This window comes from Neophocaena asiaeorientalis, unplaced genomic scaffold (genome assembly GCF_003031525.2).
Source record: "Neophocaena asiaeorientalis asiaeorientalis breed wild unplaced genomic scaffold, Neophocaena_asiaeorientalis_V1.1 scaffold65, whole genome shotgun sequence".
NCBI lineage: Eukaryota > Metazoa > Chordata > Mammalia > Artiodactyla > Phocoenidae > Neophocaena > Neophocaena asiaeorientalis.
In genome coordinates, this window is record NW_020173215.1 from 1,557,223 (window position 1) to 1,629,311 (window position 72,089).

The 72,089-nt window shown below is 35.8% G+C and overlaps 1 protein-coding gene across 2 annotated transcripts; it reads left to right on the plus strand.

Annotated features, from left to right (window-relative positions):
* The first annotated feature begins 10,578 nt into the window (after positions 1 to 10,578).
* On the plus strand, positions 10,579 to 55,362 carry ADAD1 (adenosine deaminase domain containing 1). 2 transcript variants are annotated; one of them, XM_024745167.1, is made up of 11 exons: positions 10,579 to 10,750; positions 11,504 to 11,692; positions 13,852 to 14,019; positions 18,748 to 18,815; positions 23,404 to 23,530; positions 30,234 to 30,357; positions 32,156 to 32,326; positions 33,543 to 33,772; positions 41,445 to 41,682; positions 45,793 to 45,925; positions 55,249 to 55,362. In XM_024745167.1, the coding sequence occupies exons 1-11, from the start codon at positions 10,579 to 10,581 to the stop codon at positions 55,360 to 55,362; spliced, it is 1,734 nt and encodes a 577-aa protein (XP_024600935.1). The 2 variants fall into 2 exon arrangements, with proteins under 2 accessions (XP_024600935.1, XP_024600936.1); XM_024745168.1 differs by having other exon boundaries at positions 32,189 to 32,326.
* Positions 55,363 to 72,089: the final 16,727 nt, after the last annotated feature.

Consider the following 72,089-nt stretch of genomic DNA (forward strand, 5'->3'; position numbering starts at 1 on the left):
CACCACAGCTTTTGTAGCTGCCACCCAGAGGACACAGCTCTTGATAGCCTGGATCTGGTGGCTAGTAGGGTTGGGTTTGTGGGTTAAATGGGATGGAGGCAAACAAAGAAAAGTTCTTAATTAGCTGTCACCCCAGAACTCAATGCAGAGGGAGCAAACTGCAAAGCCCATTGCTGAGTCTTCCCATGAAACAGAAAAGCCTACTGCTGAGTCTTCCCCTGAAAGTCTTCATACTTTAAAAGCTGATCCCTGAGGGTCCAGCTTCCAATCAGTCTGCATCTAGGTAATGATTAAAGTCCTCCCCTTTGGGACAATGAAAGATTTTGGCACATGCTCAACTACAGAGAGGCACTAAGAACAAAGCAGACTACTTAGACAACCACAAGAGTTTGAGATATCAATGGCATTTTTCACAGAACTAGAACAAATAATTCTAAAATTTGTATGGAAACACAAAAAAACCCTGAATAGCCAAAGAAAAATCTTAAGAAGAACAAAGCTGGAGGTATCACGCTCCCAGATTTCAAATTATACTGCAAAGATACAGTCATTGAAACAGTCTGGTATTGGCACATAAAGAGACACATAGATCAATGGAACAGACTAGAGAACCCAGAAATAAACCCACACTTATATGGGCAATTAATCAACCACAAAGGAGGCAAGAATATACAGTGGGGAAAAGACAGCTTTTTCAACAAATGGTCTTGGGAAAATTAGACAGCTACATGCCAAATAATCAAACTGGACTACTCTCTCACACTATGCACAAAAATAAATTCAAAATGGATTAAATAGGGCTTCCCTGGTGGCGCAGTGGTTGGATACTTAAATATAAGATTAGATACGATAAAACTTCTAGAAGTAAACACACCCAGTAAGCTCTTTGACATCAGCCTTAGTAATATTCTTTTGGATATGTCTCCTCAAGCAAGGGGACAAAAGCAATAATAAACAAACGGGACTACATCAAACTAAAAAACTTTTGCAGAGCAAAGGAAACTATCAACAAAATGAGAGGCCACCTACTGAATGGCAGAAAGATATTTGCAAATGACACATTTGATAAGGGGTTAAGATCCAAAATATAAAAGAACTCATACAATGCAAGATCAATAAAACAACCCTATTAAAAATGGACAGAGGATCTGAACAGACATTTTTCCAAAGAAGACATACAGATGGCCAAAAGGCAATTGAAAAGCTGCTCAACATCACTAATCATCAAAGAAATGCAAATCAAAACCACAATGAGATACCACCTCACACTTGTCAGAATGACTATCGTGAAAAAGGCAACAAATAACAAATACTGGCAAGGATGTGGAAAAGGGAACCTTCATACACTGTTGGTGGGAATGTAAATTGGTGCAGTCACTATGAAAACAGTATAGAGATTCCTTAAAAAATTAAAAATAGAACTACCATATGATCCAGCAATTCCACTCTTGGGTATTTATCCAAGGAAAACAAAAACATTAATTAGAAAAAATATGTTAATAGCAGCATTATTTACAATAGCTAAGATATGGAAGCCACCTAAGTACCCACCAAAGATGAATGGACAAAGATGTGGTACCTATACATACACATATATGTATATATACATACACACACACAGAGGAATATTACTCAGCCAGAAAAAAAGAATGAAAACTTGCCTGACATGACAACATGAATGGACCAAGAAGGTATTATGCTAGGTGAAATAAGTCATGTAGAGAAAGAAAATACTGTATTATTTCACTTATATGTAAAATATAAAAAAAAACAAATGAATAAACATAACAAAACAGAAACAGAATATACTATCAGGCCACTCAAGATGGAGGTTCTCTTGCTCTCTGTACATCCCTTGCTCAACCAGTACATGCTTTATCTACATGCTACTCAAATGACTAACCTTCTCTCTCATTCATAGAGCCTAATCAGTAACTGCCTACATGGTTGCCCCCAGCGTCAGATAGTGATTGTTATAAGCTTTAGATCAGAAAGGCTCTGCCCTCCTAGTTTATCAAAGGGGTTATAAGGGACATGCCCCTTTGCTGGTTTCCCTGGTAACCAATAAGCCAACCTGATGTCAATTCCACCTACAACTAGTAACCTCCCTCTTCCCCTAGTAGCAACGACAGCTGCTGTGACCTGCCTGCTGTCTGCCATACATGGTGGAGTGCTGCTCCAGGAACTCCTTGCTTCAGATGTGTAAGATCCTCTATCCAATAAACCACCGATATCGCTGTCTATGGGCTTTTTCTTCAGTCTTGAGGCTAGGCAATTACAAAACTTGCAGGCCTGTGGAATGCAGCTCAACCTAGTTACAGATATAAAGAACAAACAGGTGGTTGCCAGTTGGGAGAGGGGCTGGAGGGGGTGGAAAGAAATAAATGAGGGAGATTAAGAGGTACAAACTTCCAGTTGTAAAATAAATGAGTCACAGGTATGAAATGTATAGTGTGGGGAATACAGTCTGTAACTCTGTAGTATCTTTTTATGGTAACAGATTGTAACTATATTTATTGTAGTGATTATTTTGAACTGTGTAGAAAGATCAAATCACTATGTTCTGTAACAGGAACTAACACAATGTTGTTGGTCAATTATACTTCAAAAACAAATAAACTCATAGAAAAGGAGACCAGACTCATAGTTACCAGAAGCAGGGATTAGGAGGAGGAGGAATTGGATGAAGACAGTCAAAAGGTAGAAACCTCCAGTTATAAGATAAATAAGTACTGGGGATGTAAAGTACCACATGATAAATATAATTAACACTGCTCTATGTTATGTATGAAAGTTGTTAAGAGAGTAAATTCTGAGTTCTCATTACAGGAAAACATTTTTTTCTCTTTCTTTAATTTCATATCTATATGAGATGATGGATGTTCACTAAACCTACAGTGATAATCATTTCATGATGTATATAAGTCAAATCATTATGCTGTACACCTTAAATTCATACAGTGCTGGATGTCAACTATATCTCAATAAAACTGGAAGAGGAAAAAAGACAATAGAAAGGATCAGTAAAACTAAGAGCTGGCTCTCTGAAAAGATAAACAAAATCGAAAAACCTTTAGCTAGAGTCAACAAGAAAAAAGAGAAGGCTCAAATAAATAAAAATCATAAATGAAAGAAGATACATTACAACTGATACTACAGAAATACAAATGATCCTAAGATACTACTATGAACAATTATACACCAACAAATTGAACAACCTAGGAGAAATAAATTCCTGGAAACACACAACCTACCAAGACTGAATCAGGAAGAAGTAGAAAATATGAACAGACCAATTACTAGTAAGGAGACTGAATCAATAATCAAAAACCTCCCAACAGACAAAAGTCCAGGACCAGGGGGGGGACCTTGAAGATGGCGGAAGAGTAAGACGCGGAGATCGCCTTCCTCCCCACGGATACACCAGAAATACATCATCCACACGTGGAACAACTCCTACAGAACTCCTACTGAAGGCTGGCAGAAGACCTCAGACCTCCCAAAAGGCAAGAAACTCCCCACGTAACTGGGTAGGGCAAAATAAAAAACAGAGACAAAAGAATAAGGACGGCACCTGCACCAGTGGGAGGGAGCTGTGAAGGAGGAAAAGAGATAAAGAATGGATAAAGAAGATGTGGCACATATACACAATGGAATATTACTCAGCCTTAAAAAGAAATGAAATTGAGCTATTTGTAATGAGATGGATAGAACTAGAGTCTGTCATACAGAGTGAAGTAAGTCAGAAAGAAAAAGACAAATACCGTATGCTAACACATATATATGGAATTTAAGGGAAAAAAATGTCATGAAGAACCTAGGGGTAAGATAGGAATAAAGACGCAGACCTACTGGAGAACGGACTTGAGGATATGGGGAGGGGGAAGGGTGAGTTTTGACAGGGCGAGAGAGAGTCATGGACATATACACACTAACAAACGTAGTAAGGTAGATAGCTGGGGGGAAGCAGCCGCAAGGCACAGGGATATTAGCTCGGTGCTTTGTGACAGCCTGGAAGGGTGGGATGGGGAGAGTGGGAGGGAGGGAGACGCAAGAGGGAAGACATATGGGATCATATGTATATGTATAGCTGATTCACTTTGTTATAAAGCAGAAACTAACACACCATTGTAAAGCAATTATACCCCAATAAAGATGTTTTAAAAAAAAAAAAAAAAAAAAGTCCAGGACCAGACACCTTCACTGGAGATCCTACCAAACATTTAAAAAGAATTAATACCAATCCTTCTCAATCTCTTGCCAAAAATGCAAGAGGAAGGAATATCCCAAAACTCATTTTATGAGGCCAGCACTACCCTGACACCAAAACCAGACAAGGACAGCTCAAGAAAAGAAAATAATAGGTCAATATTCCTGATCAGCACAGAAGTAAAAACCATCTACAAAATATTAGCAAACTGAATTCAACAATACATTAAAAGAAGGATCATGCACCATGATCAGGTAGGATTTATTACAGGGATGCAAGGATGGTTCAACATCTGCAAATCAATCAATGTGATATATCAAGTTAACAAAAAGAAGAATAAATATAATTGTCTCAATATATGCAGAATTCAACATCCACTTATGATAAAAACTCTCAACAAATTGGGTATAGAGGGAACATACCTCAAGATAATGAAAGCCATTTATGACAAGCCCACAGGTAACATGATACTGAACAGTGAAAAGCTCAAAGGTTTTCCTCTAAGATGAAGAACAAGACAAGGATGCCCACTCTTACCACTTTTATTAAACATAGTATTGGAGGTCCTAGCTAGAGGCAAGAAAAATAAATGAAAGGCATCCAAATTGGAATGAAAGAAGTAAAACTATCTCTATTTGCAAATGACATATTACAAATAGAAAACCCTAAAGACTTAGACCTAATTTACAAATTCAGTAAAGTTGCAGGATACAAAATCAGCATACAAAAATCTGGTGCATTTATATACACTAATAAAGAACTATCAGGGGCTCCCCTGATGGCACAGTGGTTAAGAATCTGCCTGCCAATGCAGGGGACACGGGTTCAAGCCCTGGTCTGGGAAGATCCCACATGCCGCAGAGCAACTAAGCCCATGCGTCACAACTACTGAGCCTGTGCTCTAGAGCCCACGAGCCACAACTACTGAGCCTGCGTTCTGCAACCACTGAAGCCCGCATGCCTAGAGCCCATGCTCCACAAAAAGAGAAGCCACCACAATGAGAAGCCCACGCACTGCAACGAAGAGTAGCCCCCGCTCGCCACAACTAGAGAAAAGCCTGTGTGCAGCAACAAAGTCACAACACAACCAAAAATAAAATAAATTTTAAAAAAAGAACTATCAGAAAGGGAAATTAAGAAAACAATCCCATTTACAATTGCATCAAAAAAGAATAAAATACCTAGGAAGAAATTATCCAAGAAGCTGAAAAACCTGTATGGTGAAAACTATAAGACACTGATGAAAGAAACTGAAGATGACACAAATAAATGGAAAAACATTCCATTCTCATGGATTGGAAAAATTAATATTGTTTATATGTCCATACTACCCAAAACAATCTACAGATTCAGTGCAATCCCTCTCAAATTTCCAATGGCATTTTTTTCAAAGAAATAGACAATACTAAAATTTGTATGGAACAACAAAAGATCCCAAATACCCAAAGCAATCTTGAGAAAGAACAAAGCCAGAGGCATCATGCTTCTTGATTTCAAACTACACAATAAACTACAGTAGTCAAAACAGTATGGTACTGGCATAAAACAGACACATAGATCAACAGAATAGAGCAGAGAGCCCACAAATAAATCCACGCATATATGGTCTATTAATTTATGATAAAAAAAGCCAAGAATACACAATGGTTAGTCTCTCCAATAAAACTGGACAGCCACATGCAAAAAAATAAAGCTAGACCACTATCTCACACCATTCACAAAAATAAACTCAAAAAGGATTAAAGACTTGAACGTAAGACTGGAAACCATAAAACCCCTAGTAGAAAACATAGGTGGTAAGCTCCTTGACTTTGGTCTTGGCAATGATTTTTTGAATTTGACACCAAAAGCAAAGGCAACAAAAGCAAAAATAAACAAGTGAGACTATATTCAACTAAAAAGTTTCTGCACAGGAAAGGAAACCATTAACAAAATGAAAAAGCAACCTATGGAAAGGGGAAAAAAATGCAAATTGTATATCTGATAAGGGGTTAATATCAAAATATATAAAGAGATCATAAAACTCAATATAAAAACCCCATACAATCTGATTTTTAAAATGGGAAGAAGATTTGAATACACATTTCCCCCAAAGAATGTATACAGATGGCCAACAGGTACATGAAAAAATGCTCAACATCACTAATCATCAAGGAAATACAAATCAAAACCACAATGAGATACTACTTCACATCTTATAACAGCTATTATTTAAAAGACAAGAAATAACAGGTGAAGAGATGTAGAGAACAAACATATGGACACCAAGGGGGGATGGGGGGGTTGGATGAATTGGGAGATTGGGATTAACATATATACACTAATATATATAGAGTAGATAACTAATGAGAACCTGCTGTATAGCACAGGGAACTCCACTTCACTGTACAGTAGAAACTAACACAACGTTGTGAGACAACAATACCCCAATAAAAAAAGAAAGAAAGAAAGAAAGAAATTACCAGGGGAGGATGTGGAGAAAAAGGGAACGCCCATACACTGTTAGTGGGAATGTAAATTCCTTCACTGGTAATGGAAAACAGTATAGAGGTTCCACAAAAAATTAAACATAGAACTATCATACGATCCAGCATTTCCACCACCGGGTATTTATCTTAAGGAAATGAAAAAAGTAACTGGAAAAGATATCTGCACCCCCATGTTCACTGCAGCATTATTTACAATAGCCAAGACATGAAACAACCTAACTGTCCATCAATGGTGAAATGGATAAAGATTATATATATATATATATATACACACACACACACACACATATGTATATATACACACAACTGAATATTATTCACCCATAGAAAGAAGGAAATCTTGCCATTTGCAACAACATGGATTGACCTTGAGGGCATTATGCTAAGGGAAATAAGACAGAGAAACACAGATACTGTATGATCTCACTTACATATCGAATTTTTAAAAAATGAAGTCATAGGGCTTCCCTGGTGGCGCAGTCGTTGAGAGTCCACCTGCCGATGCAGGGGACATGGGTTCGTGCCTCGGTCCAGGAAGATCTCACATTCTGCGGAGCAGCTAGGCCCGTGAGCCATGGCCGCTAAGCCTGCGCGTCCGGACCCTGTGCCCCGCAACCGGAGAGGCCACAACAGTAAGAGGCCCGCGTACTGCAAAAAAAAAAATGAAGTCATAGATTCAGAGTACAGATGCGTGGTTGCCAGAGGCAAGGGGTGGGGATGTCAAAGGTACAAACTTCCAGTTATAAGTCCTGGGGATGTTATGCACAATATTTGCTAAGATAGTAGATCTTAAAAGTTCTTATCACAAACAAAATATTTATAACTGTATGTGGTGATGTTAACTACACTTGTTGTGGTGATCAACCTGCAATATATACATACACTAAATCATATTTTTTTTAATAAATTTATTTATTTTTGGCTGTGTTGGGCCTTCATTGCAGTGCACAGGCTTCTCATTGCGGTGGCTTCTCTTGTTGCAGAGCACAGGTTCTAGGCGCACAGGCTTCAGTAGTTGTGGCTCGCAGGCTCAGGAGTTCTGGCAAACGGGCTCTAGAGAGCAGGCTCAGTAGTTGTGGCACACGGGCTTAGTTGCTCCATGGCATGTGGGGTCTTCCTGGACCAGGGCTTGAACCCGTGTCCCCTGCATTGGCAGGCGGATTCTTAACCACTGTGTCACCAGGGAAGCCCTAAATCATATGTTTTACAACTGAAACTGATATAATGTTATGTGTCAATTATATTTTAATAAAAAAGAAGAAATTTAACTGAGAAAACTTATTTAAAAAAATAAGAATACCACAGTAATAACTGCTTCAGGCAAAATGAAAATTAGTCAAACTCCAGGGTGAAACAGGATATTTACATAGCCTCAAATTATCTCCCTAAAAATATTTATTAACATGGTGGTTTTAACATATGTCTATAAACTGTGATACTCTTCTCTCCAGGAGATGTATCTCTATTTCCCTACCCTTGTGTGTATGCTGGACTTCCTTCTAACAGAGTACAGAAAAGGGAAAATAGTAACTTCAGAGTGGAGAAACCTGACAGACACAACCTTAACAAGTCATCAAGGTTAACATCACCACTAATAGCTGCTGATATCATGTACTCCTTGATATGCCACAAGATGCGCACTTCACCTCCACAGTAGTCTTACCAAATATCCTAAACTCTTGTTTAAGCATGAGAAAACATTAGGCAAATGTAAATTGAGGGCCATTCTACAAAATATCCAACTGGTACTCTTCAAAAGGATCAAAGTCATAAAAAACAAGGACAGACTGAGAAACTACCATTTAAACCACAGAAGACGAAAGAGACATGACTGCTAAGTGCAATGGGGTATCCTGGGTTGAATCTGGACATTAATTAAAAACCTGGTGAAATCCGAATAAAGTATATAGTACAGTTAGTAGTTTTGTACCAATGTGAATTGCTTAGTTTTGATAAATGTACTATGCTATGTAAGATGTTAACACTAGGGGAAACTGGATGGAAGAGTATAGAGGAACTCTATCTTTACAAGTGTTCTGTAAATCTAAAATTATTTCAAAATAAAACATTATATACATATGCTTTATCTTTAAGAGTCATTTTTAACCATTCCTTTTACTTCTTTAGCTTCTATTTCCATTCCGTGTCCCTACTCAAACTGATCCTAATGTAATTATGTAATTTTGTACTTAGAAGTTTTATTCACCATCCTTACCACACTTCTTGGCAACATTTGAACTTTTTAATCTCCTGTAAGCAAAAGTTTCTAAATATTAAAGGAAAAAATACCTAGACTGAGTTATCATTACAGTTATCAACGAGCACTTGATCAAAACGTCATAACCAACACATTCTGATAACCACTAAAGAACATGCTGCTTTTATTGAAAATGCACTACTTAATGAGAAAATGATGTTGTTTTTTCTCCCAATTAACCCATGTATTTGTGGACGGATATTACTTCTTGCTATAATGAGGTAGCACACCATCAATTCTGTTATTTTTTCTATTTTTTTTAAAGTGATTTAACCCTCGAGAAGCCTTTCCCACGTAAAGAAGTAGAGGGTCATTTAAATTTTGTTATAACAATCTCACTCAATTCCATGAGCTACATGCCAAATCTTGTTTAGTAAAATACTAGTTAAAATATTTTCAGCGGTGTCTCAGCAACACCTCTATCAGAGCCTCCTTCAATTTTCACAAGAGCCAAGAACTGAGGACAGGCACACTGGGTTTGCCATACCTGTTTTCAGGACTGTTCCTGGCTTGGCCCCATGTGAAGCTTCTGCAAGAATACAGGGTGGTTTTTTTCCTGTAAACAATAAAGACACCGTGAGGCCAAACCCTGTCCACAGGGACCTTCTCAGAGTATAACTGGGGACAAAGCGAAGGGTTTCCTTTAAACTACCCCCCCACACACAGGTAGCCCTAGGGCTGCCTCCAAGGACCCTAGATAAGGAGACCCCATTCCAGTGCTCTGTCAGGATGGAGTGGGTAGGGGGCAGGTGTGCGTAGAGGGCGTCGGGCAGGGGAGCGAAGGGGCCGAACTGCTCAACGTTACCGGTGTGCTCCAGCAGTCAAGGCGGCCAAGGGGCCTCGATACCCACCCTCGGAAAGCTGGGAACACATCCCGTGGCCTTAAACGTGCACGACGTTCTGCGGCGTCCAGACGCTTGGCGACGCAAGCTGTGGAGCGCGGCGGGCACGCGTAGGCGCAGGCGCGGGGGGGCGGTAGCGCGAGCCTAGAAGACGGTTGGTGACTGGTTGAGGCAGGGCGCGGGGGCGTCAGTCCCTGGCCTGCAGGGACGCCGTGAGGCAGCCATTTGAAAGACGCAGCCCTGGCCGTGTGGTGGTCAGGCCAAGCGATTTGAAGTGAGAGGTTGAGGCAGGGAGGAAGAAGCCACGGCGTCGGCAGCAGCCGGCCGGCGAGCACCCGGCCTGCGGCTCCGTCAGAGCTGCCCGCCGGCAGGGTCTGGCCAGCAGGGCAAGAAGGACAATTTTGGTGAGTGGGTGTTGGGCTGAGACTCGGGAGGCCGCCAACGGGCGGGCCGCTGCGGGTCTCAAATGTATTCTTTTTGTTGTTGTTGTTTTTCCTGACACCCGAGGAAGGGCTTTTCACCACGGACCACCTCGTCCCTTCTTTTCTCTTTGTAGTAGTGCTTTGGGGGAGGGATTTAGGAGAGATAGTTTTGTCACCCGTAAAACTGTAGGCACAGAGCAGCCGTGACATCAGTTAGAGGTTTAGCGCTTGTCATGTGTGTGTAAAGGCCGCTTATGGGAATGTGATTGGTTTTTATTTCAGAGTATTTTTAGTTTGCGTAGTACTTTTTTTTTTTTTTTGTCTTCTGCCAACTTTCTTACAATTTGTAGGTGAGAAAATGTCTGGCCACGATGACTGGTTTCAGAGTTCTCGGGTCCCTAGCTTTGCTCAGATGCTGAAAAAGAACTTGGCAGTTCAGCCATCAGCCCAGACGGTAACCACACCCACAGGATGTTCCTCGGAAAGTTACAGCCTGTCGAACATGACATCCAAGGTTACTCAAGTGACGGGTACAAACTCCTTTACATTTGTACTAACGCCTACGTTCTTTAAGATTCTGAGATGGCCAGTTAGTTTTGCTGAGCCCCCGGTTTAAATGTTTCCTGGATATATATCCATTTACCTGTGGCCATGTCCCGACTGAAACTTGGATTTGACTCCCAGCACAGTAGAAGTCCTTCCCTTGGCTACTGACTTAATCTTTACCACTTGGGTGTACAACCACTTCCAGTGTGTCTTGCCTTTTTGAGATGAGGCTGTGTCATCCCCTTCAGGAGAGAGGACTGGATTTATACTGGTTTCTATTCCACATATCACTCAGTAGAGTGTTAAGGGTAAAGCAGGGACAGACACACAAAAACTTTGATTGAATTCAACGTGAAAGGTAATATGAAATAGTGAATGGGAAGCAGAAACTAGGTTCTAGTCCCAAATCTGTCTTAATACATTTTAGGCCTTAGTGACATCATGGATAAAACTGGCTTAGAGAGCCTCTGAAGACCTTGACATCACTGAAATTCTAGGATTCTTTGATATCACTTAATTATATGACAATGATAGTACTTTGCAAAATAGTACTCTAAAAGATATATACAGTAACAGGTTACACTTCTTTAGTAGTAGAAACTCATTGTTAATGAAAAACACATGTGACTAAATGTGTCTGGAACACCTTCCATTTTAGGAAAGGGTTTGGTGCTTTTGCTTGTCTTATTATTCTTTTTAATTTAACCAAGTTGACAAGCGTAAACATTTATTTTTAGGTAATTTTCCAGAACCATTGCTCTCCAAAGGTCTTTCATCTATTTCAAATCCTCTCCTTCCTCCAAAAAAAATACCTAAGGAATTTATAATGAAATACAAGCATGGAGAGATAAATCCGGTATCAGCCTTGCACCAGTTTGCGCAAATGCAGCGGGTTCAGTTTGACCTTAAGGAAACAGTAACAACAGGCAAGTGCGAAGTTGTATCTGGTTGTTCCAGTACTAGAAAATATTTTCCTATTGAAAACAGTATATAAGTGGTACAAAATTTGATTATCTTATTTATTTGCCTAATATCGGGGTTAGATAATTGCTAGTATGTCTTGACAAGGGTACTTCAGAAATTTTTACGTTCATACTTCTTTAGCCTTTTGAGCCTCTAAATTTACTCATACAAAAGTTCTAAAATACTGAATTTTAATTTTTTGTGTATGGCTAGTTTAAATCTCATCAGCCTTGTAGATTATTTTCAATTGTAAGTACTTCTTATAGCATAAGTATACTTCTGTAGGGATGTTGAATATTTGGACTCTGATGATTTTATGAGTATTCTGTGGTGATGATGCCTAATGAAAATTATAGTCAAATTTGGCTTCTGAAATTTATATTTCAGAACCTAATTTTTATAAAGTATAAGGGAAAATAGCAGTTACCTGATTGATTCTCTGTCTGCAAACTTGTCTTTGACTAAATTTCTCCATTCTCTCTTAAACTGTCCCCTGCCAGAAGAATCTGTTAGCACATTGGGCCTGTGGAAGGCTACAGGAGTACAGATTAGTAAAAGATGGAAAGAAGTTTCTGATTTCTTAACCTTATGACTAGTGATTAGGAAAATTAACAGGTGACAAAAATAGGGTCTTAATAATGAAGTGAAGTTTTCCTAGGTTCTATCACTGTAGGTTGGATAACTTCATACGATCAATACTATGGACTGAATTTCTGTGTAATTAGCTTTCTGCCATTCTTCTCAGACTGCCCTTGGAAAATGTAAACTATTGGTCACAGTATGAAGAAAACTTATCAGGGCAACTCTGTTGAACAAAGTAAAAACTCAAAAACACAATCCAGTGATTGTTAATGATGTTCATTTTATGTGCATAGTACTAGCTGAATAATCTAATTCAGTAGATTTGGTAGAAAAACCAGAGTGTCAGTATTTTTTAACAAGCTCTTTAGTATGGATTTAGATGATGATCAAGTTTGAGAACCTGGGGTAGAAACAGGATGAAGCTTAAAGTCTCAGCACTCTGACACAGTACTTATTAACAAATTTGACACATAATATCTCACAAATAAGAATCATCTGGGCCACTTGTTAAAAATATAAAATAGTCTCAGGTTTACTAAATTTGGATTGGAACCCAGGTGATCACGAAGGAAGGAATTTGGGAAACTGAGGTCATAGATGTTAGGAGGAAAACAGTTTACCCTGATGCAGTCTGGAGTTGCTTCTAAATTCTTGATGTACATCTTAAAGAAAAACCCAGAAGTTAATGGAATATGTAAGAAGACAAGATAATACAATAATAATGAGGCTTATGTGGAGTGACACTGTATGTAGCCATTTGTAACCAGAGTGGAGACTTAAGTTTCTTAAAGGCCTCCTATAGTCTGAATACCAAGTAAAACTTGAACCAGAAAAATCTTTGGCTTGTAAATTTAGAAGATGGTTCCATTTCATTTTTCATCAGGCAAATATGAAAACTAGGTAAATGTAACTGTGTAAAGGTAATTTTTCCGGGAATTTTGGGTGACTGGACAGTTCAGTTCTTTAGCATATCTTTTCTTATTATTATTTACGGTTTGGTTTTCCTTGTAAATCCCCCACACACACCGTAAGGCTGTGATGGCTTGGATTGCTTATTGTGACTCCCTGATAGAAACATAAGATTTCTTCAAAGGGATTCCTTCTGTTCCGGAGCTTATAAGAGTATCAGGGCACTCGGAGTGTAGGAGTTGTTCAGCTTCATTGGTATTGAAGTTCGAAAGAAGAGACATGTTGCCAGAGGCTCCACATCTTCCCTCTCATTGGTCATTAGATAGATATTGGGATGCTTACCATTGCCAGGAATTACACAAGGCACTGTCACTCTGTGTGTGACGTGTACTCTAAGCTGGCCCTATTGTTCATGCTGAATCTGGAGCCAAACTGGCTGCTTGAAGGATTCCTCAGAACTAGTTCAGGGGCCCACTCCGCTTTACTTTTAACCTGTATTGGCTCTGCAGAATAACTGGTAGGCTGAGATAGTTTTCTACAGTTGTACTGGGATGTTTTTCTATGTAACAGACATCTTTTGCAAGATCATACTGTGAAGTATTACAGCATTCATTCTGAGTTATTTTTCAAGGTAATGTTATGGGACCATATTTTGCTTTTTGTGCTGTGGTGGATGGTATTCAATACAAGACTGGACTGGGACAAAATAAAAAGGAGTCTAGATCCAATGCAGCAAAATTAGCTCTTGATGAGCTTCTACAATTGGATGAAACTGAACCAAGAATTTCAGAAACATCAGGTAAATATTCTTGATTATAAAGTAGTGTTTATAAAGTGTATCATTTTCCAGAAAGTGTCACCTGAAAGATTTATGTTAATGAAGAGTTACTTGGCAACTACAAGATAGAAGTAGCAGGATTTGAATAATTTTCTTCCGTTGCTGATTGCTAACTTATTTAATAGTAGTTAAAATGCTCTTGTATATTTCAACACCAAAGATGTAAACATGTTGCTGAACTGTCTGATAACTTGTCAGATTGTAGATGGGTTTGAGTCCTGAAACTTAGCTTTCTCTGTAATTTATTGGATTCTTACTATGAACTTAACACTGTGCACTTAATATGTAGAGGTTATTAATGCAATTTTTGTGAAGTTTGCCTATGTTAAATTCGTTAATGGTAGGGTTACTTGAGAAAATAAGGGCCTAAGGTAGCATAGCAAATAGGTTGAGAGTGTAAAGTCCAGAATTAGATTGCTCAGGATTGAGTATTGACCCTGGACAAGACAAGTTGTTTGCTTCCTAAACCTAAGTTTCATCATTTGAAAAATGGAGACAAGGATAGATACCTACTATGGCTGTCATTAGGATTCAGTAAATAATGGATGTAAAACTTATAACCAGTGCCTGGTGAACAGTAACATAATCAAATGACAGTGGTTCTTATTACACATTAATCAATTTGAGGAATATATACATTAGCATAGTAACCAGTTTTTGTCAATATTTCATTCATGTTAGATTACATTTTGGTTTAGCTGTAAATGAGGCAACTTTAGTAAATAAAAACATTTAAATTTGATTTAAACAGTGACAATAAATTCTAGTTAAATTCAAATCACCTTATGACTGGGCTTTTTTTTGTTTGTTTATAACCTATTAATTTTAATATTTCTTTTGTAATACTTTCCTTAAGGTCATTTTGTTCTTTCTCTAAGTTCAGTTCTTATTCTATATATTTTAATTTTTCTGTTGTTTAATTAAAACCATTATTGTTTTGATGTGTAGTCTCTCTCATTGTTTTCAAAATACTGATAATTTGGATTAAATAAGTACTTAGGAAAGTATTTTGTTAATTTTCATATTTCTGTTCACTATTTTTTAGATTTATTAATTTTTTAGGGCTGGGTATGATAATTTTGGTGTCTTATCCATGCTGGCAGTTTATCAATGGAAATTCTTTATATGTGATTATTTTATAAGCTATCAACCCACCTAGGTATGTCCCCAGCAATATTTTCCCTGTTTCTTTCCAACCGTCACATGCATTCAAATCAATAAATCTATGTTTTGAAGATGTACTAGGGTAAATACTAGGACTGTGATAACTTCCAGGGACTGTGGTAAATACTAGGAGTCTAGAATCAAATAAGACTCATTCTGTACCCTCAAGGAACTAAAATACTTAGTTGAAATCAAGTTAAAATATATCTACAGAATTTCCCACGCATCTAATTTAATTATCAGAAAATGATATTTATGATTGGCTTATCATGAAAAATGCATTTCCCCTGAGGGTTTTCAAAATGTTTATCTAGGGCTAGCAAATCTTTTGCCCTGTGGGCCACAATTTTTAGTTTCTAAACATTTATCTTTTCCCTTTTTTGTGAAAAAGTAGCATTTTCCCATCTGCACTGATGCCACTTTTATATTCACTATTGTTTTCTCAAAAAGTGCCAATAGTTCCTTAATGATGACTAAGAGTTCTTTAATAAAAGGTTTTCTCTTGGCATAGAGCCTGGAAATAATTCAATTAGGTCATCTTTTCCCTTATAATGAACTACATTTTCTTCTGTAAAATGTTTGTCCTAGACAACTGAGTTTAACTATTTATTTTCCTTGTGAAGAGATATGGAAGATAAGTATTGAGTATTTATTTCTTTTCTTTGCTGTTAATGTTATATTTGTTTTTCTAGTCTCCTCCCTATTTATAATGTAAAATTCTAAAAACTTATTTTTAATTTTTTCAAAATTCTGAACTCATCAGAATTATTTTTCATGTATATCTTCTTTCATATATTGTACATGGTGTTTTTAAAAGTATATTCTTAGTTTTTTGTTAACCATATAAATACTTTTTTGCTCTGACTCTTTTCAAGAGCAGTATGCTTAATGATATTATGTTAGGTTTTGAAAATCTAACACTTTTTGACACAGTGATTTAAGAATCTGGCTCTGTGTTTATTTTAGTTCAATATCCCTTAAAAAATCATTTAATAATGTAAAAGTAACGTAAACTTTTTGTAATGCATGTATTTAAAACGTAAAAATTACCAAGTTAACCATTTTAAATGTACAGTTCAGTAGTGTTGAGTACATTCACTTTTTTGTGCATCCAAAACTGCTCATCTTGCAAAACTGAAATTCTATACTCATTAAATTCTATACTCATTAAATTCTATACTCATTAAATTCTATACTCATTAAATTCTATACTCATTAAATTCTATACTCATTAAACTCGCATTCCCCCCTCCACCAAGCCCATGGCAGTTACCATTCTACTTTCTGTCTATATTAATTTGACTTCTCTAGGTACCTCATTTAAGTAGAATCATACAGTATGTGTCTCTTTTGTGACTGGATTATTTCACTTAGCCAGTTTATCCATGTTGTGGCACGTGTCAGAATTTCCTTCCTTTTTAAGGCTGAATAATAATTCTATTATATGTGTATACCACATATTGTTTATCCATTCATCTGTTGGTGGGCATTTGGGTTGCTTCTCCTTTTGACTATTGTAAATAATGCTGCTATGAACATGGGTGTACAAATATCTCTTTGACACCCTGCTTTCAATTGTTCAGGTTTTATACCCAGCAGTGGAATTGCTGGATCATATGGTAATTTTGTATTTAATTTTTTTGAAGAACTGCTGTATTGTTTACCATAATGGCTGCACCCTTTTACATTCCACCCACAGTGCACAAGGGTTCCAATTTTTCGACATCCTTGTCAACACTTGCTATTCTTCATTTTTTTGATAGTAGCCATCCTAATGGGTGTGATATCATGTCTCATTGTGATTTTGATTTGCTTTCCCTAATTACCAGTGATGTTGAGCATTTTTTTCATGTGCTTATTGCCCACTTGTATATATTCTTTAGAGAAATGTCATACTCATGTCCTTTGCCCATTTTTGAATTGGGTTGTTTGGTTTTCTTTTGAGTTTTAGGAGTCCTCTGTATATTCCAGATAACAAGCCCTTATCAGATATGTGATTTGCAAATATTTGCCCCTCTTTTGTGATTTGCATTTTTACTCTGTTAATAGTGGCCTTTGAGTCACAGAAGTTTTCAATTTTGAAAAAGTCCAGTTTGCCTATTTTTTTTGTTTCCTATGCCTTTCATCAGATTCAAGAAATCATTGCCAAGTCCAATGTCATGAAGCTTTTTGCCCATGCTTTCTTCTAAAGGTTTTATAGTTTTAGCTCTTACATTTGGGTCTTTGATCCATATTGTGTTAATTTTTGTATATAGGGTTATCTGAGGGTCCAACTTCATTCTTTTGCATGTGGATATCATGTTTTTCCAGCATAATCTGTAGAAAAGACTGTCCTTTCCCCGATTGAATGGTATTGACACCTTTGTTGAGAATCATTTGACCACCTTTGTAAGGATTTATTTCTGCACTTTCTATTCTATTTCATAGGTCTATAAGTGTCTGTCTTTATGCCATTGCCACACTGTTTTGATTAATGTAACTTTTGTAATTAAGTTTTGAATTCAGGAAGTGTGAGTCCTCCAACTTTGTTCATCTTTTTCAAGATTACTCTGTATATGGTGTTTCAAAATGCAGACCAACTTGTACAGTCACATTTTCTTATTTATTGAAAGCATTTGTGCTTGATAAACAGGATTTAATATCTTTAGTTTTCATTTCACTTGATCCTCACTGAGTAGATGGAAAAAATCCATCTTTCTCTGAGTTTTTAAAGTTCTGCTTATTTAAAGTCCAGAGTGTATATATCTAACTATAGTCAACATTTACTTAATTAATGTGAACCCCAAGATGACATTGTCAGTCTTTCTTTGCTAATTTCTATGTTACAACCAGTTTCTCATTTTACTCAAAATGAGGTTCAGAGTAGCAGTTCTATTTTCTTTCTTTGTCTTTATGAATGATTTCTTGAGAGATATTGACTACTTTAGTTGAACCTTTGCTCCTGGACCCTTCTCATTTAAGCTTTCCTGATCTTTTATCCCTTTAGTTTAGTGTCATGTTCTTTTCTTGTTCTTCCTGGATTTCCCAACTTGGGAACCAAATTGGAAAGCTATTGCAAAGAATGGGACTAAAAGCTTAGAAAACTTTGAATGAAGTATTCCCCTACAAACTACTCTGATAAAATAGCATTAAAATGGTAATTTTTTACTTACTAACTTTTTGGTAGAATATTAAGTTTAAATGTTTTACCTAGTATTATTGTAAATATAAAATTGTTCATAAGCATTTAGAACAGGGTTTCATTTTTACCGGTTTTCAGAATGTTGAATCTATTACAAAGCAAGCTATATAGTAGCATAAGAATAGGGCACCCAGAAAGGTATTTGGTGTTTGTAGAATTGATTTCAATATAGGAAAGACATTTAGCAAGGCTGAGCTAATGGATAATAGATGGCCTAGAGTTGGCAGAAGTATACAGAAAAGATAATCATTCTTGGATTGCTGTTTTATTACAGAGTAGTATGATACCTGCTCTTTGGAACATTTGATGTTTCATTTTTCCTTATGTTTTTGTTTTATTTACAGGTCCCCCTCCTATCCCTGCAGAACCTATTGTTTCACCTGAACCAGTATATGTTTCAAAAGTACATTATGGAAGGAAAGTCCTTTATGATAATTTTTTTTTTTTTAAGAAGATATTTGAGGGTAGGAATTTATTAATTAATTTATTTTTGGTTGTGTTGGGTCTTCGTTTCTGTGCGAGGGCTTTCTCTAGTTGTGGCAAGCGGGGGCCACTCTTCATCGTGGCGCGCGGGCCTCTCACTGTTGCTGCCTCTCTTGTTGCGGAGCACAGGCTCCAGATGTGCAGGCTCAGTAGTTGCTCCGCGGCATGTGGGATCCTCCCAGACCAGGGCTCGAACCCATGTTCCCTGCATTAGCAGGCAGATTCTCAACCACTGTGCCACCAGGGAAGCCCCTATGATAATTTTTAAAGAAGATTAACCCAATTAAAAATTATAACAACATATAATTAAAATATGCATAGGTATGAAAATGTACATTAGTATTTTATTATTCAAACCTGTCACACTTCAACAAAGATGAGTATTTCCTTCCATACTCTGCTAAAAATTAGAGAGATAATAAAATTGGAGAGGAACTATTGAAGAAGTGGTTTCTTTCCTATAAAGAGATGGCTTATCAATATCATATAACTGCTTTTTTGAGAACTCTTTGCTTCGGTGGGCCGGTCATTAATGAAATCCAGTGGCTTTCTGGTGCTTGATGGCTGGGGTATTCATTTCAACTAATCTATTCACTTTCTTTTAATGTTAGTTATTTGTCACTCAAGCCCAAAGAAAACTATAACTGCAATTGAAATCACTAGTTATGTGACCTAGGACCAGTTACTTCTCTGTACACCTTAATTTCTCTGTCTATAAAATAGCTGCAACAATAATTACCTCATAGGGTTATTGTGAGGATTAAATTAATTTATGCATTTAAAAAAAACTTGATCAGTGCCTGGCACACAGTAGGTGCTCACTAAATAGTAACTACCATTATTTTAACATTTTATTATATTCAACATTATGTAGATTATTGTATACTTTTCCCATTAGATTGTGAATCCCCTGAAAGGCAGGAAATTATCCTTAATTTCTACATTGCCTACATAATAGTAACACTTCAGACTTCAGAGTGTTTGTGCAACTAAAGTGAAGAACAGCATTTCTTTCTTTGTGTTTCCCAGGTCTGAGGATTAGGATTTATGCCTTTTCAGGTTTGGTTTTCCATTGTCTTTCTGAGACAGAAAAAAAGCTGCATTTGTGTGCTTGTTTGGAGTAAAACGACCAGACCAGGGAAAATGGGCACATTCAAAAGTCAAAGTCTCCCAATAGTTAAATATAGTCAGTCAGATATAGTCATTTACCCTAATAGTCATAGGAATTGATGAACAGAAGGACAGTGAGTGGTCAGTCCAACAGCAATGATTTCTTAATATGAGAAGGGACTCTAGTCTTTCTTTTCAGCCTCTGTGGACATTTTTAATGAATAGTTAAAAAGAATCCCGGGTTGGCAAATAATATAAACTACTGTTACCCTGAGAAAACACACCAATCTATGGGGAAGAAAGAGTATGTGGTTAACGGTATGTTTAAAGAAATACATGAGTAGAGTCAGGTTTGGTAGGCTCAGGTAAGGAGTTAAAAAGTTAAAACTTGACAGTTTTCTTTTAGTCGGGAAATGGAGAACAGACATCATTATCAGGCTTATAGGTAAACACGGGAGTTGGATGTTATCACTTTTGAAGAAAAAAAGATTTGAGATACATAAAAATCTCCTGAACAGGTCCTGTTGGGCTAGTTATGGAGGGTATCACCATTTCACAGCCTGTCTACTTTGCCATATTTTTACTATAGTGTATCTTCATTTAATATAGTGATATTTTGGCTCTGAAGATAGGTTCAGGTTACTTATGATACTAAAGATCACTTGAAATTAGCAACTGGAAATCAAAGAACTGGTGTTAATTAGCATCATGTATGTCATGTTTTTATGTCATCCTTCACTTCCAATAGTTTGTGAGAACATTTTATTTCCTCAGCAACCAGCGCACATGTATAGGAAAAATAGTATTGCACTTGCTCCTTATTCCTTCATATGCATGCTAGTAAGAGATACACTTAGTAACTAAGATTTGATTATACTCACAACATTTGTTATTTCCTTCAACACCAGTTAAGATCAAGAGCTATATCAGTACGTTGTTAACTTCCAAACATTCTTTATGATATTCAGGTGCAACGTTTTTAATATGCAGCAAAATATTCTCTTGCCACACACATAATTCTTGATCTGTCAGTACTAATTGCAGTGTATTTTTCTATTCTATATCATTGCACAAAATAATTGCTAACTGTATAGGACATGATTAAATAAATTACAGTGCATTCATTGTATGGAACCATTAAGAAGAAGGAGGGTAGCACTACCTCTGAATGATGCCCAAGACCAAGTACAGTAAGTCCCTTACATACAAACGAGTTCCATTCTGAGAGCGTGTTTGTAAGTCCAGTTTGTTCATAAGTCCAACAAAGTTAGCCTAGGTACCCAAATAACACAATCGGCTATATAGTACTGTACTGTAATAGGTTTATAATACTTTTCACACAAATAATACATAAAAAACAAACACAAAAAAATAAAACTTTTTTTTTTTTTTTTCCCTCGGTATGCAGGCCTCTCACTGTTGTAGCCTCTCCTGTTGCGGAGCACAGGCTCCGGACGCTCAGGCTCAGCGGCCATGGCTCATGGGCCCAGCCGCTTCGCGGCATGTGGGATCCTCCCGGACCGGGGCACGAACCCACATCCCCTGCATCGGCAGGCGGACTCTCAACCAGAGTGCCACCAGGGAAGCCCCAACATTTTTAATCTTACAATACAGTACCTTGAAAAGTACAGTAGTATCAGCTACATCACCGCTGCTTTTACACTTGCTTCCAGACATCCTAGGCTTGAAATAAATATACTGTACTATTGTATACAGTACTGTACAGTAAAGTACACAAAAGCACAACCACTTGTAGAGGATGCACACACGTGACAGTGTAATGACAGACACATGAACTAACTTACATAATTGGACATATGAACGTACCTTTGCATCTTTGAAAGTTCACAACTTGAAGGTTCGTATGTAGAGAACTTAGTGTAAATGCAAAGTGGATTTTAGCATGCCCCAGTTTTTATTTTTTAATTAGTGTATGTTTAGATGTATATTTTGTTTATCAAAATATCCATACTGGTAATAGTGGTTGCATTTGGAGAGGGAGACTTATGAATGTACATCTCTTATATTGCTGTTTCAGTGGGAAAAAAACGTTTAACTTTATACTATCATCAAATGAATATGCTTCTCCTGTATCATAAGCTTTTGGTAATAAGCTGAGCCAAGTTGTTGAGTACTTCTCAGTCATAGTTTTACTGCATAAGCACCAAAAGCTAATTTTTACACCACATGATGGTTTTACTAATTTAAATGAAATATATGCTAGCATGCAATTATAATAATTTGCACCTTCTCATTGTATGCTTTGTGGTTAGATAAAAGAATGTAGCAAGTAGTTCATTCTTCTGATTGTGTTTATGATGTTCTTTAACTCTTTTTGATGTGACTTTACATGTTTTTGCTAAGAGAGCATTAACAATATTAAAGAAAAATTCAAGTTTAACAAATATAAGTAAAAACTTGTAAATGGCCTTACTGAAATGAGTTGTCTTAGCTGAGACTACTAACATTAAATTTTTATCATTTATGTGCCTTTTTAATATAATTATTAAGCAGGTAAAAAGAATTTCTGTGAAAAATATAGTTATACTATTCATATATATGCAAAGTATGAGAGCAAAATTGTTTCATTTACTTTTTTCCTCTGAGGATATAGTGGACTGCGAACCACTTGATAGACTACTTAGCAACTATCATGCAACTAACAAGAACTATCAGTGTTTAGTAAACAACTAAACTTTGAGAAATACTATATTAAGTGATTCTGCAACCTCTCATTCTCTAGAATAATGATTCTTCCCTGGGGATATACAAGCATACATACACAGAGCAACAGATGGCCAGGGCTCTATCTCAGAACCTCAAGTCTTTCAGTTTTTTAAAAAGGTCCATGGGTGACTTTTGATGTCTATTCTTGGTTATAACTGTTCTATGGTAATCCTGATTACTTCAGACTATCTCCTTTCAAAGTTTGGGACTTTTTTTTTTAGTGCGAATGTGGAACTATATCAAGAGTCTAAGTGTTTAGTGCTTTGTAGTGGTTGTCAGTGGGACAAATACTTAGGAGTATATTTTGATTGTCACAGTGATTGGGGAAGACTGCTGGCATTCATTGAGATGTTGCTTGTCAGGCAATGTGGGACAATCCCATACAACGGAGAATTGTCTTGTGTCCTGTATGACTTTTGAATGTTTTATCAATTATAAATTAGTAATCCTCTAATATGTAATACTTATACATCTTTTTACAAGAATCCAAAAAGCTCAATAACTTGTGTTCTTTTAGAATGGAATACTTTAAAATCAATCATGACATAAATTATAAATTTGCTTACATATCTCTATAAATTAACTCATTCAATTGAAAGGTTATAAGAGGAATAATAGAGACCTCTGGGAGAAAGCACAGTGTTCTTCAAATTCATATTGCATTTGATTTTTTTTTTCTAGAAGGGAGACATATTCAGTTTGCAAAGATTTCACAGATCGTTAAAGAAACATTTTATCAACTAATTTCTAATCATTCAGAGTATCTGAAATGTAGCAACTCATTAGCTGCTTTTATAATTGAAAGAGGTAAGTGCAAGTACTTGGGATGTGTTCATTTGTACAAAGGCTATTAAGTAACTTAATGATCTGAACTACGCTATGGTAATATTTTAATTAACTATCTTTGCCCCTGTTGACAGTGGTGCTGCATTGATTTGAAGTGGCCCTTTCTAGTAGGTGTGGGTTATTAAACACAAAGATTCTCAAAGGTAGAGATAAAGTATACTGAATAGGAACCAATAGAGAACTGCAGAATGGTAAAATAACCTAATATTTTAATCAGTAACTGTGTTGGAGTCACTACCATCTTGAAATCTAACCCCATTATAACAAATATCGAGAGAGACTCTATAAAAATTAACATTTTCTTCACTTTCAATAATAAAAGATTAAAGTGAAAAATCATGAATCTATGTTTTTTCCTGTGAATATTATGATGTGATTCCAATTACATTTTATCTTTTATTTATCCTGTAATGTTCTAGATTGATCATTAATTAAACAGATTTGAATTTTATATTCATCTCTGAATATTATTGATGATACAAAAACAATTTGATATTTGGTTCTTAAGGATTTTTTGTGACCTAGGTGGGGAGAAGATATATATGATTTTTCAAGGGTCAACTTTAGTTTGAAATCATGGAGCATACCTCCATGCTTTATCATTCTGTCTCAAGATCACTTTGGCTATTTGGGTGTTTTTGTGTTTCCATACAAATTGTACAATTATTTGTTCCAGTTCTGTGAAAAATGTTGTTGATATTTTGATAGGGATTGCATTGAGTCTGTGGATTGCCTTGGGTAGTATGGTCATTTTAAGAATATTACTTCTTCCAGTCCTTGAGCATGGTCATGCAACTTTACTGAATTCATTTATTAGTTGTAATAGTTTTTTGGTGGAGTCTTTAAGGATTTCTGTATATAGTATGTCATCTGCAAACAGTGACAGTTTTACCTCTTCTGATCCAATTTGTTTTCCTTTTATTTCTTTTTCTTGTCTGATTACTGTGGCTAGGGCTTCCAATGCTATGTTGAATAAAAGTAGGGAGGGTGGGTATCCTTATCTTATTCCTCTGATATAAGAAGAAATGCTTTCAGCTTTTCACCATTGAGTATGATGTTGGCTGTGGGTTTGTCACATATGGCCTTTGTTATGTTGAGGTATGTTCTGTTGCTACCTACTTTGTTGAGAGTTTTTTTTTAATCATAAATGGATGTTGAATTTTGCTGAAAGCTTTTTCTTCATCTATTGAGATGAATATGCTTTTTAATTTTCAGTTTGTTAATGTGGTGTGTCACATTGATTGATTTGTGGATATTAAACCATCCTAGCATCCCCAGAATAAATCCCACTTGATTATGGTGTATGATCCTTCTTTTAATGTATTGTTGAATTTGGTTTGCTAATATTTTGCTGAAGATTTTTTTGCATCTGTGTTTTGGCATATTTGTCTGTAATTTTCTTTTTTTGTGGTATCTTTGTCTGGTTTTGGTGTCAGGGTAATGCTGGCCTTATAGAATGAGTTTGGAAGTGACCCCTCCTCTTCAATTTTTTGGAATAGTTTGAGAAGAATAGGTATTAACTCTTCTCTAAATGTTTGGTGGAAGTCACCTGTGAAGCCATCTGGTCCTGGACTTTTGTATGTTGGGAGTTTTTTAATTACTGATTCAATTTCATTGCTAGTAATTGGTCTGTTCATATTTTCTGTTTCTTCCTGGTTCAGTCTTGGGAGATTGTATGTTTCTAGGAATTTATCTGTTTCTTATAGGTTGTTAATTTTATTGGCATATAATTGTTCAGAGTAATCTCTTACGATTCTTGGTATTTCTGTGGTGTCAGTTGTAACTTCCCTTTTTTCATTTCCAATTTTATTTATGTGGGCCTTCTCTCTTTTTCTTGATGTATCTGGCTAAAGGTTTATCAATTTTGTTTCTTTTCGGAGAACCAACTCTTAGTTTCATTGATCTTTTCTATTGTTTTTTTTTATTCTCTATTTCATTTATTTCTGCTCTGATCTTTCTGATTTCTTTTCTTCTAACTTTAGGTTTTGGCTATATCTATTTTTCTTGTTCTTTGAGTTGTAAGGTTAGATGATTGATTTGAGATTTTTCTTGTTTCCTGAAGTAGACTTCTTTTTTTCTAATTTTTTTAGAAGTTTTATAGTTTATTTTATTGATTGATTGATTGATTGATTGCTGCATTGGGTCTTTGTTGCTGCATGCCAGCCCTCTCTAGTTGCGTCGAGTGGGGGCTACTCTTCATTGTGGTGTGTGGACTTCTCATTGCAGTGGCTTCTCTTGTTGCGGAGCCTGGGCTTTAGGTGTGCGTCAGTAGTTGTGGCATGTGGGCTCAGTGGTTCTGGCTCACGGGCTCTAGAGTTCAGGCTCAGTAGTTTTGGCACACAGGCTTAGTTGCTTTATGGCATGTGGGATCTTCCCAGACCAGGGCTCAAACCAGTGTCCCCTGCATTGGCAGGCAGATTCTCAACCACTGCACCACCAGGGAAGCCCTGAAGTAGACTTGTTTTAATTTCCTTCTTACATCTGCTTTTGCTACATCCCATAGGTTTTGGGTCATTGTGTTTGCAGTTTCATTTGTGTCCAGGTATTTTTTTATTTGCTTTTTGATTTCTTCAGTGATCCATTGATTGTTTAGTAACATGTTGTTTAGACTCCACCTGTTTGTGCTTTTTTGTGCTTTTGTTTCTTGTGATTGATTTCCACTTTCATAGGGTTGTGGTCGGAAAAGATGCCTTATATGATTTCAATATTCTTAAATTTATTGAGACTTATTTTGTGGCATAGCATGTGACCTGTCCTGGAGAATGTTCCACGTGCCCTTGAAAAGAATGTGTATTCTGCTATTTTGGATGAAATGTTCCATATATGTTTAATTCCATCTGGTCTGATGTGTTATCCAAAACCGGCGTTTTCTAATTGATTTTGTGTCTGGATGGTCTGGCCATTGATGTAAGTGGGGTGTAGTCCCCTACTATTACTGTATTATTGTCAGTTTCTCCTGTTACATTTATTAATATTTGCTTTATATATCTAGGTGCTCCTATGTTGAGTGCTTTACATTTACAAATGTTATATATACTTTTAGGATCGATCCCTTTATCATTGTGTAGTGTCCTCTTTTGTCTTTTTACTGTCTTTGTTTTAAAGTCTGTTTTGTCTGATAATAAGTATTGCTACTCCAGCTTTCTTTTCATTCTGTTTTCATGGAATACCTTTGTCCCCTTCACTTTCAATCTGTGTGTGTCTTTAGATCTGAAGTGAGTCTCTTGTAGGTAGTATATATGTGGATCTTGTTTTCTTCTTTTTTTTTTGCGGTACGTGGGCCTCTCACTGTTGTGGCCTCTCCCGTTGCTGAGCACAGGCTCCGGATGTGCAGGCTTAGCGGCCATGGCTCACAGGCCCAGCTGCTCTGCAGCATGTGGGATCTTCCCGGACCGGGGCATGAACCCGTGTCCCCTAGCATCGGCAGGTGGACTCTCAACCACTGCGCCACCAGGGAAGCCCGGATCTTGTTTTCTTATTCAGACACTTTATGTGTTTTGATTGGAGCTTTTAGTTCATTTACATTTAAAGTAATTATTGATAGATATATACTTATTACCATTTTGTTAACTTGTTTTCAGGTTATTTTTGTAGTTCTTTTTTGTCCCTGCTTTTGCTCTCTTCCCTTGCGATTTGATGACTGTCTTTAGTGGTTGTGTTTGGATTCCTTTCCCTCTTTTGTGTGTGTATCTGTATTATCGGTTTTATATATATATATATATATATATAGGTGAGTCTTTTAAGTTGAGGATCTCTCAAGTTCAGATGCATTCTAATCACCCTGTATTTTTACTGCCCCCAAAGGTTAATGTATTTTACATCTTTTTGGCATGTGTATCCCTTAACTACTTGTTGTGGCTATAGATGATTTTACTGCTTTTGTTTTTTAACCTTCCTACTAATTTTATAAGTGGCTGATCTATCAACTTTACTGTATGTTTGCCTTTACCAGTGAAATTTTTCCTTTCGTAATTTTCATATTTCTAATTGTGATCTTTTCTGTTTAGAGCAGTCCCTTTAACATTTCTTGTACAGCTGATTTTTTGGTGTTGAACTCATTTAGTTTTTGCTTATCTGTAAAATGTTTACCTTTCCTTCAAATCTAAATGATAACCTGGTCCGGTAGAGTATCCTCTACCGTAGGTTTTTTCCTTTCATGTAGGTTCTTTTCCTTTCATTGCTTTGAATATATTGTGCCACTCCCTTCTGGCCTGCAAAGTTTCTGCTGAAAAGTCAGCTAAAAGTCTTATAGGAGTTCCCTTGTATGTAACTAGTTGCCTTTCTCTTTCTGCTATTCTCTTGCTTTATCTTTAATATTTTCCTTTTTAATTGTAATGTGTCTTGGTTTGAACCTCTTTCAGTTCACCTTTTTGAGACTGTGTGACTCCTGGACCTGGATTTCTATTTTCTTCCCCAGGTTAGAGAAGTTTTTAGCTACTATTTCTTCAAATAAGTTCTCTGCCCCTTTCTGTCTATCTTCTCCTTCTGGGACCCCTATAATGCACATGTTAGTATGCTTGGTATTGTTTCAGAGGTGTCTTAAACTATCCTCATTTTTTAGGTTCTTTTTTTTCTCTTTAGCTTAGGTGACTTCCACCACTTAGTCTTCCAGATCGCTGATTCGTTCCTCTGTACTAGCTAATCTACTGTTGATTTTTTTAGTGTATTTTTTATTTTAGTTATTGTATTCCTCAGCTCTGTTTGGTGGTTCTTTATATTTTCTACCTCTGTGTTCATCCATTCTTCTCCTGTCTTCAGTGACCATCTTTATGATCATTATCTTGAACTCTTTAATCAGGTAGATTGCTTATCTCCACTTCATTTAGTTCTTTTTGTGAGGTTATGTCTTATTCCTTCGTTTGGAACATAATTCTCTGTCTCTTTGTATTGCCCAATTCTCTATGTGTTTATTTCTGTGTGTTAGGTAGTTCAGTTACATTTCCCCCTCTTGGAGAAGTAGCCTTCTGTAGGAGACATCCTGTGGGGCCCAGCAACACATTCTTCTCTGGTCACCAGGGCTGTATACTCTAGGGGTGCCCTCTATTTAGAATGTGTGTGCCCTTCTGTTGTGGTGAGGCCTACGACTCTGGGCATGTGGGTAGGCAGGCCTGTCCCCTGACCCAGTTGGCTATAAGACCAGACCCTGTGTGGTGGCTGTGAGCCCAGTGGAGGACAGGGTAGGCTTGCCTGCCATTTCCTCTTGCATCTTGGTGAATTTCTTCTTTTGGTTATTCCCTCTTTTTCCTACATTATCAAACTCTAGTATCTCCCTGAAACATTGCAGTTTGAGTTACAGAGAAAGAAGCTGAGCTCTTGGCTACACTACTGCCCATTATAACTCAGAACATAGATCACCATTCCAGAACTTACACTGACACTATACAATTCCCTTATATCACCCCATCCCCCACACCCATACTAGAACTTTTTGGCCAACCCAATACATTAGAGATAATAGAACATTTTTACTTTTCTCATCTAATCCTACTCCTCCAGCTGCCTTTATCTCAGTAAATGGCATCCATCCAGCTGCTAAAAATCTAAGTCATCCCTTATTTATCCCTTCCCCTAACATCTTACAATTTATCTTCAAGTCCTGTTTATTATATCCTCAAACTCTATCTCAGGTCTGATCTTCCTTTTTTTTCATTTAACCTCCATCATTTGAGTCTTAAGTCATTATCTCGGACCTGGACTACTGTAACAGAGCCCCTAATTCAGCTTCTTGGACCTTACTGGAATCCTTTACCCCACTCCTTTCGCTGCTCACTCATAATGAAACTTAAATTTCAGTTTCATAAGGAGGGATTCTGCAACTGGTCTTCATGAGGTAATCTTTCCTCCTAATATTCTTTAAATTAGCCGTGTATCTGTTTCCTTCAAAGCTTTTATTACAATTTGTGGTTTTAGTCTTTTTTTCTTCTCTCCTATTAGAAGCTTCATGAGGGCCTGTCTTAATCAGCATTTGATTCCTAGCATCTATTTCACTGCCTAGTATTTGGTAGGACCGCAACAATTTTTGTGGAATTAATGGAAGTCCTTTCTTAGGTAGTTGCAGATGTGGAACTGAACTTTGAAAGACTAAGACTAGAGATTTTCTGAAATCATCAACACAGAGGTAAACTATAGCATGAGATAGGTACTCAGAGAAGAATATTTAGAGAAAAACAATGATCTAGCAACTAGGATATAGAAAGGCCACATAGGTAGGAGGTGAAAGGAAAAAACTATCTTCTGAGCATAGAGTTTCAAAGAAATCTCAAATGGAGTACAGCAAAAAATGATTCTGTTGATTGTAGTAGAAATGTAGATAAAGTATAATATAAAACATTTGCCTTTTAAATTGTGATATTATTGAAGTAGTTTTTAAATTTTGCTTCCTAGAAGACTCTCAAACTCTTATTTGAAATTGTGGAATTATTTTTCCAACTTTTTGGTCAATATATTTTACTAACTTTAAAATGGTAAGGTAGACTTTTTCATTGAACTACCGGTGTAATTAATTCATTTAACCTACTTTCTTTTTACACCAGGCATTTACTAGATGCTCAAATAAAAGTTTGTTGAATATAAATAGGAAAAAAAATGGTAAGAAAGAGGTGGAGGTTGAACATAGGGAAGAGGAAGGTAAAAATAACCTGCTACTGTTAACCTTTTCTTTCAGCTGGACAGCGTGAAGTTGTAGCTATAGGCACAGGTGAATACAATTATAGTCAGTGCATTAAGCCAAATGGAAGAGTGTTGCATGATACTCATGCTGTTGTTACGGCAAGGAGATCTCTCCTTAGGTAAGGTAACAAATATATTTAATTAAATATATTAAATATATATAAATATATCTGTTAATATTTAACAGATATATTTAATGCCATCAAATATTAATGCTCTTAGCCTAAAGCAATCACATATATATGTCTTTATTTACAAATGGAATTTTACTCATCATTGAGCTAAGGGTATGGCAGTCTCTTACTTATCCAAGCCATCTGATATTTTCCTGTCACTTTTGGAACCTTATGGTAATTTCAGTGTCTAGCCTATGAATTTTAGTGGCTTCTATTATCAAGAGCTTATGAACTCAGTTTTAAGAGTCATACAACCTTTTTTTTAAGAGAAAAATACTGTCTTTATTACTGATAAAAGTAATTGGAGAGTATAGCTTTAGATCTGGACCAAGTAGGCTTGGTAATATTTCACCCCTGAATTAGTCATACTTATCCAAAGGCAGAAATCAATGAGTTTCCACTCATGAGGTCTGTACAATGTTCACGATATAGCAGAGTGTCGATAAAGTATTTTTTAGGCTGGCAGATCTCAGAGAGAAAGAGAGAAAGGGGCTAAAGTGAGGATGCCTAGTTTCTTTTTCCAAACTTATCAGTCACTCTGCTCCTTGTAAGAGGCATAATTAGCAGATAGTAGAGAAATAAACCAAGAATGTTAATCTTTGGAATTCCTTTTCTGTAAAAACATGAAAAGTGGGACATGAGCATTACCTCCTGCAGTAGTTACCAGCTTTTGTTCTCTTAAGTCACTAAGTTTACTTTTTATAAAACATTTTTAATCGAATTTTTCAAACAAAAGTGAGAATCAGATAATTAATTCCATCATTCAGTTGTCAGCATTCTGATACCAATACCCGATGATCATATCCAATTATTAGCATATCCAGTTATTAGGATTCTGTTGATCTTATTTAATTTATGCACCCTCACTTTTTGTTGGTGGTATTTCTTTACTGGAGTATTTTAAAACAAATTTACATGTATTATTTTATCGGAAAAACTTAAGTATATATCTCTAATAATAAGGAAAGAATCCTATAATCTTAAAAGGAAAGATTTTGGGAAGTCCATGAAGGTAATGCAACTAATTGTCCTCCCATCCCCCTTGGTGCTTAGTGAATTATTTGACACCTTTAAAACTACCTCTTTGTGTTTATTTCTTGTCATGCTTGGCACTGTCATTTATACTGGTGCTTAATATTTTATTATATATTTCTGATGATAGGATTAAAATCGTGGTTTTTTAAATAAGCAAAATAGTATTTGTCCTCTGATTTGATTAGTAGTTTCAGGAAATCTATTTCACTTCTTAATTTAACTTACAGGCTTTGTTATGTTATTCCTACGCTCTTGTGTTTTTGTCTTCAGAACCACTAAGCAGTGGGAACCACAGTTGTGGTCTGCCTGTTTTGGCATGGAAGGGAAAATAGAAGTAAAGCAGAAAATTGATACTTCACCTAGGAGGCTGGGAGCAGAGCTGTCTAAGAAAGAAGGGAGGAATCAGTAGAGAAATGGGTCTTTTGCAGAAAATGATAGTTGAGTACTTTAATGTGAAATGAGAGTGGAGTGGTAGTCGAGGAATGATGCTTTAAGGCAGGTCACTGGGCAGACTGGGCTCTAACTGAAGACTTATCAAGGGACTTAATTCTTCATTAAGTAAGGCTAAGATTATTTTACAAGTTCCTATCAATATCAAAACTTTTGGCATATAGGGACATTGTTCATAACATGAATATAATGTTTGTTTAAGATACTTCATTTTAAAATTTTCTTACTTGATTAAGCTCTATCTCATTAATTTTAGGTACTTTTATAGACAACTTCTACTCTTCTATAGCAAAAATCCTGCTGTGTTGGAAAAATCAATATTTTGTACAGAACCAGCTTCTAATCTACTCACTCTCAAGCAGAATATCAACATTTATCTCTATATGAACCAGTTGCCTAAAGGATCAGCCCAGATTAAGTCACAATTGTAAGTATTATGGAAGCTGTTTTTGAAGGAATCTAGGATGGCCATATCATGCATTCTGAATCCATACAACAAAAGAACAAGTAAATTCATATCTATCCATATTCTTCCTCCAGCCTTGAGGTGTTATTTGTAGGCTGCAAGAGCCTGAAGGCTGAAAGACCACAAATTCTTTCTCCTTCCCTCCACTCAGTCTGGTCCATTACTACTACTTAAGTATTCCATGTACTTCACTGCTCTCTTTTTGATGCTGTTGAAAATCTTCTATTCCTTTCTAGTTGTAATACTTCATAAACTTTAGGAAGTATGGATTTATACACTCTTCACGTACTAACACAGGAGTTAAGGAATGCAGTCTATTCTTCTGGTCAGTCTGTGGCCAAAACTTCATTATCTTGATGAATGGGTAGCATCAGTTAGCATGAAGTTTGAACAACACAGGCAAGCACAAAAAAGAAAGTAAAATTCACTTCAATCCAACCATCTAGAGATAACTGCGGTTTATAGTTTGTTTAAAAGCCTTCCAGTAACACCTTTGAAAACAAGGGTGAGTGTTTCTCTTGAGAGAAACCTCAAGAAAAATAATTTTAGATTTTACTGTTTTAACATATTTTGTTGGAGGTGAATCTTGGATATAAATTGTCAGTTTTCTTTTTTTCATTCTCTAATTTTGTAGTGTTTAAAAATTTTAATATGGAGAAAGGAAATAACTCACAAACTATGGCAGGGACAAAAATTAGGTTTTCATTTGATTTTAAGGGACATAAAGAATGGCAATAATATGAAATTTATCCTTGCTGGAAGCTCTAAATATGGTTAATTTCTGTTTGGTTTTAATTTTGTGGAATGAAGTCACTCCATCCTACCTTGCTTTGGGTTTGCATCTATTTCTGTTACTGGAATTAAATGTACACTGGCAAGTTAAATATGTTTGAGAACAGTTCTTAGGTACATGCAGATTTTACTTTGTCAGCTTTGGGTTTTGGTTTTTTTTTAACATCTTTATTGGAGTATAATTGCTTTGCAATGATGTGTTAGTTTCTGCTTCATAACAAAGTGAATCAGTTATACTATATACCTATGTCCCCATACCTCTTCCCTCTTGCCTCTCCCTTCCTCCCACCCTCCCTATCCCACCCCTCTAGCTGGCCGCATAGCACAGGGAGGTCAGCTCGGGGCTTTGGTTTTTAAAGGGAGAAACTTTCTTTTCTTTCTCTAGGCGTCTTAATCCACGTTCTGTGTCTGCATTTGAAGCCCATGAAGAGCTGAGTCTCCATGTGGCTGTTGAAGGCAAAATTCATCTGACTGTCTACTGCCCTGCAGATGTTGTTAATAGAATAAGCAGCATGGCCTCAAGTGACAAACTGATGAGATGGGGAGTGCTTGGTGTACAGGGAGCATTGCTGAGTCAGTTTATACAGCCAGTTTATATCAGCAATATACTTGTTGGTGAGTTGGATTACAGTACCTCTTGGCCTCTTTCACTAAGTCATTTCACTATATTTTATTTACCAGTGTAAAATCACAATTTGCATGTATGAAGCTTTACTTAAGGTAAAATTCAGATCCACTGTTTTGTTGAGGTTTTCATTTCATGGTAACCGGTCATCACATTTAGTATAATATGACTTTTGCCATCTTAACAGGAGGCTAATAAGAGTCAATATTTTATGTTAGGCAATTACATGTATTCTGTCTTGAATGTATACTTTTGTTTGTACAGTATTCAATTTTTCCCTTTCTTTTGGAAGAAGATGCTTCTTTGAACTTATCAAATTTACAAGCTTATATTTAGTTATTCCTGAAATAAAAAATATTAAATGCCCATTTTGGTTCTTTCTTACTTTTATGCTTTTTTTATACATTTGGTTATGATTTGGATCCTTTTGATTTGTGAAGTGAGTGGGAAGTAACTAGAACACAAATAATGTGAACTAGTGATTTATTTCTTTCTTTGGTAGGGGCTATTATAGAATGCTGTATTTATATTTGAATGGTTTTCCAGATATTATCCCATTGACAGACATTTTGGGCACTCAATTCTATAGTTTTCATAAAGCCCTAAGAGTTTCAAAGCTTCAGTTACCCTTGGGAAACAATTTAAATACTACCATTACTTGGCTGTTCTTTGTTTACTGCTAATTTTTCATAATGATGGCCCATATGCAAGCTTTGGATCCTTGCATGAGAAGTAGTTTTACTTTTAGAAAGTGCTGTTTCTTTTATTCTTGCGGTTTTTTGTTGTTGTTGTTCTATATATTTTATACCCATTTCTTTAGGAATTTCTCCTATAGACAGTATTTTTTCAGTTCCATATATATACAAAATATTTTATTTTCTTCCCATTTTTGTTTGGTTTGGCTTTAATAAATGATAAAAAGGAAATAGTAATTATTTATTTTTCTAATATTAAGCTTATTTTCTTTGTTTAGGAAACCTATTACTTGGTTCACAATTCAAAAGATTCAAAAGGGTATTCAGTCAAGTCTTCCTTCTATCCTAGGGCCCTAGGAACCCATTTTACCTCTGTGGCATCCATTGTTACTAGTTTGTTTTTCTTTCCAAAGGTAGTTTATGCTTATAAAAGTATATGCATATTTTTTTGTATTTTACACCAGTGGGATCATACAATTCATACTTTTCTGCACCTTGCTCTTTTCATTTAACAAAGTGTCTTGGAAATTTTTCCATATGAGTATATGAAGAATTTTTCATTATTATAATTCATAACTCTCTGTATGGTATTTCTTTGTACAAACGTATTATAATTTATTTAACCAGTTGTGGGTTAATGGAACTTTAGATTGTTTTTAATCTTTTGCAGCTACCAAATGCTATCATGAATCATGACCTTATTACATTTGTTATTGACACATGTAAAATATATCTATATAAAATGAATTCCTAGAAGTAGAGTTGCAGGTCAAAGAGGTATGCATTTGCAATTTTGTAAACTATTACCAAGTTACCCTCCAAATCATATTCTCACTAGCAATATTTGAGAGTGCCTGTTTGCTCACACCCTAAAAAGTGGTTATTTCTAACTCTTTTTCCAAATATTTATTCTTGTAGATGATTTATTTCTTAGATTTAACTTGGATACCAAAATTATGCTTTATGATGTTTTCTTTTAGTCAGTTCAGATACTCTCTCAGACATTTCAAACTTTTCTCAATCTTCTTTAGGAAAGGCAATTTTTGTTCTTGATAAATGTCTACAAAATGTCTAATAAATGTCTGTGCATTCTCTAGAGTCACAGTTTGGCATGCAAGGCTTTCTTTGACTTTTGTGAAGAAAGATATTTTACAGTTTGCCTTTTGTATGACATAACTCTGTACTATATTTAGTTTCTTAAAAGGGTAGAATCTTAGATTCCTTTAGAATTATTTAGTATTTAGTGGTTTGGACAGGGGCTTAAAAATTAGATCTCATCATTTTGCCTGTCATCTTGCACGTAGCAGTAGGAATACCAAGTAGCAATAAAAATACTATAAAACTTGGTAAAATTGCTTCTGATCTCTTTCTTTGCATCTTTATGGAACATATCTAAATTAATTGGTGTTCTGTCTGGCATAACCTAAACAGATTTTAATGTTTGTTAAAAATGCAGATTTCTCAGCCTCTTAAGATCTGTACTGTATGTCTGGGGGATAGCCCCAGGAATATATGTTTTAAAAGAGCACCACCAGGTGATTCTGATACAGATGATTTGAATGGCTCACATTGAGAAATACTCAGAGTGTCTGTATACTTAAAAGTGTGATATGTACAGCTAAAAGAATCTTAAAGAGTTTATTGAACTAGTCGTGTAGTACAGCTTCTCACTTATTATACAAACTCTTACTTTTTATTTCACATTGGAGTATAGTTGATTAGCAATGTTGTGATAGTTCCCATTGTACAGCAAAGTGATTCAGTTACACATTTTCCCGTTTAGGTTGTTACATAATATTGAGCAGAGTCCCCTTTGCTATACAGTAGGTCCTTGTTGATTATCCATTTTAAATACAGCAGTGTGTACATGTCAATCCCAAACTCCCTAACTATTCCTTTCCCCCACCCTTCCCCCCTGGTAATCATAAGTTTGTTCTCTAAGTCTGTGAGTCTGTTTCCGTTTTGTAAATAAGTTCATTTGTATCATTCCTTTTCAGATTTCGCATATAAGTGATATAATGCGATATTTCTCTTTCTCTGTCAAACTTACTTCACTCAGTATGACAATCTCTAGGTCTGTCCATGTTGCTGCAAATGGCATTATTTCATTCTTTTTAATGGCTGAGTAATATTCCATTGTATGTATGTACGACATCTTCTTTTTCCATTCCTCTGTTGATGGACATTTAGGTTGCTTCCATGTCTTGGCTATCGTAAACAGTGCTGCAGTGAACATTGGGGTGCATGTGTCCTTTCAGACCATGTTCTTCTCCAGATATATGCCCAGGAGTGGGATTACGGATCATATGGTAGCTCTATTTTTAGTTTAGTTTAGTTTTGTTTTTTAAAATTATTTATTTATTTATTAGCTGTGTCGGGTCTTAGTTGCAGCATGCGGGATCTAGTTCCCTGACCAGGGATCAAACCTGGGCCCCCTGCACTGGGAGTGCAGAATCTTAGCCACTGGACCACTAGGGAAGTCCCTATTTTTAGTTTTTTAAGGAACTTCGATACTGTTCTCCATAGTGGCTGTACCAATTTACATTCCCACCAACAGTGTAGGAGGGTTCCCTTCCCTCCACACCCTCTCCAGCATTTATTGTTTGTGGATTTTTTTATGATAGCCATTTTGACTGGTGTGAGGTGATATCTCATTGTAGTTTTGATTTGCGTTTCTCTAGTAATTAGCGATGTTGAACATCTTTTCATGTGCCTCTTGGCCATCTGTATGTCTTCGCAAACTCTTTTTATGCCATTTCTGATAGAGGATCATCTAACCCTACCTTAAAAGGATCCAATAATGTGGAGTATAAGATTTAAAGACAATCTATTCCATTAATTGATAGCTCCAATTGTTTTTAAAAATTACTCTTTAGAATTGAAATTTGTTTCCCTTTAATTCTGAACTAAATGACAATGCAGATTAAATCTAATTATTTGATGATAATGACCTTGTCCCCTTTTCTCTTAAGTCTTATGAAATCTTTTGCAAATCTTTATTTTGATGCTTAAAAAACCTAAGATATTTTAGTAGATCAATTAAAAATGGAGAGATTATTATAAGACTTCATTTAACTTTTCAAAAACTTTTTGGAGGGCTTCCCTGGTGGCACAGTGGTTGAGAGTCCGCCTGCCGATACAGGGGACACGGGTTCGTACACTGGTCTGGGAAGATCCCACGTGCCGCGGAGCTGCTGGGCCCGTGAGCTGAGCCTGCGCGTCCAGAGCCTGTGCTCCACAACGGGCAGTTTTTGGAAACTAATTTTATACTGTAGATGTTCTCAGATAATTCATTTTGTCATTTTATGGTGATAGTCTTCCTTTTTTAAGAAAAATGTCTTAAACTTGCACTATAAAAAGGCACTATTATTTGTATAGAAAATAATCCAGAGTAATCTGGAAAAAAATTCATTTTGCTTAGTTATTAAAAGAGCTGGATTTATATTCGTTTTCAAGCCTTTTAAGGTGTATTTGCAAATTTGTTATCCTGTTAAGATAAAGTTTTCTGAATAAATACCTCAAGAATGTTTATCCAGAGGTGTTTCCATTCAGGAGTCCTTTTCAATACGCTAATTTGAATTGTACAATTCCATTATAGGGAATACTAAATTCTGATTCCCTCTTAGTGAAGGAATCTATTTTCAACATAGTTCATGAACTTTTAAGAAGCATGTGATAACCTTAGAGATTCTGTTGTTCATTTCTTTCTTTTTTTTTGTTTTCAGGTCAGTAATAAGAGGTTTAGAATGTTAATAAAAATACGTGCCCAAAATCATTCAGTTTGCCTGCTGGCAGAGCCTGGACTCATACTCAGTTTTCATAACTTCTCATGCTTCTGCCTTTTGTATTAAATTGAGCTCTGACAGCTTTGTCTGAGCCCAGCCAGTGACTAGAATCCCACTATTGTGTCTGCTAAACTTGACACTCTTGAAAGGCAGGTGCTTTGCGACACTCATCTTGGTCTGGTTTGTACCAGGAGGTCAATAAATGTTTCATGGATAAATGCTTTGAGTCAGCATGTTTTATTTTTTTTAAATGCTTTTATTTTTCTTCTTAATACCAATTCTGCTGCCTGGAAAACTTGAAAAATAAATTTTAACTATTATTCTTTACTCTTGTTGCACTTCAGGTTCACCTGGATAGCTTTTAAAATAATATGGGAATGGCATTAGTATTAATATCTCCATCCTTACTGATTCTAATGTGTATCCAGAATTGATGATTACTGCTCTCTGATAATCTGATCTTTTATGTTCCTTTTTCATCAGGTGTTTATTGAGCCATCTACTATATGCTAGGTGCTGTGCACTGTTAAATAACTCTCAGGGGCACCATTCACATAAAATATAGAATGAGAATTAAGAATACAAAGATAAGATGCTTCTGCCTTCACGTCTTCTCCTATTTAGACATGATTTGTGTTTCACAGGAGCATGATTTGTTTTCTCCAGATGTTCTGTAATTTGTGGGTGGCGGTGTTAAAATGTAATGCCTCAGACTAAATATGATGTTTCAGACATGATATGAGCAGTGCATAGCTCTATAATAATGCTGAATTCTTTGACTTAGACACTGTATTTTTATTAATGCAGCTTCCGTTTGTATGGGCACACCTCAAAGATATTGTGGGTTCAGTTCCAGACCACCATAATAAAGTCAATATCACAATAAAGTGAATCACACGAAGTTTTTGGTTTCCCAGTGCACATAAAAGTTATGTTTACACTATACTATATGTTAAGTGTGCAATAGCGTTATGTCTAAAACAAAGCAACGTACTTACCTTAATTTAAAAGTACTTTATTGCTGAAAAAGGCTAAACATCATCTGACAACACAAGGTTGCCAGAAACCTTCAATTTGTAAAAATCATCATATCTGCAAAGTGCAATATAGCAAAGTTCAATAAATTGAGGTATGCCTTCATTACTTGTTTCAGCAGCTGTTTCTGTTCACTTATATTAACTTATGGTAGACTAAGGTCCTGAGAACTTTTCTTTTTTTTTTTAAATTTAATTTATTGTTTTATACAGCAGGTTCTTATTAGTTATCTATTTTATACATATTTAGTATATATATATCAATCCCATCTGAGACCTATTCATGCAGAAAAGTTCTCAGGTCAGGTTTGCTATAGTCTTTACTAAGATTTAACCTTTGCCTTTAATCTTTGAGTTTTATGTTATTATTTCAAATCATTTTAGATGAATCAAATCGAAATTATGTGATATAATTTTAGAGATATATTTTCCCGGGAACAGGATTTAGCCTCAAGATAAAATTAAAATCATACCTCAGGTATAGCTAATAATTAAAGCATACATATATAAATGGAGAAAGTAAAATTTCTAATAAAATATTAATATACTTGATTTTTTTCTATTAAATTTTATACCACCACATTAAAACATCTAGGTGAAACAATTTGATGTTTAGAGAATCTTAACGTGGAGTTACTGGTAGGTTTTTATTTTTCTTTTTCCAAATGTTATCTTGCTGTTTTAGGCACAACCAATGTCATTATCTTATTACAGTGTCTTAGTCTGTTTGGGCTGCTACCAAAAAACAAAAGAATACCATAGACTGCATGGATTAAACAATAAACTTTTATTTCTCACGGTTCTGGGGGCTGGGAAGTCCAAGATCAAAGGGCTGAGAGATTCATTATCTGTTGAGGACCTGCTTTCTGCTTCATAGATGACTGTTCTCAGTATGTCCTCCTATGGTGGGAGGGGTTAGGGTCTCTTATATCATAAGGGCACCAATTCCATTCATATCATAAGGGCACCAATTCCATTCATGAGAGCTCTGACCCTCATAACTTAATCACCTTGCAAAGGCCTCACCTCGAAATACCATCACATTGGGGATCAGGTTTCAGTATATGAATTTTGTGGGGACACAGTCTGTAGTACAGTGTGTAATACGTAACATTTTTTTTTTAACCCATGTTTTCTGTTCGTTATAGATACAATGACTATTCTACAGAACTTATTTCTTCTTTTTTCCTATGTCTAAGTATATCTTTAACTTAACTAGCTTGCATTAGTCAGTATCTCTTGATTTGGAACATTGAAAGGAGTGCTTAGAAAAAGAGTGTCAGAAGCAACTCATGTTCTTTTTACATCATTTTCTAGTTCCCAAATAATCATAGTGAGTGTAAGCCCAGTAGCCATCTCAACAGTTCCAGTGATGTGAAAACAAAACTTTATCTGTGAAATATGTCTACTGGTATATAAAGATTCTCTTGTTGTGAGAACTTCAGACCCTCTAAGGAGGAAAGAGATCTGCTTTGGAATTATTAATTTTTAAATAGGAATGACTGTTCCCTAACTTCTATTTTAAGTTTGACGCAGCCCATTTTCTTATACTAATCATCTTTTTGAGCTTTCTTCTTCAACAGTAATTTTAACTGAGAACTCAAAGCTTTTGGCATTGGCCACAGTTATAATCAGAAACGGTCATTCTTTAAAGTACTTCATGTTGTGAAACTAAGCCATGTGGTACTGGAACAGTTCCAAGCTGTGGCTCTCAGATGTGGAAAAATAACACACTTTAACCAGCTATTTCTCAGCTACATATATCTGCTACATTATGTGCTGGTTTCATGCTGTAATCTTAGAAATCAAGACAGAATGAGCCAGTTCTCTCTGGCAGAACCCTGTAAAAGTACTGATTTGTTTCTGGTCAGGTCTGGCTTTTTGCTTTTATTCACTGGAATGTCAATTCATTATTTTCTGTAGAAGATTCTTTTTTGGATGGAAATTCTGACTGTTATTACCTTGTCTTGATTCTGGTAAAGAGTATAGAAGTAGCTACTAAGAGAGTAGAAGTCAGAAAGAGAAGGTTGCAAGATACAGGATAAAGAAGTGAACTATTTACGATTAAACTTTTATTTATATCGTTTTTTTTCAGTATAGTCTTTTCATATTGAACTTCTGAGTATTTACTTTGTTTTTGCTTTGTAGGTGATGGGAATTGCAGTGATACTAGAGGCTTAGAAATTGCTATAAAGCAACGTGTTGATGATGCACTCACTTCAAAACTTCCAATGTTTTACTTGGTCAACAGACCTCATATTAGTTTAGTACCTTCTGCATATCCATGTCAAACAAACTTGGAATATAAATTCCTGAGTCTGAATTGGGCACAAGGGGACATTTCTTTGGAGATTGTGGATGGCCTAACTGGGAAGACCACCGAAAGGTTAGCGTCACTAATTTCTTCAAAAATCACATATTAAGCAAAACAATACATTTTAATATGATTTTTAAAAACTATCTTGTTTTTTGAATACAATTTTTTGAGTTGTGATTAATAATAATAATAGTTATCAAGTGTGACTATGTTGCAGGCATTGTACTAATTAAAAAACTTTTTTTTCTTGAGAACACAGGCCTGGAGAAGTTATATAATTTACCAAAGTTACATAATAAATGGTAGAGCCAGCATTCAAAATCAGTCTCCAGATCCTTTGTTTCTCTAGTGATAATTAGCAAATAATGTATTTGTTTTAAAAATTCAGTTTTTCCTACTGAATCTGAATGTCTGGATTTAGGGCTCCAGAATCTGTATTTTTGACAACTTTCCCAAATATTATTTATGTACACTTGAGTGTGAGAACTATTGTACTATGTTATACTGCTTTCTTATAAAAACCTTGTGGGTTAGGTGATATTGTTTTTTTTACAGGTAAAGAAACTGAGATTCAAGCTAGTTTAAATATCTTGCTTAAAGTCACCCAACTATTAAGTGACACAGTAGGATTCTGATCTGGGCATTTTATTTCCAAAGCCTTTGTTCTTAGCCATAATACATTATGCCTTTTAGACATTTCTTTGTAATATTCCTGTCATTGATTATCAAGTAAAACTAAAATCCTCCTTTTAGTGTGAAAATACATTTATAATGTGGTAATGAATAATGTTAAAAGTTTAAGTGCCTAAATTTGCTTTCTTTGTGAAAGACAGATTTAAATTAAGATCACATACAAATGTTTCTTGGTATGAACTCAGTCAAGCATACTATTGATTATTTCAACTAGGATGAACTATACTACTTATGCATTGAGTCAGCGTTAAGAAGTGTATTTCTGTTAATAACAGACTACACACATACAAACAAAACAAGTCTTCTGCGGAAGACATTAAAAAACTGTTTACTGAGGGACTTCCTGGTGCTCCAGTGGTTAAGACTCCATGCTTCCAATGTGGGGGGCATGGGTTTGATCCCTGGTCAGGGAACTAATATACCCCATATGCCTCATGGCAAGGCCAAAAAAAAATAAGAAAACTGTTTACTGAAAACATAGTAGTATAACAAAGATGAAATTAATGTAAAATGAGCTTAACTCATTTATTATGGCTAAGTGTTTGCCAGGTGATTGCAAAGAAAGCAGATATGATCTGATTATTCATCCCCAAAGCATTACATAAGGCAAAGGACACTTTAGCAATATAATCCACGAAGAAGAACAGTTCTGAGTAACTGCAGCAAATAACATAGTATCAACCTTCATAAAGCAGAAATTACAGAAAATAAAAGGATAAATAGAAATACACTATTAGTTGAGGCAATAATTCACCTCTTTCAGTTCCTAGTAGATTGAGTAAACAAAACAATAAGCAAGAATATAACAGTCTTAAATAACAATAAGGTAGATTTGATTAATTTCTTTAAAACTCTGTACCATAAAATATAAAATATACCTGCTTTTCAAGAACCTGCAGAACATTAACAAAAATTGACCGTATGTTAGGCCACAAAAAAAATCTGAAATTCTAAGAAGTAAAAGTGATGTAGGCAGTGTTCTCTGATTGTGATGCAATCAAACTGTAAATAACAAGATCAGAATATTTAGAAACCACTTTCATTGGGAAAAAGAAGTTCTCCAACTTTTGGCTCAAAGAGGAAATACAAAATGAAATCACAGAATATTTAGAATATTTAGAAAATATTAGAATATTTAGAAAACACGGATATTTAGTGCATTGCATTTCAGAACTTGTAGGATATATAGCTAAAGCAAAGTGAATGGAAAAGCCAATTCTTATATAGCAACAAATAATGAAAATAAACAGAATGAAGAAGTTCATAAAACTAGAAATGTAAATTAAAGATCTAGAGAACTGAAGAAGTTAGAAATGATCATAAAAAAACTGATTCTGTGAAAAAAAATCAGTAGCTAATCTCATATATACTAATGATAAAGGAGTAATTACAGAGAAAATTAAAAGAAGTCATAAGAAACTTCTTTGCCCTACCATGCAAATATATTTGAAAATCTGGGTGCAATGCATATATTTCTAGGAAAATATTTTTCTAAAATTGGTACAGAAGAGGGAAAAATATCTAACATTATTTTCTTGAGAAAGTTACCAAGAAGGCGCCCTACCTCTTTTTCAAAGAAAACACCATTCTGAGGTGGTTCGGATTAATTTTATAAACCATTAAATAGCAGGAACTTCCAGTGCTATCTAAAAAGATAGAAAACATTCAAATACTTTTATGAAGCAAGTGTATCATTGATACTTAAACCTAATAGAAGATTGCTGTCCCCCTACCACAAAAGTTACAGACCAAGCTCACTTTTATATTCAAGCATAATTGCTAAATAAAATATTAGGAAGCAGAACCTTAAAATAATATATTTTATACAATAATACCAAGTGGAATTTTTTCTAAAAATGTGAGAATAACATAGTAAAAATAATACCAAATTAGAAACTCGTATTAATATAATTTGTCATATTAATTGATCTAGGGAAAAACACCATATATTCATTTTTATAAATTCTAAGAAGACATGTAATACAGCTCTACAACTATTCTAGATAAAGATACTCAATAAAAAAGGAGTAGATATTTTTGTTAAGGGTAAAATATATCTTTATTAGTCCAAAAGTGCCATCATGATTAATGATGAAATCTCAGAGTCATTTCTACTAACATCTGAAACAAGACATGATTGTTTACTGTTATTGCTGTTATTTAACATGTTAGTTAATGCATTTGAACAAAAGAAAGAAATGAGAGATATAAAATATTGGAAAGGAGGAGGTAAAATTACGGCTTTTTGCATATGGTATCATTTTATACCTGAAAAGCCCAAGAGAATCATCTAAAAATCCACCACCAAAAAAAGGTATGATGGTGGAAAATTAATATATAGAGATTAGTACATTTCATTAATAGGCATTTATGTTAACTATTACTGCATATAAACTATCTCAAAATTTAGTGGCTTAAAACAACAACCATTTATTGCTGTTCAAGTCCTTAGGTCAACTGAGCTAGATTTGGTCGGGCTCTCCCATGTGTCTGGGGTCCACTCCAGGTCAGCTGTAGGGCATCTTGGCTGATCTTAGAGGGACAGCTGGGCTCTGGTCCATGTGTTCTCTCACCTTCTAGTAGACCAGTCTTAGGAGGCTCACATGGCAGAGGAAGGGGTCCCCAGAGAATGAAAACACAAAGCCTCTTGAGGCCCAGGCTTGGAACTGGCACATAGTCTATTTTATTCACCAAAACAAGTCACAAGGCCAGCCCAAGTTCATGGGGAGGAGCAATCAACCATAGTTAGTGATGGGAGAATCTGAAAAGTTACATTGTAAAGAGCATGGAGACAGGAAGGAATAAAGGATTTTGGCAATTTTTGTAATCTATCAGGAGAACAACTAATGAGAAGATATAATGAAGGGAAAGAGTTACAATAGCAAGAAAGCTCATGATCTGTGGACCCACTTCTATTAGAAACATAGAAAAATACATATCTATATGTGCATACATACACACATATATATGGAGGGTGGTGAGGTGAGTGTGTATAATTTACTTTTTTAGTGAGTCAAAATTTAGAGTGAAATGTACAATTTCATGAGTTTTTATATGTATACATTTATTTATTTATTTATTTATATACATGCCTGTGTAACCATTACCCCAGTCAGAATACAGGACATTTTCTTCATTTCAGAAAATACTTTTTTGCCCTCTTCTAGTCAATCCTTGGTAGAACCACTGTTTTAATTTGGATCACCATAGATTAATTTTGCTTCAAACAAAAGAAATGTTCCAAATATCCATCCTCTGCTTTAATTTTTATTGCACTACTCTGATAACTTAAACTATAATTTCATAAAAGAAATTAGCTTCAGAAAGTTAAATATTCAGAATAATTTTATGTAAAAAAATGTCACTATATGCACTGTACATAATTGAGATAAATATTTGTAGATTCTGTGTTGATTTTAATCCCTACAAGTGCCAACATAAATACTGAATAATGATTAGTGAATGTTTCATTCTTTTCTACTTCAGTTCCCCATTTAAAAGTGGTGTGTCAATGGCAAGTCGGCTTTGTAAGGCTGCAATGTTAAGTCGATTTAACCTACTTGCCAAAGAAGCTAAAAAAGAAGATTTACTTGAAGCTAGTACATATCATGCAGCTAAGGTAAGTCTTAAAAGGAATGAAGCTAATCACTGAAATAAAAATTTAAGACAATAATAATGTGGTAATTTTATAATGATGATGATACATAGCAAAAGTTGAGTAAATAGTTCCTGAAAATAAGAGATTACCATGTAGTGATAAAATTAATTTTTAAGTGAACATGCTGGAAATGGGATATGTAAATAAGTGTTGCCCCTGAAAGTAGCTACCTCAGTATGGTGTGTACCTACTTTGACAATATCGATCAAAACCTACTGTCATACCCAGAGGAACAAAATGGTAATAAAATTTCTTATGTATATGATATTAGCTATGTTAACGATAGTATTTAAGTATTCTAAAATGATATATTAGTATATTCATATAAATTAATTTGCCTATCTTAAAATTGTGAAACACCTTTAATTTGAGTTTGTGATTTGGGCTTAAGTGATGTAGGTAGCCTTTTTCTATCTTTAAATATATATATTCTTTTTTTAGTATTACGAACATAATTCATGTTGAGTACAGAATTTGGAATTTTCTTTTTAAGTACAGAAGGAAAATATTACTTGTAAATCCACCTACTACTCAAATATAATACTCTAATCTTGTAATGTAAGCATATTATTTCAGTTTCTTATCATGTATTTATATTTTTGTGTATGTATATATTTTAAAATATTAAGCTTATATTATATATGCTTGTTAATCTGATTTTTTCATTCAACATACTAAGACCTGAGCCGTTTCATAATATGTTATATCCATGTTATCAAATTATTAAATACAAATTGTTTTTAATAACCTAATTTCAGTTTCAGTAATATAGTATTATGTGAAAGTCTCTTAATTTCACCAATATCTTAATACTCAAACTGTATAATTCCATCCTGTAAAGCAATTAATATTAACTGTAGGTTTGTTTGTATATACAAACATTTTTCAGTATAAAAGCTTACCTAGACAATTTCGGGTTTGGGCATAAAGAGGTTGCAAGTCATCTCTGTAAAAAACATAAAGCTGGACAAAATTATCAGGGGATAAAACCCCTTCTCACAACTCTGGAAGTTAACTAAAGGCAGAAAACACACTGAAAAGTGTATACTCTTGTAAAACTTTTAGAACTTTGGGTAAGAACAGCAGGAATTTGTGGCACCTTTGCCCAAAGCTGTTCCTGTTCTCTCTCCTTCCTCTCTGCTAGTTTGAACAGCAAGAACTGTAGTTTTATCAGATTGAGAATGCCACCAAAAGTAGTAGATTTTCTGCTAGAGGGGATGAACTTGATGTGTGGCAGAGGGTGAAAATTTGTGACTCTTTCAACTAAATGTGCCAAACCTGGTAGAGGAAAATAATGGAGAAAATCAGTAACTTCGCTGGCCCAAGGTTGCAGTCCTTGGGGCAAGTGGTATACCAGTTAGTAACTTAACAGGGAGATCTTAGAAGTGAAAGAGCCATGGAAGGGTTGAGAGAAATTCTCTATATATCCTTGGCTGACTGAGAAATTACACTCATGTGCAATGCAGACTCAAGAGAACCTAGTAAAGAGTGAAAGTGTGAAATAGAACTGCCTGCAACATTAAATACACTGTACCACCCACCCCTCCCCAAATGAATTGATCAGAAAAAGGTAGAAGCCTTTTAGGTTCAAGGTGTTCGAGCATAATGTCTGCTGAAATCTTTTCCTTATCACTAAGCTATTTGTTTATCACTAAGCTTTGCGGTTACAGGGTAACCCCTAGGAAGCCAGGCTAAAACATAAAAAAACTGGAAAGAGACAGTACACACTATGGGGAAAACAGATCTCACAATTGCAGCAAACTTAAAAAAAATAAAACAGAATCCAGAGTTGCTACAATATATTATCTAAAAAGTCTGTTTCAACCAAAAATTATGGGATATGTAAAAAACAGGAAAGTAAAACCTATACTCAGGAAAAATAACATTCAATAGAAACTGGTTCTGAGTGGATCCCAATGTTGAATATAGCAAAGGCTTCAAAGCAGCTATTATAAATATGTTCAAGTAATTAAAGGAAAATACAACAATGTTTCAGTAAATAGGTAATCTCGGTAGAGAAATAGAAACTACAAAAAGAAAAACCCCAAATGAATATTCTAGGATTGAAACAATATATAATAACTGAAATGAATATAATTCTCTAGATGGGTTCAACAGTACATTTGAGACTGCAGGAAAAATATCAGTGGACTTTGAAGATAGATCAAAAGAAATTATTTTAAAGGACAGAATGAAACAGGTTAAAGAAAAATGAACAGAACTTCAAAGATTTGTGGAACAGTATTAAGTGTACCAACTTATGTTGGGTTGCCTCCGTTTTTTAAGTAAAAATAAAAGACACATTTTTCACTTTCACCAAGGACTTGATTGAACAACATATTCACCCTTTTGTTCCACTACCTTCTGCCATTTTTCAGGCAACTTCATAATTCCATCTTCCCAAAACTTTTTCTTTTTGAGTAAAGAACTGCTCTGTGTACCTTTTACAGTCTTCCAGGGAATTGAAATTTTTTCCATTAAGAGAATTTTGTAAAGAGCGAAATAAATGAAAATCCAAAGGTACAATGTCTGGTAAATATAGCAGATGAATCAGAACTTCCCAGCCAAGGTGTAACAGCTTTTGCCTGGTCATCAAAGAAACATGCTGTCTTGCGTTATCCTGATGGAAGATTATGCATTTTCTGTTGCCTAATTCTGGATGCTTTTCATCTAGTGCCGCTTTCAGTTGGTCTAATTGGGAGCAGTACTTGTTGAAATTAATCATTTGGTTTTCTGAAAGGAGCTCATAATGGAGGACTCCCTTCCAATCCCAGCATATACACAACATCAACTTCTTTGGATGAAGACCAGCGTTTGGTGTGGTTGGGTGGTGGTTCATTTCAGTTGCCCCATGATCTCTTCCGTTCCACATTATTATACAGTATCCACTTTTCATTGCCCATCACAATTTGTTTTAAAAACGGAATATTTTCATTACATTTAAATAGAGAATCGCATGTGGAAATACAGTCAAGAAGGTTTTTTTTGGCTTAACTTATGTGGAGCCCAAATATCAAAGTGATTAACATAACCAAGCTGGTGCAAATGATTTTCAGCACTTGATGTGGATATTTTGAGTATGTTGGCTATCTCCCACATGGTACAACTTTGATTGTTCTCAGTGAATGTCTTGATTTGATCGCTGTCAACTTAAACTGGACTACCTGACCGTGGAGCACCCTCCAGCGAGAAATCTCCAGCACGGCACTTCAGAAACCACTTTTGACACATTTGATCAGTCACAGGACCTTCTCCGTACACTGCACAAATCTTTTTGTGCATTTCGGCTGCGTTTTACCTTTCTTGAAATAATAAAGCATAATATGCTGAAAATGTTGCTTTTTTCTTCCATCTTCAGTATTAAAATGGCTACACAAAAATTCACCAATTTTGAAAAGTCTTTTTTTAAATGCACGATGATATGACAGCTGTCACATACAATCTAACAAAATTGTTTTGAATGAAGTTGAAGACAACTAAGTGATACTAGAGCCATCTTACGGAAAAAACCAAATGAACCTTTTGGCCAACCCAATGCTAGGAGTCCTAGAAGAAAAGGAGAGAGAAAAGGGATCAGGAAAAACACTTGAAGAAATTACTAAAAATAACCCCATATTTGAGGAAGAATATTAACAGATCCAAGAAGCTCAAGAAACCCCAAGAAAGAAAAAAATAAAGATTCATACCTAGATACATCATAGTCAAACTGCTTAAGACCGAGACAAAGAGAAAATCTTGAAAGCAGCAAGAGAGAAAATAGTTATCAACCATAGACCAATACATTTAAGGCTGATTTCTCATTAGCAGTAATGGAAGCAAACCCAGAAGAGCCAAAGCAATCTTGAAAAAGAACAAAGTTGGAGGATTCACACTTCTTGATTTCAAAGCATACTACAAAGCCATAATAATCAAGATAGTATAATACTGGTATTAGTATAAACATATAGATCAATGGAATATAATTGACATTCCAGAAATAAACCCTGGCAATTATGGTTAAGTGATTTTTAACAAGAGTGCCAAGATCATTCAGTGGGAAAAAATAGTCTTTTCAGTAAGTAGTCCTAGGACAACTGAATATCCCCATGGAAGAGAATGAACTTGGACTTCTACCTCATACCATATACAAAAATGAGCTCAAAATGGATAGACCTACGTAAGAGCTAAAACTATAAAACTCAGAGAAAAACATAGGAGAAAATATTTGTATTCCTAAGTAAGAAAAAAGGCTTCTTAGATCTGATAACAAAAACACAATCCAAAAGAGAAAAAAAATAGTATTTTAAACTTCATTAAAAGTACAACTTTTGCATTTCAAAAATTATCATTAGGAAATTTGCAAATCATATATTTAATAAGGGACGTGTATCCAGAATACACAAAAAACTTTTGCAACTCAATAATAAAAAGACAGATGACCAAATTTTTTGAATGAGCAAAGGATTTGAACAGACATTTCTACAAAGAAAATTTTAAAATGGCCAATAAGCATATGATGTTCAACATAGTCATTAGGAAAATGCAAATGAAGACCACAGTGATATACTGCTTTACACACATTAGGACATAGCTGTAATAAAGAGTGACATTAACAAGTGTCAAGAATGTGAAAAAATTGGAACTATCATGCATTGCTGATAGGAATATAAAATGGTACATCTACTTTGGAAAACAATTTAACAGTTCCTCAAAAAGTTAAATATGAGTTATCATGTAACCCAGGAATTTCACTCCTGGGTATATGCATAAAAGAATTGAAAACACTTATCCACACCAAAACTTAAACATAAATGTCTGTAACATTATTCATAATACAGAAAAGGTAGAAACAATCCAAATGTTCATCCACTGATGAATGGATAAACAAAATGTGGCATGTCCATACTACAGACTACCATTCATCCATAAAAGGAACTCTGAAGTACTGATACATTCTACAGTGTGGGTCAACCTTGAAAATGTTAAGTGAAAAAAGCCAGCCACAAAAGGCTGCATGTATGATTCCATTTATATGAAATGTCTATAATAGGCAAATTCATAGAAACAGAAAGTAGATTACTGATTTCCAGGGGCTGTGGGGAGGAGAGAATGAGAAGTGACTGCTAATGGGTCAGGATTCCTTTAAAAACAAAAGCAAAATAAAAACATTGCCGGGTAGACAAAAATTAAGAAAATTTGTTGTTAGCAGAACTTCTCTAGAAGGAATTCCAAAGGAAGTCCTTGAGGCTTAGAAGAAATTATACCAGATGATAACAAGTCTACAGGAAGGAATAAAGAATACTATAAACAGTAATTATGTGGGTAGATATAAAAGATGTGTATATTTTTTTTCTTATTTTCTTTAAAAAACCAAAGTTGTTTAAAATTATTTTAGCACTGTATTATTGAATTTTATAATGTATGTGAGTGGAGTATAAATGGCAATAATAAAGGACAGAGAAAGAAATGGATCAATATTGGAACAAAGTTGCTATATATTAGCAGGATTAAGTCAGTATGAATCTGAAGCAGACTATGGTAAGAGAAAGAGGCATATTGTAATTACTAAAGTAGCCATGAAGAGAATAGCTGGAAAACTACAGCTAAAACATCAACAGAGGAATTAAAATGGTGTACTAAAAATGCATTTTTAAAAGGACTAGAAGGCAATAAAGAAGCAGAGAAATAAAGGACACAGGACTTGGAAAATAAAGTGAAATGGCAGACATAAATCCACTATATCAGTAATTACATTAAATTTGAATATTCTAAATGCTCCAGAAAAAAGACAGATTTTTCAGATTGGGCTAAAAAGCAAGATCCAACTGTATACTATCTGTAAGAGACACATTAAATTCAAAGACACAAATAGATTGAAAGTAAAAGGATGAAAAAAAAGACATACCAGGCAAACAATAGCAGTAAGAGAGCTGGAGTGTTTACATTAAAATAAACAGGTACACATCAAGATGAGCAATATTACTGGAGACAAAGGGTAACGTGTTATAGTGGTAAACGGTTAATACATTAGGAACATAACAACAATTATATAAGTATATGGGTATAACAGCAGATCCCCAAAATACATAAGCAAAAAATGACAGCATTTAAAGGTGAAATGGAGAATTCTACAATTATAGTTGGAGGTTTTAATGTTCCTCCCTCAGTAATTGATAGTTCAACTAGACAGAAAATCAGTAAGAATATAGAAGGCTTGAATAGCACTACAAACCAACCAGACTAAACACTATGCACAACAGCAGAATATACATTCTTTTCAAATACACATGAGGCATTCTCCACTATAGGCCATATAGGCCATAAAGCAAGTCTCAATAAGTTTAAAGGATTAAAATCATACAAAGTATGTTCTAACTACTATGGAATTAAATTAGAAAACAACAGAATGAAATCTAGAAATAATTATACATTTGGAAATTAAACAACTTCTATTCCACAAGTCAAAGAAGAAATACAAAGGAAATTAAGAAATATCTCAAACTGAATGAAAATGAAAAGACAGCATATTAAAATTTAGAGAATATAATCAAAGAAGTGCTTAGAAATGCATAGCTTTAAATGCTTATATTAGAAAGGAAGAGAACCATAAAATCAGTTATTTAACCTTCCACCTCAAGAAGTTAGAAGAGCAAATTTAAAAAAAAAAAGAGAATAATATAGGATGGGTTGGAAATTAATGAGATAAAAGACAGGAAAATCAATAGAAAAATCAATGAAATCAAAAGCTGGTTCATTGAAAAAAATCAGCAAAAAAATTCATAATACTTTAGCTAGACTAAAGAACTAAGAAATAACTGAGAAATAAGAGACAACGCAAGTGATCAAAATCTTGATGAAAGAAGAGTCATCACTGAAGACCCCAAAGAGCTAAAATAATTATAAGGAAATACTATAAACAACCTTTTGTCAACAAATTAGACAAGTTAAATGAAATGGATGCATTCCTAGAAAGACAAATTACAAAACTTGACTAAACAGAACATCTGAATTGAACTAAAGTAAAAAAAAATTGAATTATTAGTTAAAATTCTTAAAAGCACAAGTGCAGTTATGGGTTCGCTGGTGAATTCTACCAAACATAACAGCAAAAATTAACATAAATCCTACAAAAACTGTTTAATAAAGGAGGAGAGAATGCTTCCCAACTCATTTTCTGAGGCCAGTATAATAACCCTGATACCAAAAGTGGTCAGAAACATCACAGGAAGTGAAAACTACAAATCAGTATCTCTTAGGAACATAAATGCAGAAATTATTCATAAGATATTTACAAACCAAATCCAGCAACATATAAAAAGGATTATACACCATGACCAAGGAGGTTTATTCCAGGATGCAAGGGTGATTTAACATCAGAAAATCGTTTGATGTATTATGTGAATATATTCAAGTTCAAAACCCACATACTTATCTCAGTAGATGTACATAATGCATTTGACAAAATCCAACACCTATTCACAATAAAAACACTGAACAAACTAGAAGTGAACTTCCTCAACCAGATAAAGGGCATCACTGAAAAACTACAGTTTACCTGACAATGCTGAAAAGCTGAATACTGTTTCCCCTTCCCCCAAAGATTGCTCTCACCACTTCTAGTCAGCATGATCTGTAGGTCCTAGGTAGAGCAGCAAGGCAAGAAAAAGGAATAAAAGGCATCCAGACTGGAAAGGAAGTAGAAAAACTGTCCTTATTTCTAAATGATATTGTATGTAAAATATCTTCTGGAATCTACCCAAAACAACTATATTATATGTGAATTTAGCACACGGTGTAAGAACAATATAGAAAAATAAATTGTATATTTATATACTAGGACTGAACACCCCAGAATTACACTTGAGAAAAAAATTTCATCCACAGGAGCATAAAAATAAACTTAGGAATAAATTTAATAAAAGAAGGTAAGACCTGTACACCAAAAATGATGAAACATTGCTGAGAGAAATTTAAAAAGACCTAAGTAAGTGGAGAGATGTACCAATTAATAGATTGGAAAACTCAGTGTTTTTAGAATGTCACTTCTCTCCTAAATAATCTATGGATTCAGTGCAAGTTCTATCAAAATCCCAGTAAGCTTTTGTGTAGAAATTGACAAGCTGTTTCTAAAATTGTTATGTAAAATCCAAAGGACATAGAAGAACCAAAACAATTTTTAAAAAGAACAAAATTGGTAGAGTACCCTACCTAGTTTCAACAACTTACCATAAAGCCACAGTAATCAAGACAATGTATTGATGTAATGATAGACATATGGATCAGTGGAACAGAATAAGAGACCAGAAATACACCCACACACTTACAATCAATTGATTTTGTACAGAGGTACAAAGTAATTTAATGGGAGAAAGAAAAATCTTTTCAACAAATGGTGCTGGAACAGTTGGGTATCTGTGGGCAAGCCAAAAAATTAACTTAGACTTATATCAGTCATACAAAAACTTCAAAATGGATCATAGAACTAAAAGAGGTAAAAACTATAAAAACTTCCAAAGAAAATGTGAGGAAACATTTGTCTTCCTAGGTTAGGCAAATTTTTCTTAGATATGACACCAAAAGCACAATCCATAAAAGAAAAAATTGATGGACTCCAGAATTTAAAACTTGGATTAAGAAAATGAAGCTACAAGCCACAGAATGGAAGAAAATACTTGCAAATCATACACTTGACAAAGGTCTTAGATCTAGAATAGATAAAGAACTCTTATAACTCATTATTAAGTGGGCAAACAACCCAGTTTTTCAAAGTGGCAAATAATATATACAAATGGCTAATACACATATAAAAGATACTCAGCCTGATTACTCATTAGGGAGATGCAAAATCAAACCACAATGAGATACCACTGCACACCTACTAAAATCCAAAAGACTGACTACACCGGGTGTTTTTGCGGAGAAACTAGAAACCTGTTGCACTGCTGACTGGAATGTTAAAACGGTATAAAGCACTTTGGAAGACAGTTTGGCAGTTTGTTATGCAGACAAACATATACTTACCATGTGATCCAGCACAGGTGATTTTTATTCTGTTTTCTCTATTTTCAAGTTTTCTGTAATGAGTATGATTGCTCTTCTAATTAAAAATTAAGAAAAACTGTCTTTTAGGGGTGTTGGGAAGGAAAATTTTTAGTTTCAAAAACAATACTGAGGAAAATGGGAAATAAAAAGATTTTTCTTAATTTTTAAAATGTCAAACTAAAGAAAGAAGATTAGGGCTACTTACTTTTCATAAGCCTAATTCTGCCTATATTCTATAATTCAATATTTTTTTCTTTCTGTAGCATATGTCTGGATCCTATCAAGAAGCTAAAACTTTGTTGAAATCCTACTTACAGCAGCATGGCTATGGCTCCTGGATTGTGAAATCTCCCTGTATAGAGCAATTTAGTATGTGAATTAATCCATTGTCATGTTAAAAATCGTTTTTTTTTTCATGTGTTTTGACTACTAAAATTTTTTTTTAAATGTTGGTGGTTTTCAGCTTTTAAAATCAGAGTCATGCAACAGCAGTGTTCAGAGATTGCTGAAATTTTGTAAATATTCGTGTTAATTTATGTTGAAACATTAGGGTTTTAAATGTTTTTTAGTTTTTGAAAAAATAATTACCTGCTTCATTATATAGCTATTTTGTATTTATTTTTATAGATATTATAAAGCCATTACCCTTTTGTAATTTAAAAGAATATTCATTTTCTTTTAAGTTTTTGCTTTAAGTTATTTGTTCAGCAAAGATATTCAGCATTGTGTCCTGATATCTCACTCGTTTTTTCTTAATTAAAAATTGGAATTCAAGAATATAAATAATAATTCTTATTTGTTGATTAAATCAACAGACATTTGAATGTCTAATATTTGCCAATAACCATAGTAAGAAACAGTAACTAAAACATCATTTCTCATGTCAGAGAAGCTCTTGAATGCAAACTGAACATGTAAATGCAGAAAAACGTTAACCATGTTAGGGAATAATTTGATACATTAGTTATTCTGATTAATAGAGGATTATTGTAAATGCTTTAAGATTGCCTATTTTCAGGTATTCTGTAAGATTCATCCAAATGTTATTCTTTATAATTTAGATTAGTAGAGACTTCTAATAATAGATCAATAAAAGATTATTTAGCTTTATATTTGTATTTGTTTATACAGTTAGATGAAAGAGAAAGTTTAGTTACTCTTGGGTTAGGATGTATATCTTTATTGAAGTTGGGAGTTTGTTCCATACTTTAGCCTCTTCAATCTCTTCCTTAGTTTAAATCACAGATGAATTAAGCATTGGCTCTCAGACATTGTTCCTCTTAGCTTGGATCTTTATTAAATTAGTCTCACTCCAACTCCAACCCATATGAACTATTATAATCTCTGATAAGATTAATGTAGGGTTTTTGTGTTTTTGGTTTTTGGATTTGTTTTTTGTCTATTCTAAAAAAGTATGGTAGAGTTTAGTTGATGAACACTGAAGTCATTCTGGAAAGACATACTTACATGTCTTTCAGTAAACTAGATTTTATACTTATCAGTAGGTTGAACCCTGTGAAATTGCCATTTTTATGGGGGGGAAGTAGGTCAAAAATGGTCAAATATGGACAGTTTCATGTGGATCAACATAAATATACTGTTATTAATAAGTTCCATTTCCATCAGTTAGATGATATCTAGTGCTAATTTCTCTAAATTGGTATTTCCTTCTAAAATCATTTTAGTCTCTTATCTGGGTTGATTCCATCTACAGCTAATTTCCAGCCTTTATTTCTATTACTTTACCTCTCTTTGATAGTAAATTGCCTCTAAAAATACAACACCTTTCATCTTCTCTTGGCTCTTCACATTTGTGGGTATTCTGCTTTTGACTGACACAAAATAAGGAAAAGCACCAAGTTGTTAATATTTGCTTCTGAAAGTTTTACCTAACTAGTGAAAGGTCATATGTTAGACAATTTATTTCCTCAAGAAAATTTTAATTTTAAGGATAAGATAAAACAAATATACCCAGCTGTTTTATAGACAGAATCTAGTAAGTGCCACTTATTTATTCAACAAGTGGTCACTGAGTGTCTCTGTGTATGTATTATGTCTACTTAACTTACATATGGTGTTGTGATTTAGAGAAAGATTATATTCTAGAGAGGGATAAGCTATATAAAGGGTAAAGGAGATGGCATTTAGTAGAAGGCAGTCATTTAGCAGAAGGGGCAGGATATAGATGTGAAACCCAACATTGGCTGTTATGACTCTTGACAATTGTAAATTATTTAATTTCTTTTAGCTCAATTTTTTATCTTTGCAAGGATGAAATTGGTACTTGTGGTTGTTATTCTTTGTTCAGGGTTGGAAGCTTAATAGAAAGGACTTCAGGCTGCCCTTCATCAAAAGTAGAAATGCTTATTATCTCTTCTATATATAATGTATTGGGGTTGTACAAAATATTTTGCTTTAAGAAAAGCAAACTTTTTAATATAAATCATATGTAATGTTTAATTTATAAGCATGCTGAGCACAATATTTGTAAGCATGATAAATACGTTATTAGTGGCAGATACTTCTCAAAGATTTTTATAAGAAAGGTAGATAATTATGAAATACTTTTATGTAGAAGGTTTAGGGGTAAGCTATTTTTCAATACAGGAAAAACATTTTATTCAAAGTTCCATTTATTTTTAAAGTTCTGTTGGGAAAAGCAAACTTCTAAATTTAGACTTCTAAACCTCTACTTCTAAAGTTGTTCAAAAACCCATGAAACTAGTTTAAAGTCCTCTTTTAGCTCCAAGGTTCTGTTATGTTACCTGAAGCAAGCACTGAAAGATGGATAAAATTTAGAAGGTTGAAATGAGAGAGAGAATGCATTCCACTTGGAAATTGAAGCAAAGATTAGAGGGGAAATGTTACAGTGTTTGAGGCCAATATAGAACACTGGATGGAAGATTTGAGAAATGAGTCTAGCAGATGTTCTCTGTTTGGTAGGCAGAAGGGAGTCCTTGAAAGATTTTGTGTAGGGAAGTGACCTACAGTAAAACAGCATTTCACAACATTTTCTTTGTTTACTTTTTATGGAAATTTTCAGACATACAGAAGTAGAGAGAGTAGTACCCATCACACATGTATTATAAATCATGGCATGATTATTAAAACAATCTTGTTTCATAGTATCTCTTAATCTATAGATGCCCTCTCATTTTTTTCTTTTAATTTAGTTCTTGAAAAAACTGGGTTCTTTGTTTGCAGAGTTTCCCACAGTCTCATTTTGCTGCTGTTATTGGTTATTGCTGTTATTTCTTTTGCTCTCTCGTGATTTGATGACTATCTTTAGTGTTACATTTGAATTCCTTTTTCTTTTCTTGCATGTGTATCTATTACAGATTTTTGGTTTGTGATTATCATGCAGTTTTTATATAGCAATCTATATATATACATGATGGGTTTAAGTTGCTGGTCTCTTTTTAACATCTTTATTGGAGTATAATTGCTTTACAATGGTGTGTTAGTTTCTGCTTTATAACATAAGTTGCTGGTCTCTTAATTTCAAATGCATATTAATAACTTTGCATTTGTTCTCACCTCCCATCATGATTACTGCGTTTTATATCATATTTTACATCTAATTGTTTTGTGTATCCATTAACTGCTTATTGTGGATATAGATGATTTTAGTACTACTTTTAACCTGTCTGCTAGCTTTGTGTGTGGATCATTTCTTACGTTTACTGTATGTTTGCCTTAACTGATGAGCGTTTTCATTTCTTAATGTTCCTGTTTCCAGTTGTGACCTTTTCTTAAAGAAGTTCCTTTAACAATTTTTGTAAAGCTGGTTTGGTGGTACTGAACTCTTTTACCTTTTTCTTATCTGTAAAACTTTTTTTTTTTTTTTTTTTGCGGTATGCGGGCCTCTCACTGTTGTGGCCTCTTCCGTTGCGGAGCACAGGCTCCGGACGCGCAGGCTCAGCGGCCATGGCTCACGGGCCCAGCCGCTCCACGGCATGTGGGATCTTTCCGGACCGGGGCACGAACCCGTGTCCCCTGCATCGGCAGGCAGACTCTCAACCACTGTGCCACCAGGGAAGCCCTGTAAAACTTTTGATCTGCCCATCATATCTGAGTGAGAGCCTTGCCAGGTAGAGTATTCTTGGTTGTAGGTTCTTTCCTTTTATCACTTTAAATATATTGTGCCACTCCCTTCTAGCTTTCAGAGTTTCCGCTAAAAAGTCAACTGATAGCCTTATCGGAGTTCCCTTACATGTTATTTGTTGGTTTCCCTTGCTGCTTTTAATATTCTCTCTTTATCTTTAATTTTTGCAATTTTAATTACAGTGTGTCTTGGTGTCCTTCTCTTTGGGTTAATCCTGTGTGGGATTCTCTGTGCTTTATGGACTTGGATGTCTGTTTCCTTTCCCAGATTAGGGAAGTTTTTAGCTATTATGTCTTTAAGTATATTCTCAGCTTCATTCACTCTCTTCTTCTTTTGGGACCCCCTATAATGCAAATATTAGTATGCTTGATGATGTCCCAGAGGTCTCTTAAGCTGTCCTTATTTTCAGCCTTTTTTCTTTTTTCTATTCAGTATCAATGATTTTTAACTACTCTGTCTTCTAGCTCACTGATCCATTCCTCCGTATCATTTAGTCTTCTGATGTATTTTTCATTTCAGTTATTGTATTTTTCTTCTCTTTTTGGTGGTTCTTTATATTTTCTAACTCTTTTTTAAAAACTTCGAACTTCTCGCTCTATGCATCCATTCTTCTCCCAAGTTGTTTGATCATCTTTATGATCCCTACCCTCAACTCTTTTTCGGGTGTTACCTAACTCCCCTTCACTTAGTTCTTCTTCTGGGGTTTTACCTTGTTCCTTCATCTGGGACATGGTCCTCTGTCACCTCAGTTTGCCTAAGTTGCTATTTGTATTTTTATGTATCTGGTAGATTAGTTATGTTTCCTGACTTTGGAGAAGTTCCCTTTGTATGAGGCATCCTATGCATCCCAGCAACACACTCCCCTCTCATCATCCGAACTATATCTCTAGGGGTTCCCTTTATGAGGGCTACAGGCTCCTTCCGTTGTAAAGGGCCTGACTATGTGGGCAGTCTTTTAGGCTTTGTTGGTCCCCAGTCCAGTTGGTTGCCAGGTCTTGCCTTGTGCACAGGCTGCTGGCTGGTGGTTGGTAGGGCTGGGTCACAAGGAGGTGGCTGACTGCAGAGCCGCAGGGAACCTCAGGACTAATGCTGCCTTACTGGTGGGCAGGGTCCAGAAGACTCTGAGGCTGTTGCCTGCCCACTAGTGGGTGAAACCAGGTCCTCGGGTTAGAGCCAGACCACTGGCAGGCAGAGCCAGGACCTGGAGTCTGCTTGCAGGGCCTAGGGGTCCCAGTGCTGGTGTCAGATGGCTGGTGGGGGAGACTGGTTCCTGACACAGTTTGGTAAGGGATCTGGGGTGTCCTGAAGCTTGTGCTGGCCTACTAGTGGGTAAGGCTGTTGCCCAGCTGGTCCCATGACAGGGTCTGGCCTGCTGATGGCAGGCTGGGTCCACAGGCTGTAGGATTGTGGTTTTCTTGCATCTGGTGTTTACCCCATGGTAGGTGAGACTAATCCAGAGGCTAGAGCAGACTTCCTGGGGGCATGGCCAGGGCCCGGGGGATTCTGGGGCTGGTGCTTGCCCACTGGTAGATGGAGCTGGTTCCTGGGCCCTCTGCTGTGCAGGGCTGTGACCAGAGGCAGCTGTTGGCTCAGTGGGTCTTAAGGCAGCCTATATGGTGATGGGTAGGGTGTGTCCCTGCCCACTTAGCTGCTTGGCCTAGAGCATTCCAGCACTGGCACCTACCAGCTGTTGAGCCAGGGCAGGGCTGGGTCCTGGGGCTAATAAGCTAGAGGGATGATTCCACAGTGGCACCTGCCAGCACCAGTGTCACTTGGTAGAAGGAGCTCCCAAGCATGGCTGCTGCTAACATCTGTGTCCCCAGGGTGAGCCATACTTTCCTCCTGCATCTTCAGGAGACTCTCCAAGAGCAGCAGGTAGGTCTTACCCAGGCTCCTATCAATTTACTGCTTTTGTCCTGGGTCCTGGAGTGTGTGAGATTTTGTGTGTGCTCTTTAAGTGAGATCTCTATTTCCCTCAGTCCTCTGAGACTCCCGAAATTAAGTCCCACTGCCTTTCAAAGCCAAATACTTTGGGGGCTCATCTTCCTGGTGCAGGACTCCTGGGTTGGGGTGTTTGACGTGGGGCTTGGACCTCTCACTCATGTGGGAGAACCTCTGCCACAGTGGTTGCCCACCCAGGCATGTGACCTGACTATATCGTGAATCTGCCCCTTCTGCCCATCTTGTTGTGGTTTCTTCTTTACATCTTAAGTTGTAGAAGATCTTTTCTGGTAGGTTCCAGTCTTTTTCACTGATGATTGTTGTGTAAATAGTTGTGATTTGGGTGTACTTTTGAAAGCAGTTGAGCCCAGGCCCAGAGACAGCTGAAGCCTGGACAGTCAACTGTGTCCTTAGGCAGCCGTTATTTGCCCCCATGTCCAGTAATGCCAGTTTCTTATCTGTGCCATGTATGAAAAAGGTTAGAAAGTAGTATTCTAAACTTTTTAATAAAAAATGTGGTGGTGTTGATCATGTATTAAGTCATGGCCTATTGAGGTAGAATAGCCATTTAATTATATCTGTTATAGGAACTTACAATTTTTTAGTTAAGAGGTATTTTTAGATAATATTTCATTTTGCACATGAGGTGGTGACATGACTGAGCATTATTTTAAGGAAGGCTTAGATGAAACTTGTGAAAAATAATTTAAGGATAATATGTACATGAAATAGGTACAGATACTTTAAAAATATTGTTGGTTGCGGAGTGGATATGAGTGTTGTCGAGCTTCATAATAACAGTTAATGAAGGATCACTGTGACTTTCAAATGCAAGTTTATTTTCTTTGAGAATGAGCTGAAATTGATGGTTCCAAGATAAAGATAACTTTTCTTTGATGTGAGAAAGGAGAAAGAATATTGTTAAGTAAACAGGAAGCATGCGAATTTCCTCTTTAGAAATCTTTTGATCCTGGTACCATACTATAAATTAAGTTGAGTTAAAATACAACTTTCTACTCTGTCACTTCTTGTGTTATAATAGATGTCAAAAGTATTTTTGTTTAGTGTAATAGTTTTAGTAGTATCAAAGGAGCATCCTGACTACCAAAACATTATTTGTTCCTGGAAATAACATACATGTTTCTGTTGTTAAAAAGTGCTGAGCCTGAATTCCCTTTCTTTGTGATATTTTAAATCTGGATTATTTTTTTAGAAGCTATAGTTTTTATTGTTACATGATGGTAGAGGTTAGAAAGGTATACTACTCCTAGAAGATTGGTATTACCATTTAAAATCTTTAAATGAATTATTTTGAGAGTTGTAGTTTAAATTTTTCTACATACATTAATATGTTACGTTTGTTAAGAGTTTTGATCTTGATCGTCCAAGTAGCATTTTTTATTTTTAATAGCTCCCAGTAGTTGAGGGTGTGCCAAGACCAGTTAGTGTCCCAAAGGAGAAGAATTCAGCATCTAGAATCTAGGTTGATTGGAAGGCAGACCCTCAGGCAGCAGCTGTTAAAGTATACAAATATATATAGTCCTATGGGACTACAAGGATAAGCCCCACTGGTCCCCCTGAGCCAGGCAATCTGGCGGTATCCCCTGGGCAGCATTCACAAAAATCAGGGCGTCAGACAAGTGTATAAGCTGCTTTCTGGGAGGTACCGTTGAACGATGGCAAGGCAGAGGGAGAGTGCAAAGATGATTTTTCCCGGCCTGTGTTCCCTGAGAGCACCTTTGTATCCTCTAGATGTGTGCCAAACTTGAAGCCTGCCCCTAAGGCCAAAGGTCCATGATTAGCAAGTCCCTCTTTCACAGAAAGTCTGGGTGTGTATTTCAGTCTGCTATCTGTGTAGTGCCCTGAGGGGGAGGCTGCCAAGAACTGTCTCTCCAGTGTTACAGTCCTGTGGTACCCAAGAATGCAAGCCCCCCTGGCCACCAGAGCCAGGCAGTCCAGGGCAGCAGTTACAAAACCAGAACGTCAGAGAAGGCTATAAGCTCCTTTCTATAAGATACCAGTGAGCTGAAGTGAGGTAGAGGGAGAGCACGAAGATTGCATCCACTGGCGTTCTCTGAGAGCACCTCTGTAGGTCCCTATAAGTGTGTCAAACCAGAAGCCTGACCCTCAGACTAAAGCTCATGGTCAAGGAAATAGACCTCTTTCTCAGAAAGACTGGGGGGGGTGTTTCAGTCAGCTACATGTGCAGTGCCCTGGGAGTGATAGAATTCCAAGAACTCTCTCTGATTGTTACAGTCCTGTAAGACACAGAAATACAGGCCTCTGGTCTCTAGAGACAGGCGATCAAGGGGTATCCCCTGGGTGGCAGCCACAAAAACTGGGTCACCAGATATAAAAAAACAGGGTGAACAAAATGAGAAAGTGGCATGGACTAAATACACTACCCAATGTAAAATAGATAGCTAGTGGGAAGCAGCTGCATAGCACAGGGAGATCAACTCTGTTTTGTGACCACCTAGAGGGGTGGGATAGGGAGGGTAGGAGGGAGACGCAAGAGGGAGGAGATATGGGGATATATGTATATGTATAGCTGACTAACTGTGTTATAAAGCAGAAACTAACACACCATTGTAAAGCAATTATACTCCAATAAAGAGGTTAAAAAAAAAAAAAAAAGCCAGGGCAGCAGGTGTGTGTAGAATCTCCCCTCCAGGAGATACTGGTGTTCTGAAGCACGACAGAGGGAGAGTGTGAGTGGGAAGATGGTGCCCTCTGGCTTTAGCAAAGCAGAATGAAAGCAGGAAGATGGTGCCCACCAGCCTCTGTTCCTGGAGAGTATACCAACAGGCCCCTGCCCCTCAGACCAGTGCTTTAAAATTAGGAAATGAATCTCCTTTACATAAAGTCTGGGCACTTTTCAAAGGACTGCTTCCACATTGGGCCCTGGGGCAGGTGAGTCTGTATACAAGCCCTCAGTTTGCCACAGCTCTCCAAGTGTCATGGGTGCAAGCCTCATTGGTCTTCAAAGCCAGGTGTTTGGAGGACTGTTTCAGGTGCTGACCTTAAAAGTTGGAGTGTCCAATGTGCGGTATTATGAGCCCTCTGCTGCTTAGTGAGAAGCTCCAGGTTTTGAGTTCCCTCCCGGTTGTGGGTCACCTCACAGTAGATGGAATTTATGGTGAGATTGTGTCTTAGCCTTTCCTATCCACTTTGATGTGATATCCCTCTCATTTGCCCAATGTGAAGGGGCAAACTGGTTTTGCTGGTTTTTAGTTTTGTTTCCAGAGGAAATTATTCCATATATAGCTGTAGGTTAGGTGTGTCCATGGGAGAAGGTGAGTTCAGGAACTTCCTACATTGCTGTCTTGAATTGGAGCCTCTCTTCTCCATCTTTATCCAAATTCTTCCTACTTTAAGGACAGCTCCAATGTAACTTTTCCATTAAATTTGCTCTGAAACTTCCTAGTTTTAAATATCCTTCCTATTTCTGAGCTCCCATATATCCATCCCTCTCTTAACACATTTATTTTTACTTCTTATCACTGTTACTAAATTGTAAATTTGTTCATTTTTTTCCTATAGCCTCCTGGGCAGTGACTTTAAGTAATCAGTTAATAAATATTTACTTATTGAAAACTTACTAAGTTTTTATATTTTTTTCCCAAGAATGAAATATGCAGATATGTGTAGACATATCTAGAGACAACTAAATTTACTACTTCAGAAACTGGGGGCATCTCTGAGTCCCTTAGCTATATGTTGTTGTAGATGAATTATCTTATTTGATCATTTACTGCTAGAATTTTTATGACTACACTTCCTGTATAACTGCACTTACTAAGATGACTTCTACTTTTAAAAGCCAAGGACTTTCTGTATTAAGAAGGTATACAGCACCAAGTTTAACGTGTTGTTCTTTTTTTTACTAAAAACACTTAAAAGGAATTATTTTCTCTCAGAATTTTAAAAACCTTTTTCGAAATAATTATATGCTCATAAGAAGTTGCAGAAACAGTACAGAGAGGGTCCTTTGTACCCATCACCCATCGTCCTTCAGTGGTACATTTACATAATTATAGAACATTATGAAAACCAGGCACATAGGCACAATATAATTAACTAGACCACAGAACTTACTCAGATTTCTCCAGTTTTTATATGTACTCCTTTTTGATGTGTACAGTTTTATGAAATATTTTCACATGTATACATTAATATAACTACCACCACAAAGGAACTCCCTCAAGCTTTATAGTCAAACCTTCTCCAACATCTGGCAATCTGTTCTCTCTCTGTATATAATTTTGTCATTTTGAAATGTTTTATTAATGAAATCATATAGTATAATATTTGGAAAATGGCTTTTTTCACTCATTAGAGTGACCTTGAGATCAGTCCAAGTTGTTGTGGGTATCAATAGTTCTTTTTTTATTGCTGAATAATATTTCACTTTATATATTACCACAGTTTGTTTATCCCTTCACCCATTAAGGTGAACCCATTTGGGTTTTTTCCAATTTTGGCTATTACAAATTCAGAGAATATTAATGCATGTTTTATTGCAGTAAAATATATAACAAAATTTGCTGTTTTAACCAACTTTAAGTGTACAATTCAGTGGTATTAAGTACGTTCACAGTGTTTTGCAGCCATCACCATTATCTATTTCCAGAACTTTTGTATCATTCTAAACAGAAACTCTTATACCCATTAAACAGTAACTCCCCATTGCCTCCTTCCCCCAACCCCCAGGTAAGCACACATCTATTTTCTGTCTGTATGATTTTGCCTATTCTAGGTACCTCATATAAGTGGAGTCATAAATGTTTGTACTGTTTTGTCCAGCATAGTGTTTTCAGGTTCATTCAGAGTTACCTTTTTAGGCCGAATATTATTCCATTGTATGGGTGTACTGCATTTTGTTGTTGTTGTTGTTTATCCTCTCATCTGTTGATAGATATTTGGCTTATTTCTACCTTTGAGCTATTGTATTTCATGCTGCTCTGAACATGAGAGTACAAGTACGTTTGAGTCCCTGCTTTCAATTCTTCTGGACAAATACCTAGAAGTGGAATTGTTAGATCATATGGTAATTCTGTGTTTAATTTTTTGGGGAACTACCATACTTTCCAGTGTAGCTGTCTCAGTCTGCATTCCCGCAAGCAGTGCACAGAGGTATCAGTTTCTCCTCATTCTATCAACACTTATTTTACCTTTATTCAGACATAATGCTCAAGGGTTTTTTTTTTTAATCTATCTAGTTAACCTGGAAGCATTTATTGGGAAGACTGTTCTTTCCCCACTGAATTAAGTTGTACATTTGATGTAACCTTATATATGTCAGACTTTTTCTTTTCCTCTGCTCTGTCCTTATGTCAACCATGCTTATTTATTATGAGCTTTTTACTAAGTCTTGATAGTTGGCAATAGGAGCCCTGCAGCTTTGTTTTTCTTCAGGAATGTCTTGGCTAGTTTACATTCTTTGTATTTCCGTATAAATTTAAGCTTCACTTTTTTGGTTTCATACCACCCCTCCACCACAAACATATATACGTTTAAAATCTTCCAGAATTTTGAATAGATTGAGTTAACTCTGTAGATCAAATTAGGGAGAATTAACATCTTATACTGAGTCTTAAATTCACGAACATGGTAGATCCTTTCGTTTATCTAGATCTTAATTTCTCTCAGTAATGTTTCTTTTCAAGATAGAGGTATATATATTTCATGACATTTATTCCCAGTTATTTGATGTATTTTGGTGCTGTTGCAAATGGTATTGTTTTAAAATATTCTCTGTTTGATTCTGGCATATAAAAACACATTTGACATATTTGTATATTAATCTTTTTATTAATCTTACTATGGTCACCCGTTAATTCTAATAGTTTGTAGTTGCAGATCCTTTTCGACATTCTATTTGTACAATCACATCTGTGAAAAGTAATTTTACTTCTTCCTTTCTAATCTTTTACTTCTTTTCCTTGTCTTATTACATTTGTTAGAACCTCCACTATACCACTGACTAGAAATGGTAATGAACACCCTTGTCTTAGTCCCGAACTTAGGAGAAAGGTGTCCCACATTTCATTATTAACATATTGGCTGTGGTTTTGTGACAAAGATACTCAGATTAAGGAAATTCCTTCTATTCTTAGTTTTCTGAGCACCATTAATTTTTAAATTTCTTAACTGATTTTTATATACCAATTGAGTTGATTCATGTAGTCTATATCGATTTGGTTTTTTCTCTGTATATGATGAATTAATTACATTTTTTAAAAAACATCAAGGCCATTTTACATTCCTGGATTAAATCCAATTTAGTCACATATATTACATTTCATATATAACATTGGTTTTTATTTGCTAAAGTTCTGTTTTTTGCATTTATGTTTATCAGAGCTATTGGCCTATATTTCCTCTTTCTTATAATGTTAGTTTGGTGTCAACGTTATGCTGGCCTAATAAGAGTGATTTTTTTTTTTTTTTTTTTTTTTTTTTTTTTTTTTTTTTTGTTCGCGGGCCTCTCACTGTTGTGACCTCTCCCATTGCGGAGCACGGGCTCCGGATGCGCAGGCTCAGCGGCCATGGCTTACGGGCCCAGCCGCTCCGCGGCATGTGGAATCTTCCCAGACAAGGGCACGAACCCGTGTCCCCCGCATCAGCAGGCGGACTTTCAACCACTGCGCCACCAGGGAAGCCCAATAAGAGTGATTTTTGAAGTGTCCCTTCTTTTTCTACTCTTTCAGATTGCTTGTGTAAGATTGCTAGTATTTCTTATTTTAATATTTGGAAGACTATAACAGAAAGGAGGTTTAGGCCTGGAGTTTCCTTTATGGGAATGTTTTAAATTATAGATTAATGTTCCATTATTTTGGACCATCTTTATGGGGATTTTTTTTTAAACATCCTTGTTGAAGTATAATTGCTTTACAATGGTGTGTTAGTTTCTGCTTTATAATAAAGTGATTCAGTTATACATATACATATATCCCCATATCTCCTCCCTCTTGTGTCTCGCTCCCACCCTCCCTATCTCACCCCTCTATGTGGTTACAAAGCATCGAGCTGATCTCCCTGTGCTATGTGGCTGCTTCCCACTAGCTAGCTATTTTACATAGATAGCGTATATATTAGTCCATGCCATTGATAGCGTATATATTAGTTCATGCCACTCTCTCACTTCGTCCCAGCTTGCCCTTCCCCGTCTCTCTATATCTGCGTCATTCCTGTCCTACCCCTAGGTTCTTCATAACCTTTTTTGTTTTTTAGATTCCATATATATGTGTTAGAATAAAGTATTTGTTTTTCTCTTTCTGACTTACTTCACTCTGTATGAAACACTCTGGGTACATCCACCTCACTAAAGATAACTCAATTTCATTTCCTTTTATGGCTGAGTAATATTCCATTGTATATATGTGCCACATATTCTTTATCCATTCATCTGTCGATGGACACTGAGGTTGTTTCCATGTCCTGGTTATTGTAAATAGAGCTGCAATGAACATTGTGATACATGATTCTTTTTGAATTACGGTTTTCTCAGGGTATGTGCCTAGTAGTGGGATTGCTTGGTCATATGGTAGTTCTGTTTTTAGTTTTTTAATTGTTGGAAGATTTTTAATCACAGTTTCAATTTCAGTGCTTGTGATTGGTCTGTTTATCTATTCTGTTCCACCTGGTTCAATCTTGGAAGGTTGTGCTTTTCTAAGATTTCGTGCATTTCTTCCAGGTTGTCCATTTTATTGGCATAGAGTTGCTTGTGGTAATCTCTCATGATACTTTGTATTTCCACAGTGTCAGTTGTTACTTCTCCTTTTTCATCTCTAATTCTATTGATTTGAGTCTTCTCCCTTTTTTTATTGATGAGTCTGGCTAATGGTTTATCAATTTTGTTTATCTTCTCAAAGAACCAGCTTTTAGTTTTATTGATCTTTGCTCTTTTTTCCTTCATTTATTTTTCATTTATTTCTGATCTGATCTTTATGATTTCTTTCCTTCTGCTAACATCGGGGTTCTTTAGTTCTTGTTTCACTAATTGCTTTAGGTGTAAGTTTAGGTTGTTTGTTTGCGATGTTTCCTATTTCTTGAGGTAGGATTGTATTGCTCTAAACTTCCCTCTTAGAAGTGCTTTTGCAGCATCGCATAGGTTTTGGGTCATCATGTTTTCATTGTCATTTGTTTCCAGGTATTTTCTGATTTCCTCTTTGATTTCTTCAGAGATTTCTTGGTTTTTAAGTAGCATATTGTTTAGCCTCCATGTGTTTGTATTTTTTACAGATCTTTTCCTGTAATTGATATCTAGTCTCATAGCGTTGTGGTCAGAAAAGATACTTGATATGATTTCAATTTTCTTAAATTTACCAAGGCTTGATTTGTGACCCAAGATGTGATCTGTCTTGGAGAATGTTCCATGAGCACTTGAGAAGAAAGTGTATTCTCTTGTTTTTGGATGGAATATCCTATAAATATCAAGTAAGTCCATGTTGTTTAGTGTGTCATTTAAAGCTTGTGTTTCCTTAATAATATTTTCATTTTGGATGATCTGTCCATTGGTGAAAGTGGGATTTTAAAGTCCCTGACTATGATTGTGTTACTGTCGATTTCCCCTTTTATGACTGTTAGTATTTGCCTTATATATTGAGGTGCTCCTATGTTGGGTGCATAAATATTTACAATTGTTATATCTTCTTCTTAGATTGATCTCTTGATCATTATGTAGTGTCCTTCTTTGTCTCTTCTAATAGTCTTTGTTTTAAAGTCAATTTGTCTGATACGAGAATTGCTACTCCAGTTTTGTTTTCATTTCCATTTGCATGGAATATCTTTTTCCATCCCCTCACTTTCAGTCTCTGTGTCCCTAGTTCTGAAGTGGGTCTCTTGTAGACAGCATCTATATGGGTCTTGTTTTTGTATCCATTCAGCCACTCTGTGTCTTTTGGTTGGAGCATTTAATCCATTCACGTTTAAGGTAATTATCGATATGTATGTTCCTATTCCCATTTTCTTAATTGTTTTGGGTTTGTTATTGTAGGTGTTTTCCTTCTCTTGTGTTTCCTGCCTAGAGAAGTTCCTTTAGCCTTTGTTGTAAAACTGGTTTTGTGGTGCTGAATTCTCTTAGCTTTTGCTTGTCTGTAAAGGTTTTAATTTCTCTGTCGAATCTGAATGAGATCCTTGCTGGGTAGAGTAATCTTTGTTGTAGGTTCTTCCCTTTCATCACTTTAATTAATGTCCTGCCACTCCCTTCTGGCTTGCAGAGTTTCTGCTGAAAGGTCAGCTGTTAACCTTGTGGGGATTCCCTTGTACATTATTTGTTGTTTTTCCCTTGCTGCTTTTAATGTTTTCTTTGTATTTAATTTTTGATAGTCTGATATAATATGTGTCTTGGCATGTTTCTCCTTGGATTTGTCCTGTATGGGATTGTCTGTGCTTCCTGGACTTGATTAACTATTTCCTTTCCCATATTAGGGAAGTTTTCAACTATAATCTCTTCAAATATTTTCTCAGTCCCCTTCTTTTTCTGTTCTCTTCTGGGAGCCCTCTAATTCCAATGTTGGTGCGTTTAATGTTGTCCCAGAGGTCTCTGAGACTGTCCTCAATTCTTTTTATTCTTTTTCTTTATTCTGCTCTGCAGTAGTTATGTCCACTATTTTGTCTTCCAGGTCACTTATTCGTTCTTCTTCCTCAGTTATTCTGCTCTTGATTCCTTCTAGAGAATTTTAAATTTCATTTATTGTGTTCTTCATCATTGTTTGTTTGCTCTTTAGTTCTTCTAGGTCCTTGTTAAACGTTTCTTGTATTTTCTCCATTCTATTTCCAAGATTTTGGATCATCTTTACTATCATTACTCTGAATTCTTTTTCAGGTAGACTGCCTATTTCCTCTTCATTTGTTAGGTCTGGTGGGTTTTTATCTTGCTCCTTCATCTGCTGTGTTTCTCTGTGTTCTCATTTTGCTTAACTTACTGTGTTTTGGGTCTCCTTTTCACAGGCTGCAGGTTCATAGTTCCCATTGTTTTTGGTGTCTGCCCCCAGTGGCTAAGGTTTGTTCAGTGGGTTGTGTAGGATTCCTGTTGGAGGGGACTAGTGCCTGTGTTCTGGCGGATGGAGCTGGATCTTGTTTTTCTGGTGGGCAGTATCGTCTCCAGTGGTGTGTTTTGGGGTGTCTTGACCTTATGATTTTAGGCAGCCTGTCTGCTAATGGTTGGGGTTGTGTTCCTGTCTTGCCAGTTGTTTGGCATAGGGTGTCCAGCACTGTAGCTTGCTGGTCGTTGAGTGGAACTGGGTCTTAGCTTTGAGTTGGAGATCTCTGGGAGAGCTTTCACCGTTTAATATTACATGGATCCAGGAGATCTCTGGTGGAGCAATGTCCTAAACTCGGCTCTCCCACCTCAGAGGCACAGGCCTGACACCTGGCTGGAGCACCAAGACCCTGTCAGCCACGCGGCTCAAAATAAAAGAGAGAAAAAAAAAGAAAGAAAAATAAAATAAAGTTATTAAAGTAAATATTAAAAAATAATTATTGAAAATTTTTATAAAAGGAAAGAAAGAAGAGAGCAGCCAAACCAAAAAGCAAATCCACCAATGATAAACGCTAAAAACGATACAAAAAAAAAAAAACAGAACCCTAGGACAAATGGTAAAAGCAAAGCTATACAGACAAAAGCACACAAAGAAGCATACAAGTACACACTCACAAAAAGAGAAAAAGAAAAAATATATCGTTGCTACCAAAGTACACCACCTCAATTTTCGGATGATTCGTTGTCTATTCAGGTATTCCAGAGATGCAGGGTACATCAAGTTGATTGTGGAGATTTAATCTGCTGCTCCTGAGGCTGCTGGGAGAGATTTCCCTTTCTCTTCTTTGTTCGCACAGCTCCCAGGGTTCAGCTTTGGATTTGGACCCTCTGCGTATAGGTTGCCTGAGGGCGTCTGTTCTCCTCTCTGACAGGACGGGCTTAAAGGAGCAGCTGACTCGCGGGCTCTGGCTCACTCAGGCCAGGGGGAGGGAGGGGTACAGATGTGGGGTGAGCCTGTGGCGGCAGAGGCCAGTGTGAAGTTGCAACAGCCTGAGTTGCGCTGTGTGTTC

Bases quoted from the DNA above. Each gene is read 5' to 3' on its own strand.
- ADAD1 (XM_024745167.1), top strand. From the start codon at position 10,579: ATGTCTGGCCACGATGACTGGTTTCAGAGTTCTCGGGTCCCTAGCTTT. The intron at 23,531-30,233 runs GTAAGTGCAAGT...CTTTTCTTTCAG, and splicing joins TGCTTTTATAATTGAAAGAG to CTGGACAGCGTGAAGTTGTA. The intron at 41,683-45,792 runs GTTAGCGTCACT...TTTCTACTTCAG, and splicing joins ACTGGGAAGACCACCGAAAG to TTCCCCATTTAAAAGTGGTG.